The sequence below is a fragment of the Fundulus heteroclitus genome, unplaced genomic scaffold (assembly GCF_011125445.2).
Source record: "Fundulus heteroclitus isolate FHET01 unplaced genomic scaffold, MU-UCD_Fhet_4.1 scaffold_141, whole genome shotgun sequence".
In the NCBI taxonomy this organism is placed as follows: domain Eukaryota; kingdom Metazoa; phylum Chordata; class Actinopteri; order Cyprinodontiformes; family Fundulidae; genus Fundulus; species Fundulus heteroclitus.
The window spans coordinates 437,518-498,608 of NW_023396553.1; the positions used below are offsets into that span (position 1 = coordinate 437,518).

Below are 61,091 nucleotides of genomic sequence, written 5' to 3' on the forward strand. Positions count from 1 at the left end.
ATGCAAAGGATTGTGGGATTTCTTAGGCGGGGCTCACGTTGAAAGCGGTGTAGATATGGTTGCGTCAAGGAACGCAAATAATTAAAAATTAATGTTTCAACTCACATGAGTTGCATGCGGTTGTGGGTCCGGTTACCGAAGCGGTGCAGTGCTGCAAACTATTGCGCAAGAAGGAAGTTCAACCAGATCCTGCACTGATCCCTGGATCAAGCTCCTGAATTTCACGAGCCAAACAGGAAACGCCGGGTGCAAGACAGGATAACGGTCCGGTGGATTTCAGAATAAAATCACCGCACCAACCCAGCAAGCTTGACTGGCGTAAACAAAATGGAGACATAGAGACAGGAGGAAACAAAGGGGCTTTTGGGGATGAAATAGGATATTTAAGCGCACGAGTAATGAGTTTTGCCCTGAAAAACGAAAACCATGGCTGTTTTTAATCATTTATGAGGGATAGCAACAGAAAGGACCACATGAACTTCTGTTCTCGCCAGTGCCCTTTCCGCAACTGGAGCCGCAGCAGGCCTAGGAACAAAGTGAGTCGGGGTTTGCATTACAGCTCCTTAGCCCCAATAAGGGACAATAAAAGGTTCCTACGCTAAATTAGCCGCAGGAGGAAGCATAGAGGCTCATTTTCCTACTTCCTTCCTTACTGACTGCACTATTCGGATAGCACTTATCATGGCGACCGCTGATCCACTTCTGCTTTGGCTAAAGAGTTGTTACCCAATAGACGTATTGGGATGGAGCCTAGGAATGCCCTTCCTCTATAGATTCTTCTTCTGCAACCAGTTGCTGAATACAGGCAGATTTCATCCGCAGTGACATTGTCTAAAAGAGGGACTGCAGGGAAGGCCTTAAGCGAGGGTATACAAGTCAAAGGGATGTTATTTACATCTGAATTCTCCAGTGAAACCTGGTACATGAAGATACATCCTGTGATACAAAATCACACTGACTATAGTACGCGTCAGTGTGAACACTGTTTCTAAGGATGACGCGAAGTTAGCTATTTTCAGTATCTGATGAATTCAAAAATAAAATCAGAGGAAGCACAAACAATGAGTGAAGGTTTCTAGGCAGGACACTATATTTTCAAAGACATCTTTAGACATTGGACTGCTGTTTTAGTCATGATTGCTATGCTAACTATGCTAATCACTAAAAAAGATGCTAAAGATGGTCTAAAATAGGAACAGTCTATCTGCTTTGTTTAAATAACTTAAACACTTATTGTTTTATCTCTCACACACACACAGTGAAACATCACATCTACTTCTAATATAGTGACTACTTGACCAAACAAGACCATTAAAAAAATGTTATGCGGTTCTTTCATCTTTTTAATACAAGAGTTTCTAACGAGAAATCTAATTAAGCTGAAATGAGCTTGGTCAAACTTCACAAAAACCCCTGATTTGAAATCCGCCACAAAAGTCTAATTAGTGTATCTCTCATTCATCAGGACAGCATGTTGTTCACACTTGTCCCTTGTTGGAAAGTACATGTTCCAAGGTGCGTAAAAGTGACTGGTGTGTTTTTTCTGACATGACTCTGATACGTTCAGTTAGCATCAGATAAATTTAAAAACAAGTGTGTCTGAAAGGGGCTGAGTATATGGTACTGGCAAGTTCTCAGATAGACTTCACCTGTGTAATACTTCTAAACTGCTGAATAACATACTGTAAGAGGTAAAAGTGTGCTGAAATGAGGCACTTGAACGCCACACTAATGAGGCAGCACTGTCATTTGTTTTGCCCCTCCTCTTGCTTATACGGTATTTTGTAGTTTTTGGATTTGATTTGTTAAACGTGCTTAGACTTTATCAGTTCTAACTGTGATTTTGTGTGAGAATTTTTGGCATTTTTTTTTTCTCTGTATATTGTATCATTTTTCAATAAAAAGAAAATATGTTTGATTCCACTGCAGTAAGATTGCTTTCAGTAAACACATATACTTCTGACGGGAAGGGACTTTGTGATTCATATACCAATGAATGAAACTTAGTGAGAAATTGGCGGAAATTATTCAAACACTGAGCAGCAGGGCCACTCCGGCCAACACCCATTTGGCTGGACGCTCCCTGGTTTTCAGGCTAAAAGTCCACACGTATGTGGGTCCTCTGATCTTGGTCTTGTAAAGCGGACATTCATAGATGTTCCTGGTCTCCTGGCGGTCGTTGGGCACCGCTCGGACTGAGATCACAGGCATGGCTGGGGTCAGCTCTTTTAGACGAGCCTCGGCGATCACCCCAGTCTGAGGGTCCCACCTGGCACCTGGGATACAATAACAAAACGGAGGGATGTTGCAGTGTTTTTATGCTGGATACAGCCTACAGGGGCTATCAAAGAGGCTCACTAAATGGGTCATTTTACTGTGTTCTGTCCGAGCTAATGCTGGAAAATATGAAGCATATCTACCTTCCATGTAAAGTCCATACACATACGCCCCCTCTCTGGCAGGTTGGTTGAATTCTTCCTTATATTTCTTTGTTACATCTACAGTAAGGTTCACTTTATCCAGAGGCCATTCGTTTTTACGTGCCAGAGACTGCATCACAGCTAGAATGTGATGAAAACACCTGATTGTAAGGATGAGCACCAAAGGGAAACGGTAATGGAAAAACCAAAGAGACACGTTATGTCTTGGTAAGGGTGTTGTCTGTGTTACCAGTAAGGAAGGACTGTGGGTTGAACAGTCCAGACAGCCAGACGACGCTGGGCAGAGACAGGTCCTGGGTCCAGCTGTCAAGCTCTTTACAACGCAGCATCACATCGTTGTACCTGGTGAAAATGAGTGTTGCATTTCTTAAAAATAAACTGAAGAGTCATCTCCTTTCACTTGCATCTGCTGAGATTATAGGCATGTAAACTTCTATTTTGAATAATTTAATGCAACCTTTTCAATATTATCTATGTTACTATTTATTTTACCTTCTTTATCCCCTTTAGCTTATATACTTTCTGTTTTGCATGTCCTTTTTTATTTTTATTAAATTAAGTATTGTTTTTATTCTTTACAACTCACTTTTTCAAATGTCTGCTGGTAGTCTTTTGGCGCTGTGTGTTTGCAGGGGTTTCGGTGGCTGGATGGATCGATGCTTTATGTTGTATTTGCTAAATTCTGACCTTACTATCTGAACGTTGCTGCTGAAACTGAGCCTCATCAGACCTGACAACGTTTTCCCAATCAACTGTCAATTTTGGCAAGACCTTGCCAGTGCTATACCCTCAGATTCATGCTCTTAGAGGAGAGGAGCTGTACCTGATCTGGTCTATTGCTGCTTAAAGGGTACATATTCACGTTACTTTACATTTTTTAAATGTATGCGCCAGTAGCTCACGCTGGTCCCATGCAACATTTTTCTAAAAGATTATCATGTCCCGTAGTATTTATTTTTTTGTCTTGTAAACATCGTTTATGCTGAATTTGTTAGTAAATATGGCCTTTTCTGTGTATATTTATCATTACATCATGTGACCTGGGTTATGTCACTGCACATGCATACGATGGGTCAAAAGCCGAAGCAATGTTCATGGATGTAATGAGTTACTTTGAGTGATTGTTGCCCATCATCACAAACAGATTTATCTATTCTTCTTACACCTTTGACATCAACAAGGCATTTTCATCCAACCTACTGCTGCTTACTGGATGTTTTCTCTTTATCTGACTATTTGCTGTAATTCTATGAGATGGTTGGGCACAAAAATCCCAGTAGTTTGGATGTTGCATTGCTGTCGGTGTCAGAATGTTTCAGAAAAATGCAACATCCAAAGTCTCTTAAATCCCCATTCTTCCCAACTCTGATGCTTGGTTACATTATTCAGGTGATGCCATTTGGTTGACTGATATGCTATTAGCACCAGTAGAACAACTGTTCCTAATAAAGTGAAAGTGCTGCAACATGGAAGAACACACATACCATATAGCCAAGCTGTAGGTTGAAGGGTAGGCCAGTTTGGTCCAAGTATCAGGGACGTTGTCGAAGAACAAGGCTGTCTGCAGCTTCTCCATCTCAGAGGACATGGCCAGTTCACCCTTTACAGAGACAACTGTTATGCCACTAAAAAACCTGAGTGAATACTGATCAGCCATAAACGAGGACATCAGAGGTCAAACAATAGAATTGCTGTCCATCAGTCTATCTTTCAACGTACTTTGAGTCCCAGGTCGAGTTCCTTCAGTGAGCGGCGAATCTCAAAAATGAGCATGTTCATGCGCTCACACTCCTGGAAGCAGACTACGATGTATGGCGACCGCTCGGCTGTTTTGGATGTTATGTCCGACATATTGTACTCCTCTGGTAGCTTTTCCAGAATTTCATCTAAAATTGTTTTTACCTGCAAGTGAGCGGAGGGTTCAATTCATCAATAATAGTAAAAACATGTTAATTAACATTCTGTAGGTTTACTGATACATTTCTTGTTAATGTATCTACAGGAATTGGAAGAGAAGACGCACTGGTGTTGTAACTGACTAAATTATGAGGATCATTTCAGTTTTTTTGTAGGTTTTAGCTTTTGCTTCGGAGAGATAGAGTCCACCTTTTCCTCCAGTGTCTGTGAGGCTCCCTCTCCCATCACAGCATCTGGAGACTGAAGCTCCAGCAGTGTGTGGAAAAGATTATCCGACGTCACGGTGAGAAACTCAATTTCTGCATTTGGGTGCAATCCGTAATGAACTGGGCTTTCATGGGGCAGCATCTCATCTATGAAGTCATGGTAGCCCTGAGATGAATGAAATGCAATTAATGGGCAAATGTATCTGACGTTACTTTCAGAGACACGCATATAAAATGCAAAAATGTGTCTTGCAGGAAGTGAGCTCCTCAGGGTTAGCTGGATTATTTTTCGTCTTGCTTTTACGACATGTTAAAAAAAGAAATAAGCACCACAGCAGAGATTAGCAAGAAAAAGAATGCTTGAGCAGTGTTTGTTTGACCTTACCTGATAGTCCAGATTGGAGGGAACAACAAACCCTGGTGCCAGTGAAAGCTTCCTATCAAACTTTAAGAAAAATAAATAAAGAATTACTATTATTTAGATTAAAGTCCTGGACAAACCAGTTAGTATTTCCCCAAATGGTCGCTAAATGGCTCTTGATCAGGCATCTGCTTATCAAAAAAAAAAAAAATGCTTGCCCACCTTAAACATCTGTTCTTTTTTTGTTTTATTTGTCACACTTCAATTTTTCAGATCATCAATGAGTTAAGAAAATACCACAAAATGATGACATATCAACATAATTACAACAATTTACCAATGCGGGTTGCCCAGGCAGTCAACTGCCCAATCTCTCTGTAGTTGTGACTCAGAAGCCCCCTTATATCTCCAGACAAAAGTATTTATGTTGTCTTAAACCCTATCAAACTAGTTCTGAAAAAATCCTTAAGATACTGTTATTGTAATTCTCCTCCTTGCTATCTTTATAACAGAAAAGGGGGAGCGGTGGCCTAATGGTTACAGCAGGATCCCAAATTCTCAGCCCCAGAGTGCTCCCCGGGTGCCACACATGATCGGCTGACTGTTCCCTAAAGAGATGGGTTAATAACAGAGGACAAATTTCATTGGAATTTATGTTGCAATGACAAGCAAAGATGATTTGTAATATAAAAGACATTAACCTGCGGTGTTTACAGTTGGTCTGTCTTATTCCTGCTACACTGCCCCCTGCCATCAACCTCATGCAATCATTGGGCCAGTTCCATGTCATATTTTTATAAATTATTCCCAAACCAGTGTTTTACTAGTTTCAAAATCTTAGGTCAAACCACAAAACATTGACAGCAGGTGGATAATGGTAAAATAGTGCCTTTTAACTAAGGCCAGCAGGGCCTGCAGTGTTCTTCTTTCTTTTGTGACCTCCTGGGTGAGTCGTCAGCTTGCTATGGATTTAATTTTGGTAGGATGGCTCCTCCTGGGAATGTTCACCTATGATTTTATGGGATTTCACAGTGGTTCACTGTACTCCAAAACCCTTAGAAATGGCTTTGTAACCCATTCCAGGCTGAGAGATGCCAACAAGTTTTTCTCGACTACATTTCTTTAGATTGGAGCTTGATGGGTTGCTTTTTTAAAAATATGCTTATTATGGCATATTTTATGTTGTCAGGCAGGTTCTGTTTAAGTGATTTCTTTTTATAAATATTTATCATTTTATTGAGAAAAGACGTTATATTGCAATAGCTTACGTATATAAATTTTTTTTGCTTTCATTTGTTTTTTTTTGTTTTTTTTACACATTTTTTCCCCCCAAAAACAAAACAAAACACACGAGAACTTGGGTGTTTGGATAGCCAGAATTAAGTGATTTCTTGATTCGACTGACCTGGCAGTAATCAGGTCTTGGTGTGACAAGAGAAATCAGTCCATAAAAAAGGGGTCTATCACTATTAATTTATGATTTAACAAGGAGAGCAATTACATTTATGCTATGGGCCAGGTTGGCTTGGACAATGTCCCTATATGAATGAAATCATGATTTCAAAAGTGTGTTTTTATTTACTCTGGTTAGGATTGTCTGAAATTGATATTTATTTTACAATCTGAAACATTTAAATGTGACAAAAAAGAGCACAATGTTAAGTCTGGTCTTAGTCCAGTTCTTCATCAGAGGAACACACCTAAATGTGCTCACCTTGCATTTAAGAACAAACCTGATTCGGCTGCATATATTCTTCCAGGTATGTCCTACAGAGCCGCCTGTCCCAGTCATCCGTGATGTGACCTCCATACATAATCTCCCCAAACAGATACCTCAGGTCCTCCCATGGAACCTTTGACAATATGAGTTTTAATAAATAACGGCTAACACGAGTACCGCTGCCTACAACCCTCATACAAATATGCTGCACCTGTGCGTTAGCCTCCAGGTAGTTGTAGAGGACATTAACTGATATGGTAAGGTCCCCGGTGTTAAACGGATATTTTCTGTTCCAACCCTGAGGCCCAAACTTTCTCCTTTCTGCCACGCAGGCATGAAAGTAGCACAAAGAGAAAAGAATGGTCTTGAACTCCTGCTCACGGCTGCACTGATCCAGAATGTCCTATAGAGAAGCCAAATAGTGGGCAATAAGGTGTTAAAAAAGACAATAAAAGACAAAGGAAAAATAATGTGTGATTTGTGAAAAGCACGAAGAAAAGGCCACCTGGTCAAAGTTATCCAGGGCTGCATGCAAATTGGCATGCATGCCTGTGGGAGGTTCATTGGTGATCTTAATAGCATTTTCCAGAATGCCCTAAGAAACAAGAAAAAATACCTATATTGGCATTTAGCATTTTTCACATGTTACCCTGTTGAGTAATGGTTCAGACACATAAAAAGACAGCTGAGAAGAAATGTTAATTGTCTGTAGCCTCATTGCTCATAAACAACATGGACCTGTGGTATAGTGTGTTCCTGGGGAGTAGATGTTGGCTCAGCACTCATGAACACTCTGTAGTCTGGATGGCTGTCCTCACAGCAGCGCTCCAGCAGCTTCTCCAGTGCACCCAGCCAGCGTGCAACCAGATGGACGTTCTGCAACAGCATTTCTAACATTGTCAAAACGCAACATAATCAAGTGGATTTTAAAAACAACTCTTAATTTAGTTGACTATAGAGGTCTATAAATATCATTGTTAAATTGAAAGGATGGCTATCTCTATCCGTTTTGTGCAAGCTGACCTGTAATATTACCCAGTGACCCTCCTTGGCAGCTTTTTCCATGGCGATCTCAGCCACACTTTCCTGACCTTGTCCCAAGGACACATTATGAAGCTTCCCAAGGTCTATAGTGAAACCGAGCTTTCTTCCTGGAACACACAGGAATGCCTTTTCAATGCATGCAAAAACACAAACACATGAATTTATATATATATATATATATATATATATATATATATATATATATATATATATACCCACACATATTCATATATATTTATATATATATATATTTATGTGCGAGTGTGTGTGTGTATGAAAAATGACCACACTACTGATATTGCATCACAGCTTCAGATAAACATAGAATGACTATCATGTCAACATACCCAAACAATACCACATGACCAACAACCATGACCTCTGACAGTGGTATTTTATGGGCAGGGAGGGGCTAAGCCCTGAGTGGCAGCTGTTCACATGGATGTACATACAAGTGCTGCCAGCTTTGTAAACAAGAGACTGGAGAAAATCACAGAGATATGATGGGTGATGTCATACCATGATCCATCTAAAAATATACCTTTAGTTCTTCACATTGCTATTTTTTTAGTTCCTTCTATCTAAAATTATGCAATTTTGCTTATTGCTCCTTTAAAGATGATGGATTGAGCAGTGATGACATATCCAAACTTGGGATGTTTGCTCACTTGTGTTTTCTTACAAACCTGTGAAAGATGTATTCCTACTGAGATTAAATTACATAAGTGCACTAATTAGATGACTTTGACCGACTGAAAGTAATAGTTTGCATTTTGTTTGAATTTTAGTTTATGGGCATCATAGTAAAAGGTGGTCAAATTAAAGGCACACCATAATTTTCAGATTTTTTTTTTTAAAGTTGAAAATCATTGGTAAACACTGTACGTAAATGATTTGTACACGTGTGCTTTTCTGTGTTTATTACCCAGTGATTCCACGTCTTTCAGTGGATCCACTCCAGGCGAGAGGATGAAAAACATGGGAAAGGCAGGACCACTTTCGCGAAAGGATTTTGCAAATTCCGACTTTCGACCCTCTGTGTACTTCACCCCCAGCTTCTCCTCCACAAAGTTCCTACAGTATTTAACAAGAAAGTGTACAAAATACACATTTTTATGCATAGGTGCAAACATTGAGGACCGATATACAAAATAGGTTGATTTTATATTTATTAACCAAATGATGCATTATGTAAAACCAAAAACGGATCAGCTAAGAACAGTATAGGAAAATAACAGCAAAACCCTCCTCACCTGAGAGCATAGGTCATTCGGTCTGGTCTCAGGGCTCTCATCATGATCAGCTTCTGAAGGGAACTTTTCCCCTTCCACTCCTGTGGAAACTTCTCCTTCTCTGGGCACTCCGACTCAACTAGTTTCTTCCAGCGTTTAGGCGAGCCTTCAATGTCCCGATCCAGTCCCCGAAACTCATCGGTAAAACTCATCACCTGGACACAAACAAGCAACAGCATGAGCAGGGATTTAAACTCTCACTTATTCACAGAAAGCAAACGCAAGCCTGGCAAGTCTCCACACGTGAACCTTGATGGCGCTCCATGACGAGTTGGAGATAAAATCGAGGGGACTGACATAGTTGTGGTCAATGTTGAAGCGTAGCAGAAAGTCTAATTCTCGCACGTCTATCTCCCTGCTCATCAGGAGGAGCTGGTAAAAGAACACACAGGCAGGTAGAGTAAAAATAATATATGTTTTTTTTTCCTCCAATATTCACTTAAACATCCATACAGACACACCTGGAAGGTTAGCTGTGCTGTGAACGTGAGCTTGTCTCTCTCAAACAGGCCCCTGCTGATATAGTTGAAGGTGGAGTATGTAACGCAGTCAATGAGGGTGTTTACTCTGCTCTTTACGTCCTCAGAGGCCTCCGCTATCTCCACCGCCTTGTGGAAAACAATGTTGAAAGCCTGAGAACAAAAACAAAACATTTATGGAAGCGTTTTTTTTTTTCTTCAGATCAGCTCAGTAAAGTTTTTCTCATGCATCTAATCAAACATATTAATTATAATTGTGAGCTGGCTCCCAACTTTGCCCCCATGGCTACCTTAAGGCTGAACTGGTACATGGGGTTGATCTTGTTGAGATCATTCATGATGAAGTAGAGCAGAGAGGCTCTGACTGCAACAGGGCGATAGTGCTCTCTAGCTTCATTTATTTTTACTTCGTTAACTTTAGCTTCCAGCACCTGCAAATGAGGGATTACAAAAGGCATACAGAAAGACGAGACAAATGTATATGATTAGCCTAAAGCAAACAAAAGGAGGAAAAATTAGGAGGGCATACAGTTGGGACATTTACATACATGCATCATTGGCAGCAATATCATACATTATCGACTTTCAGTTATGCATTTAAACCATTTTTTTTCAGGGCGGAATGATCCTACATGACCCAACTCTGCTGACTTTAAAAATAAAACAGTTCCTGTTTTAAATTTTTTTTAACAGAACTGAGGTTAGGCAAATTTATTTATTTCAAAACCAGTTGAAATGCTGGGGTACTGGAGGACCGGGAAATGGGTCCAAGTCAAGACAAAGATGGATGGTGTTAAATCCAGGTATATTTTTAAGCAAAACCTGTGCCAGTCTGTATGTGATTTAAGAATTGGACGGAGGTTCACCTTCCAGCAGGACAATCACTGAAGCATACTGCTAAAGCAACACTCCAGTGGTTTAAGGGCAGCAAACATTCAAATGTGTTGGAATGGCCTAGTCAAAGTCCAGACCTCAATCCTACTGAGAATCTATGGTTTGACTTGAAGATTGCTGTTCACTAGCAAAAAAAAACAACAAACAAACAAAAAAAAACATCCAACATGAAGGAGCTGGAGCAGTTTAGCCTCAAAGAATGGATAAAAATCCTAGTGGAAAGATGTGGTGAGCTCGTAGAGGCTTATCTAAAGCCATTTGAAGCTGTAATGCCAAAGGTGGCTCTACTAAGTACAGTTATGCAGTTATATTTTGTTTGAATCACAATTAAATATTAAATCAAAGTGGTATGCATATTCTGCAAATGAGATCGTGCAAACTCTCAAACAATCCTTTATAATTCCAAAATGCAAACAAAACAGGAAAAATGCCAAAGTGGATGAATACTTCTGCAAGGCACGTTACCTCCAAATTCTTCACCTTAACTTCTAACCTACAGCTTGATTGCTGAAACTTGGGCAGAACTAGGTGTACCAGCAGGACACTGATGTCAAGTACAAACCCATACTGGTTTTGTAATGGACAAAGGCTAACATTTATGAACATTTGGGGAGTTTGTCTAAAAGCCAGTGCTGCATAGCCTAATAATTTGAGCTGTACCATTTCTAATAAAAAGAGCGGTTAAATATAAAGCCATTCAAAGCAGCCTGTTGACTGCTACACAAAGTGTGAGACTTCTCTGCATCTGGCTAAGAGTCATTTAACCATCTTTAGTAGGGGTGTTAGACCCTTTGTGGAACACATTATTGCCCACAATAAATTCACTAAAGCGCTTAACAGTTGCATCATTGCATCACTATGAAAATAACATTATGAGCCCCAAATGAATCTAACATTTATGCTGATGATGAGTGTATGTAAATTTCGGACTGGATTTGCATCAACAGGCTTCGCTAATTTCATTATCACAACTGAAGATTTATTCCCTTACTTTCATTTCAATCTCAGCAGCCGTGTGCTTTGTTGTCTCGAGTTTCTCCACCAGCACGTTGTCACCGAGGAAGTTACTCTCCGCTGCAGACAGTCTAGTCAGCAACTCATCCTCCAGAAGCTTTAGCTCTATCTTGAACATGTTCTGCTGTTTTGTAAGTTCACTCTGCAGGGAAATAAAAAAAATATAATCACATTAAAAAGAAGCATTAACTTTACTAAGTACTATCAATGCATAAAATGAAATATTAGCATAAATGTTGAGCTGGAGGAAGTACACGTTTCCTGTTGTAACCCACCTTCAATTGCTCGAGGTCTGGCCTCTCCTGATTCACCACTTGGGCCAAGAGCTGGTCTTCCAGCCCATCGCGGGTCACTGTGAAGTTAATGAGGGTAGTCTGGGCTTGGATCTCTGGCTTGTAGTGAGGATTGGCCAATTTTGTGTGAAGAATCAGTCTAAACCCTGGATGGAAGAAACACTCTTTGTCCCCCACCTTTATACAGCTGCAACAGGGCAGTAAGAACATAAGGGAAGAATTTAAATGAATTAACCAAATTCATCTGATTTTTTTTTTTTTTATGCGAAATGCTTATGTTGGTATCAGGCTATCACCTGCCCTTCTTTATTGTGTGTCGCCCAAGCAGAGGGTCGATGACTGGGTCTATAGTCTCTTCCAGGTTTTCAATAAGCACAGTGTCGCCTGCCACCACAGCATGCTCAATAACGTCTACGTACCTGGAGAATAGTTGAACGTCATTAGCTAACAATGCTAAAGGGAACAACAGCGCTTTTAAAGGAAATGGAGTGTTGTATGTATATAACAATGGCAAGACTTGCTGCACTTCCTTCAACAGAATCTTTCAAAAAGGGTTAATCTTGTCAGATTTGGCTGCAGCCACAAACATGAATATATTTTAATAGGATTTTATCTGATAAGACAACACAAAGCGGTGCATAATTGTTGAGTGAAAGTAGAGTTGTATGAATATGAATACGATTTTTTTAATAACAAATGAAAGTGTTAAAAATGTGGATCACATTAGGTATTCACTCACCTTTACTCTGGTACCCTTACATTATTATCTAGCACTTCCATATTCGTAATTAGGATGCATCTATGTGATTTAATCCTAGTATAAAAACAGCTGTTTTGTGAACATTTTAGAGGTTTATTGTAGAATAAACACAGTTCAATCTGACATTCAAAAGTAGAGTATGGCACAACACTAAGTCTACCGGAACAAAGCAATGCACCTAAACTCACAGCTGACCTGCGGATTAACCAAGACAGTTCAATTGAGTAGCAACCAAGACCAAGAGAACATTGATAACTCTAGAGGAGCTGTAGAGAACCACAGCTCAGGAGAGAGAAAGTGTCAACAGGCACTCCTCAAATCTGCCCTGAGGGAAGAAGAAAACCATTGTTGAAGGAAAGACAGGAAGTCCTTTACAAGGTTTGCCTTAAAGCCATTCAGAGGCCACAGCAAACATGGCGAGGACAGTGCTCTGCTCAGATGATACTAAAATGAAACATTGTTACCTGCATGCAAAGCTCTACATGTGGAAGAAAACTAACATCACGTGTCACCCTGAAAACATTAACAACACAGTGAAACAAAGCGGTGGCAGCGTCATAATGCAGGGATGCTGGTATGAATCCTTTCACACGTTGCTCTATATAAATGCTGTCAGACTACTGTGGTTAACACAACCAAGTTCTTATCACCGTAGAGGCCAACAATGAAATACCAGCTATGAAGTCCAGCAAAAATTAAAAAACACTCACCCTCTCTCTCCTAGACTGACAACCTTCAGAGTGTTACCAAAGCGACTCTTGATCCACTTGATGCCCTGCAGCTGAGGGTCAATGAGAAGAGGCCAGCGTTCGCCTGCAGTGAAGCACATGTTATCTGGAGCTGTCCCAGTACCAGTAAGCCAAACTTCAACTTCACTAGCTCTACTGAAAGAGAAAGTCGTCGAAGAGATTGGATGGGGAACATGTTAAACCTCAGCTCACAGTTAATGAGTATGGTAGCATTCTGAGTGGACATCTTGTCTCCGGGTAAGCCTTCGTTGTTCCACTGGGCCACTGTTGCATCATCAGTCAACATCGACACTGGATCTAAGTCGCCTGCCATGGGGATGGGCACCTGATAGAATGATAAAGAGATGGGTATTTAAACAAAAATAAGGCGCAAGTTTAGACAACAGTCTTAACTTATTTTCTGTGACACTATAACACATGTGAAAGAAAACCTGTAACCTTCTGACTGCGCAGGAATGGCATCCAGAGGTTGTCCAGCAGTTCCCTCCGGTACTTCTTAGAGAAAGAGCCAGCATAGGAGATGAAAGCTGCAGTTAGCAGGACGTCCCCACAGAGAGTTTCCTCCTGCTCGTGATACTGAGCTACTGAGTGTGCCCAGCGCACATTCTCACTCTGAAACGCACACACAAAAACACTTGCTTTGGATCTTGCACATATGGCAAATTTCGTTGCTGCTAACACTCAAAAGGAGCAGCTTTAGAAAGACATTCTGCATCCAGGGTAAAATGTTAGATTTAGACTTGATAGGCATGAGCGTTATTAAATGTGCGGCCTCTAACCTCTAATCCCTTGACGAGCCGATTTGCCAGTTCTATTGTCTTGTTGGTGCGGTTCACCTCTTCCTGAAAACGTAGTTTCTCTGCTGTGGCTTTCTCAAAAGCTGTTGTCAGTGTTTCCAGATTACCATCCAGCTCCTAAAGTCAGAAACATTCATATAAAATATTTGAAGGCAATATAGCAAAAATGTACAGTGCCTTACAAAAGCATTCACAAGCAATAAACTTATTTTTTTTTGATAGCTTAGAGCTATAAACTTCAATGAATTTATGGGGATTTCATATAGACCATGAAAATTATTTATGCTTTCCAGGGTCTTTTAGGAAGGAAAATTAGCTAATTGTGGTGTACATATGTATTCAACCCCTTTAGTATGGTGTGTCTAAATAAATGTAGTGCAAACAACTGCCTTCAGGAGCCACATGATCAACAAATGGAGTCCCTCTGTGTGTCCTAAAATAATATAAATACAAATGTCCTGTACAATAATGTAAACAAGCCAATCGGAATATTGTGATTGGTTTAAGCTCAATCGATATGAAATTGTAGTGTGAATGAGCTGATTGATAATCTGATCAACATGCATATAAACACTTGTCAGGCTCAAGTTATTCCGAATATGGCAAACTGACCAGAGTACTTATAACTGCGCATGTCAGAGTGCTTTTATTTTGAACATTATACATTATGATCGGATTAATCGATTGTGTGCCCATATAAACGGTACAATCCAATTGTTTTTTGTTTTTTAATCCAAATACATTTCAATACGATCATGAAATTTTGTGCATGTAAACATAATGTGTAAAGCTGGTAGAGACACCCAAAGACTTGGAGCTGTAATAGCTAAAGCATCAACTCAGGGAGTAGAATGCAAAATGTATGCAACACTTTTCATTCCTTAGAGGTTTTTGGTTGTAAATTGACCAAATGTGAAAAAGTTCAAGAGGTATAAATACTTATGGTAAGGGACTGTTTGGGTATAAAATGAGAGTAGGAAACCTAGTAAAACATGCAGAATATCTGTTAACAGTGGTAGAGACAATCTTTGCAGATAAAACCAACTAATATTTATCTCCACTCTAATCACTTTGTCTACGGTTCAACATTTAAAAATGTTGAACCATAGACAAAATAAAACAAGAAAAAAGAAACAGACTCACTGCAAGTTTTTTCCTGATGACCTCCAGTTTCTCAGCAGCCTCTGCCAAATCGGCATTAGCTTGAGAAAGACACATCCTCTTCATCTCCACCTCACAGGATACCTGGAAAAACACACTTACTGTTCTTCTGAAATGACACTGCTACAATATATTTAAGCAGGTTCATCTAAAAAACAGTTATCTTTACCAAAAGAGAAGATGATGTACTTACAAAAATCTATCCAGGGCAGCACAAAAATTGGGGAGGAGCACATCAGTCAATAACCCACACACCTAGCTTGGGTGAATATTTGTTATAGCGGAGGTTTCTGTGTGGTACCTCATGGAAGCGTATAATGTTGATCACCCAAGCACAGAGGCCAGCGGCGGCTGAGGACTTCTGTCGCACAAACTCTGGGTTGAACTCCGGGTCTCTGAGGTAGTCGTCTCTCACACACCTCACAGTGGCCTCGGGGATGTGCTCTTTGTCAAAGTTCACCAGAGCCTGCAGGAAGTCATCAACCTGGACAGCACATGTTTATACAAACTAGCAAAGTAAGACCGGCAACATCATTCTGCATAGGTTATTTTTCTCATTAATACATATGCCATTCTGTATCAACGACTCTATGAGGCCGATGAGGAACTGACAGCATGTGAAGGAGGCAAAACTTCAAATTTAGTAACCACTACTTGATGAACTCTTACAACTTGTGGCTTTCCGAACAGCATTGTGGTGTATCACCTTGCTCATAACCATCTTGGAGGCCTTCCAGCTGCGATCTTTGGGGATTCTGCCTTGCGGGGACAGCAGCACCAGGACAGCTGCAGAGACATTGGTGACGATGGCTGGAGGGTTTGGAAACGTCCTCAGCTCTGTCAGATTCAACTGGATCACACAGATGCACATGTTCTCATGACTTCATCTAGCCTATAGATTTTTTTTTTGTAACAGACAAACTTCAAACAACTGATAAATAGAATGAGATTTGATCAATACAGCAATTACAGAGTAAGGTGAGCTCAGTTTGGTATACATTTCTTTATTACCCTATTTAGTGTGTTAAGTGCTGTGTTAGCTGCTTGTAGAGCGGGTTCAGCTTTGGCCAGGTCGTCTTCTGTATCCTGTTGCTGCTTTGTAACACTAGCTTGAATTGCTTCCACCTGAACAATTGTGAAAAATTATAAATTATATGAATAGTGTCACACCTCTTACCCTTAAACTGCAAGAGACTGCAAATGTGAAGGAGCTAAAATCTATATTTTGGTACAATAGATCAAATGATGATGCTTATGCTTGAGATCAAAATTGTCCCTTTTTAAATAAAGTCAAGGTTTTGACCCTCTTAGTGAAAAAAGTGAAATTAAATAAACCTCAAACTGTGTTCTGCTATTTGTATTTAATATCAACAGTGACAGGCTGTTGACTGCCTTTGAGAAGCATGAATAGGATTGACAGTAACTCAGACACAGCTTTAGTCTATTAAGGCCATTATATTTACCTTTTGCTCCTCAGCATCGGCCACCGCCCTCTCCTGGTTCAGCTTGTCAGTCTGTTGGCCTATCTTGGCAATAAGAGCTTCGATGTCTGAGTTCCTCTGCCAAAGCTCCACTTCCTGCACTGCTAACTTGGCCTTGAGATCCTCCACCTAACAAATAGGAACGATAGAAATAGTTTGGACAGAAAACGCATATGATGTTATAAGTTGTCTCTGGATTGTGTATGTTTACTGACCTGTGACGCGGTGTTCTTGAGTTTCTGTAGTCCGTTTTCTAATCGGTCCATTTTCTGGGTCAGCTCTTTGCGTTTTTTCCCCAGCAGGTTGTCGTAGAGCTTCATGAACTCGAGGAAACTCTTTGGAGTGGTGTAGTTGAAGTGCTTCTCGTTCTGCTGGTACCTAACGCTCACCTTCAACAAACCAACCAGTGAATTACACTCAGGGGCAACACGAAGATCAGTCATTGCTAACAATCTGTGCTGTGGTTCTCACCTCATTGACACTGGTATGGGCATGGGAGATGAACTCACTAATGGAGACCCTTACTTTAGGCTGCGCAACGAGAACATGGGAAGACAATGATGGATTGATTACAAATAGCATGAAGCTTAAGCATGGTTAGCTAAAACCTATGAAAAGAAACAAGCAACATTTTTTTCCCCACTACTTTCGATTGTTAGGATAAAGGCTACCGGGTCTTGTGAAGGTATTCATACCCCTTAAACCTTCTCAGATTTTGACAAAAAGTGCTGTACAAATTGATAATGAAACAGTTTTTACAACTAGAAACAGAAACTTCTAGTTGTAAAACTGGGCCATAGTAACTCTGGGGGAGCTGCAGTGATCCACTGCTCAGGTAAGAGACAGCAGGGCATCTGTTATTTGGTTACAAATATGTCCTCACTGGAAGAATGGTAGGACAAAGGTTATGTTGAATGAAAGTTAGAATAAATCACTTATGCAGTTTTTCCACAAACCAATGTAGGGGACATAGCAACATGTAGAAAGCAGTTATCTGCTGAAATAAGTTTTTGGCCAACATACAAAATGCCACCAGTGATGGTGAACTAAAACATCACAGCACCCTGATCACATGGTGAGGGCAGCTTCATGCTGTGGGAATACTTTACGTAAGCAGAGGCATATACACTGGTCAGTGTTAATGAAGAGATGGAAGGAATTAAACAGAGGACAATCCTGGTAGGTATGACCCAAAACACTTAGCTATTATTGTTGTAGAAGGTGATTCTATAAGATATTGACTCGTGGGGACTGAACACAAGTGCCAATGTTTTTGCATAATGGTATCCTTTTCTTTCTCTTTAGAGTTTTGCACAGCTTTGTGTTGGTCTATCACATAAAATCCCAATAAATGACATGACAAAATGTGAAAAGGGTCAGTTGGTATGAATACTTTCCAAAGGAACTATATATGTATATATATATATATATATATATATATATATATATATATATATATATATATATATATATATATATATATATATATATATATATATATATATATATATATATATATATATTTTTTTTTTTTTTTTTCCTCTGATTTGTAATAAGAAAATAATCAAGACTTGTGTCCTCCACAGCCATAGTGTATTGCCCTTGCCTAATTGCTCAATGCCTTGCAAAAGTATTCACCCCCTTGGCATTTTGGATCTTTTGTTGCTTCACGATCTGGAATTAAATGCATTATTTCAGAGTTTGCAGAGATATATTAGTTTTTTAAAATAAGGCAAACAACAGCTGGACAAAATAACATAACACATAATCACACTTAACTGTTACAGCTACAAATGGCTTTGAAAAGTCTCTATGAGCTTGCCAAATAATTTTTAGGATTTCTGCCAATTTCCTTAAGTAAAGGCTCTAGCTCCTTCATATTGGATGGTTTTCACTCATGAACATCAATCTTCAACTCTAACCACAGATTGTCAATTTAATTGATGCCTGGACTTTGACTAGGCCATTCAGATTCACATTTAGATATTTTCCCTTAATATTTCCCTCTTGAGTGTTGCTTTAGCAGTATACTTGAGGTCATTGTAGTGCTGGAATGTGAACCTATGCCCAAGTTTCAAATCACAGGCAGACTGATAGGTTTTGCTCCAGAATATCCTTGTTTTTAGCACCATCCATTTTGTCCTCAACTCCGACCAGTTTCCCAGTCCCTGGTGCTGAGAAATATCCCCACGGCATGATGCTGCCACCACCACGTTTCATTGTGGAGGGTGATGGGATGCGATGGGATGTGTGAAGTTTGTTTCCTTGGTGGGCGAAAAATTAGACTTTAGTTTGATCTGACCAAAGCATCTTCTTTCATAGATTGGGGGAGTCACCCACATGGAAAAAACTTGAAATGCCGGTGTTATTTATAGCACTAAGTAATTCCATTTTCCTGGCCACTTTTCCAGAAAGTCCAACCCTATAAAGTGTACGGCTTATGGACAGATCCTCCAGTCTCTGCTGTGGAGCTCTGAACTATATTTAAATATGTTCTCACCTCCAGTCCAGGTATCTTCTCTACGAATGTAGAGCTGACAGACTGGAGGGCAAGCTGAGGCCAAGGGTGAAACCAATCTATAGCAGTGCAGTTAACCAGAGCTGGAAACTTCCGCGCACGCGTACGCAATGTGAATCCGACAGGTGAGAAACACAAGACCACCTGAAGAAAAAACAATACAGTTTTTTTGTTAAAGATTAAATTTCTCCAGCCATAAGTAGTGACGTGCTTACATTTAGGAGACGACATTTTTAGACCTTAAGCTGACGTCTTATTCGCTCAATAAAGAAGTTCCAGCAGTTGTCTCTGCTGTCTATGAGTCCCAAACCCCTCAGCTCCATTCGGATCGATGTTACAATCATATCCACTTCTTCATCACTAAACAAGTCGGGAATGTCCCCTGAAAACATACATATATTCAAATACACATTTTTTTCCCCACCAAAGCCAAAAACATTAAATGAATACCCGACTGGGTTTCATGAAATTGTTTGGATCAAAAATCATAAATGTATGCTTTAAAAAAACAAAAAAACATTTAATATCTTATAGTCTTACATAAAGAAGCTCACTTGGCTCTCTATATATAAAAAAGATCAACACTAGGCTGAAAATCCAAACATGGCTAATTGTTAAATTAGGTGCCCCAAAAGAACAACAAACGAACCTGAGGCCAGCATATCATTGATGAGCACCAGAAAACGCTCATCTGGAATCTGTGCATCTGTATGTAGGAACACGGTTCCGATGTTTTTCACTCCCACTTTTATATACAGTGCAGCTATGTCGCTCTGTGGATCATTCAAACGTATATATTTTGAAAAAAAAAAAACAAGAAACTAAATGCAAATATTAATGCTTTCTGAAACATGATTATAAGATAAAAAAGGCCAGACATGAGTCAGAGAACTTTGATATTTTTTGTGTTTGTTGTAGATTTGTGAAGGTGTATTTACTTTTAGGTCATTGATGCCGTATCCTTTACGCAGCGTGATCTGAAAGACCTCCAGCGAGCTGAGAAAAGCAGCCAGTCGACATAGACTCTGCTTCCCACTGCCCCCTACCCCCACAAGGAGGGCATTACCATAAGGGGCCTCCAGGATGCGACTGATCCGACAACTGAACCCAAACAGAACAATGATTACAATAGAGGTCATACCTTTTAAGTCCATACTCTATACTGGCTAGAATCTGTACAACTATTTCTTTCTTACATATGCTGGATGGCTTCTTCAAATAGTACTAGATCCATGACGGCATGAAGCTCGTTATAGTGCTCCAGAGCATCAGCCAGTGTCTTCTGAAGCTTCTCCCAGTCTGTGGCCTGACGTGAAGATCAAATTTAAGGTAACAAAAAGTTTATTTTAAAGGTCAGCTGTGTTTATGTCATGACTACCATATATACCACTGTAGCAACATCCAGAAAACCAATGCTAAAAGTGAAAGCAATTCAGAATCATCTCGGACTGGACATGACAGCCTAATCTTAGCCCAAAGATCTCAGAATGTTTGAGAAGCAGAACATCTTGGCAATAAGTTAACTGAAGTCATGCAAACCTTTCTAGCTTAAAAATCTGTTAAAAAGGCTAGCTCATTGGTTTTCCGCAGTGTATACCGGGAGTCATTACATTTTATGATGTTCTGCACGTGTGTGTAAGTTCATGTCAAACCTGGTGATAGCGTGGCTCTCCTACTCCCTGGGAAAAGTGAGAGTACACCAAAGGCTGATGGATAAACATGGAGTCGTCTATTCCCTGAGAAGGAAAGGCAGGGTGTTATTTAAAACTATAATAATTAGATAAAACCATTAACAAGATCACCAAAGCTTATAAAAGGGTTCACGGATGAATGGTAGGTTGGATAATAAATGTATAAAGGGTACGACACAATGTTATTTAAAAACCATCTGGAGATGCATACAGACTGGAGTGACTTATTTCTAAAAGTAAATTCATTATTTTGTTAACATTGGTAGTAGGACTGATTTTATAACCCTAAGCTTTAATGTTTCCATTCCCATTCCTCTCCTTCGATTGCAAGATAATTATAATCCATGTAATCAAGTTTTAACAGTAATAATCATGGTATGGGCCTTTAAAGGATTTGTGTGCCGGAACACTTAATAATCAGCATGGATGCTTCACAAATCAGTTTCATCACACCAGATCATAGTTTTAGCATTTGTCCAAAACTTTTAGGTTCAACTAATTAAGTACAGGCTGTATTAGTTTCCTATGTGCATATTATTTTAATTTACCTTAGACTAGGTAATCTAAGACTATATACTATTATGGTCAAATTTGTCTATTCTCAATACCCACCACTTCTCCAGACTTTTTACCAGGTAGCAAGTTTGTCATAAAGATAACAGCATTTAGCCTCTACCTCAAAGTATCTTTTCCCAGTGTCCAGCAGGATTTTATTAAAGAGTTCAACATCCTTCTCCTCCATCAACTTGTCAGAGTAGACTCTGGAGCTCTCATGGAGCCACAGATGGACCAGATCCATGGGATAACGTATACTCTCTGGCAGAGCAAATAGGATACCCTATCCACCAATAAATAATGAAAAAAAAAAAAACATATCATCAGATTAAATTAAAAGTAGTCATTTAGCTGCATGAACATCGGAACAAACCACATCTCCAGGATTTTGTTATTTTTTTTTTCAGTTTTACATTCTTAATAATCTAAAGCTTACTGTTTACTCAGCACAATAATGTCTCTGCACATCATTTCTAACCTGGAATATGTTGGAGAGGTCTCGCAGATTGAAGATATAATGGAAGCGTATAGCTGTTGGCAGGAAGTTCTGGCTAATCTTTTGATGAAGACAGATAGCGGCCTATATGAGGTAAAAAACCAAAGGGCATTTCTGAAACATGTCCGCATGTATTAGTAGACAAATTTCAATCTACAGCTTTAGGTGAACCTGTATGAGAGTTCCAACTGAGCGAGAGACTCCGTAGCTGAATCCACCTTGAAGGAAGTGAGCTGATAGGATGCTGGAGAAGATGGTAGCCAATGCATCAGCGCCAGGGAAGTGTACAGCAAATACTGCAAAATGTCTCTGGAATAAAGTAAACGTGTTTTTTTTTTTAGGTTATGTGTCTCCCCTAATTAAATTTAGCTTTTTAAAAACTAAAACCTTAAGTATAATGTAGCACATAAGTCATGCCGAATGAAGGATTCAGTAAAAAGCATGCGATCGTCCGCACCTGCAATCTGGGGTTGATAGAGAAGCTTCCAGCTGTAGGGTTCATACAGGTGATATACTGGCAGTTGTGTATTTCCTTCAGAGCCAACCTTTGCCTGTCATACCTAAGATGATTCACGTTTTTTTTAATTAGATAAACCCTCACATTCTGGGTTAGGTGCTGTCTATAAATCTAAACAGTGCCAGGCTCTGATTGTATTGTTATACTTACCAATGGCTATAGTCAAGGTGCTGACGAATGAGTGTGTGGGGCTGGACAGTCCCATAAAAATCCACCTCAGGCATATTGAGGTCATCTATGAAGTAGATGAGCCTCTTAGCGGTAGGAGGAGCAAATTTACGACCAGCTTTTTTCTCCAATGGTTTCTCCAGAACACCTAAAGTTTAAGTAATGCGTGGAACAAGTTCAACATATTAAACCATGGAGATTTTTTACTAAGAGCATTGACAAAAAGAGATGGGGAGTGGTTCTAATACCAGGAATAAATAAAACAAAAAAATCAAAAAATCTGATATTTTCATCAGCAATATTTTAAAAGGTGACGGAAAAACTTGACGGAGTTAAGACTTCTTGGCCAAAGTTGCTATTTTGCGAATAAGAAAAAGTGAAACTTTAACCAACTAGATGTTCAAATCTAGAAGAAGCATACCGTTGCAGCTGTAATTGCAGATATAGTGGTTCTACAAATTTTATAATTGAAAATTATGTATATTTTACTTCCACTTAACAATTATGCATTACTTTCAGATGGTTTATCAAATAATAAAATAAAATACACTGAATTCTGTAGCTGTAACATGGAAAAAAAATTGTAAATGTTCAGGGGGTATAAATGTATTTGCAAGGCACTATAATTCTTCTAAGTTTGTCATACTACAAGTTATGGGTTTCATTCAACAATCCAGTGTCATCTTACAAACATTTGTAGATTTGTAGCTTTTCTTACGCTGCAGCATGGCTGATGTCGTGTAATAATTAAAGGGCACTTTTGCCACCATGTAGTCCTCCTTCAGTTTGGTGACTTTATCAGACACCAGAATGGTCTTGCCGACGCCTGCGTTGCCCACCAACATGACAGGTTTCCCCCTCTGCAGCAGCAAATCCATGAAGTACGTCAGACAGATGGTTTCTGGGGTGTGAACTAGCACTGTCTGAAAAAAGATGTTTACGTGTAACTCTGAATCAGTGAGAGTGGTGATTACCTTTGATAGTAATATAGTGCATTTACAATTACGATCACAAACCTGCAATGGGACGTCAGGCTCCAGCTCGAATGGCAACATTTTCTCACTCCAGGGTGTAAACTTTTTAGTCTCAGAGTCAATGTAATAGTCAAAGACTGAGCCTTGGGAAGGAAACTTCACAGCTCTCATCTCTTTAGACCACCAGCGACTGAACTCAGAGCGATAATCATTCAACTGAATTGGATATATAATAAACACAATCGTAACAAGTGGTTTAATAATGTATAGTAGTGTGAGTTTAAGATCAGGCAATTAGTTTGCTGCACCATGCTCATATTTGGTCAACACATACGTGATCCTGAAAGAGAGCGCCTCCAAAAGCCCAGACACAGGCGAAGACAAAGTAGATCTCATAAAGTTCTCGTGGGGAGTCTGGTGGAGTGTTTTCCTCTGTCAACAGGCAGTCCAGCAAGGAGCAAAGAGTCTGATCGAGCAAAATATAGACACGCAACAGTATACTTCAATAAACAATAGATAATATCCAGTCAGGCTCTGTTTTGCAGTCACTGGCAGAGGACCACACCTGCACCATGCTGTTTTCTGGAATGGGAGTGATGGTTTTCAGGTTGCAGCGGACTTGCTCCAAGCAGTAGGGCACGTACTTATCAAACAAAATGGTGAGGTTGGCCCGCTCAGACTGGGCCTGACGGGTATCTATCCAACTTGCCACATAACTGTGAGAGACATTAGTTAAAATCAAATATCAGAAAATTGAAAAAGAACCAACACACACATTCTCGGTGGATCTGTGTTTTGTTTGTGAGTCTTACGAGCTCCAGCCAAGGTCCTGTGGGTTAACGTAGAGTATTCCAGCCCTGGACACTGTGGCTGGAGTAGCCGCCCTCAAATGTGAGATCTCAAAGAGCAGACGCATGGAGGATGACAAACCGATCCGCTCATTACTGGCAAGTGTCAGAACCTGAGGAGTAAGAGAATTGGAAGATTAGGGGTTCTTGTAGCTGAGCTCATGGCACTAAAACACACAATGAAAGCACAACACCCCAATTCAGAAACTTGGAATCAAACACTAATAGAAATATGCCAAAAATATCCATGGTGCCTTTTTATAATATATGTAAACATATACTAAATCAAACTCCAACATACATTTCTTGATATTGGATTAAGAGAAAGGGGAGAGGGAATGACATCAGTGAAAACACTTGTCTCACTTTATTGTCATCCATGACTGTGTTGAGTGACTCAATCCACATGGGGTCAATGTCCCCGTCTAAAACAATCCATTTCGGCCCGTCGTGGGTCACTGAGGTCAGCTCCCTCATGGTGGAGGAGAAAAGACCTTATGAAAGAAAAAAAAAAAGATTTACACATACAGCAAAATCTGTTAAAAACTACTAAGAAAAAAAACACAAAAAAGGTTTTAATCCACAATGTGCTATGGGAATGCTACGCTTGTCATTTGAAAGACATTCTCAGATGAGGTTTAGAAATGAACTATGTATGAGTGGCAATAACCTAAATTCATCATGATCTGTGGTCTCTTTGATTCTCGTCTCTGTTTATTAAATTCTTTGTACAGTATTTAAGCACCTCACCATCTTTCCACTCTCTGGTAGCAGGATGCAGATAGCCAAACAACTCATCTGTGGTAACAGCTTTGGGGTTAATATCAGTCCATACTGGCTTCTTCTTCATGTTAGAATATGTCCTGTGGAGGGTCTTCAAGATCTACAAAATAGCAAAAACGAATAACACATCATGCAAAAATACCTTTACGCACAGGCAATCTAAAGAAGTAAGATAGATCAATGGACTTGTTGATTAGTTGCAAAAGCAATAATTCAGTTTTGTATTTAGTGTCTTGATATAGTTGTTTACCTGACTTTTTCCAGTGCCTGGCCCACCTACAACAAACACAGAATGTCTGACAGCCAGCAGCTCTTCCAACTGAGTCACCTGAACACACAAAAAGCATGGAAATAAATATTAAAGCATTTTATACAGTTAACTAGATAATTAACAAATACATAAATGAACACAGTTTTAAGTAAAATTTGCTCTTTATTTTCCATTATCATGTTTCATTTTTATCCTTCTATCTATTTATTATAGAAGGGCTATAATACCATGCAGCTGGACTGTTGTAAGTTTTAAAAATGCATTTCATATCCAATATTATGCAGTAGCTTGTAAATATGTCCATACTGTTTGAACATTTTGACATTTTATGATACCGACCAACACAGATTAGTGCAAATTAAGAAGCGGAGATAAAAACACATGATCTTTCAGGCCAAGGTAAATGTTGTGGAGAAGTTTAAAGCACAGTTTGATTTGAAAATAGTATCCCGCTGCTCTGAACATGTCACAGAGCACTGTTCAGTCTATCATTCGAAAGTGGAAATAATTTGGTATAACTGCAAACCTACCAAGAGACTTTTGTCTAATTTAAGTGACTTGCCAGCAAAGGAGAGTGTTTTTCTGAGAAGCAGCTAAGCAGTTACTCTGGAGGAGCTGCAGAGTTTCATAGTTCTGGAGGGAGAATCTGTTGACAGGCTAACTATTAGTCATGCAGTCTCACCTCTGCCCCTTTTAGAAAAGCAGCATGAAGAAAACAATCACTAAAAGAAAGCATTGAGAAGTCCCACTTACCGGTTACCAAAAAAACAATTATCCGACACAGCAAAAGATGGGATCAATATTTAAAATATATTCCTAATCAAGAACCTATTTGCTGCATATCATCCTGAACATTATCCTGATGAGGAAACGTAGTGGTGGCATTATGCCATGGAGAGACATTGTGTAGAGGGAAACGTGTCAAAGTTGGTGGGAGAAGGAGGAAGTTAAATATAGGGAATCCTGGAAGAAAACTTGTGAAAAGCTGCAAAATACTTGACACTGAGATAGTGAAATCCCTTCTAGCAGAACAAGGAACCTAAACAGAGCTAACGTGGATTAGTTTAGATCAAAGCCTACCTTTGTTTTTGGAATGGTCTAATAAAAAATATGGACCTGATTACATTATGTGGGAAGACTTGGAAACCACTATTCACAGACGCAACCCATAGTACCTGACTGTTCATGAGCTTTTTTCTAAAGAATTGGTTAATGTTTACAGTCTAAATGTTCGAAGCTGGAAAAGCCATACCCCAAAAGGCAAGAAAAAATATCTAGAAAGTATTGACACATTGGCGAAGAATACAAATGCATGTAACACTTTTTTTCAATATAAAAAAAAACATGTTATCTTTTACTTCTACTTCACAATTATGCACCATTTTCTGCTGGTCGTCTAAATGAAATGAGTTTTAATGTGACAGTAGGTAAAACAGTTCAAAGGGCCATGAAGAATAAATTAGCAAGGCACTGCACTGCAACTGAAATGAATGAGACACCTTAAGTATGAAATTTTCTTCAGCTTGGAGACGCAGCTCACTGACTGACAGGCGAACCGCGTTTTCTAGTGTAAGATCTCTCTTCCTGGGCACATCCAGCTGGGGAAACAAGTCACTGATCAGTCCAAGGAATATGGGCACATCACTGGTCACTATCTTCGGTAGGTTGAAGTCCCTTAGAGCTCGCATCAGCACCTGAAGAAAAAGTGTTTCGGTTTAGGTTTAAATGTGTAGGAAGAACTAAGTGTCAATCATTGAACAAATGATCCTACTTTTGTTTAAATGATAGCAGCTGTTTCAGTGAGAAACAGAAGCAAGGCTCACCTGTTCTTCGGGTCTGTTACGTTCCTCACGCTTCAGGGATCCAGCTACAACTAGGACTGATTTTATAGCCCTTAAACCCCAATCATAATGATCCTAATAGAAATAAGGAATAAGGTTGCGTGAGCCAAAAGCAATTAACTATCAACTTATTAATGAGTTTATTTTTTCTATTATTATGATAACCTTTATTTTAAACATGTGGTCAGAAAACACTAGTAAGACCCTCATCCTGAATGCATATCATTGATAGATAGTAATGTACTCCAAAGCACTTCCTATGTCTTTATTTCAGTTTATCAAAAGGGAAACAGAGCGAGTGGGATTATGAATACAACATGCACCAAGATTAGCCTTAGTATGCAGTCAAAAAGCTGACATCTGATAAATGGAATGATTAAAAACATATAAAATACATTAGCATCCATTCTGTCAGTCTTTGTGTTACAATGAAAGACTGATCTCAGTGATGATTTGATTGCAGATGTGCACCATCTAAGATGTTGCCCATCAGCATCTTCTCTCCTGCAACCTTTTAAGACGATAACAAACAATTTTTAAAAAAAAATAGTTTTGTGTCACGGAATGTTGCATGTTGCACGTACCTGTTTCGACAACAACTCTTTGCAGAGAGTGTAGAGACTGATGAACTTGCGTGCCAGCAGACGTGCATCAGTGAACCCTTCAGCCACCAGCATGATCTCACAGATCAGTTCAAAGTCTGGGATCACCATTGCACAGGGCCTGAAACGGAGGCAATTAGGCTAGCAATGACAAATTGTTAGAGCACATGAACCTTTGCACTAAATGTCTTTATATTTAACTTGATATCAGACCTGAAGAGCGCCTTCAGGTTCTCTGGGAGCTCTGCCCTTCCAGCGTAGCCTGGGTTCAGAGTGATGAAGATCCCCACTGTTGGTTTCAGCTCAATTTCTTCTCCCAGAAAGTGAAACCTGCATACATAAACCATTTAACCAGGACACAGGAAAACCTCTGCAAAGATTAACAAGGCAATGATAAACAGACAATCCATTGATGATAAAAACGTGGATACCTCTGTTTTTTGTTGCGCACAGCGTCTTGTATAGTTTTGACCTGGACAGCTACAACAGACAGGACATCCACTGAGATCCTGTTGAATTCATCAAAGCAGCCCCACACTCCTGTTTGAGCCAGACCCTTGTAAATATTACCTATGGACTGAAGAGATGGAAAGGAGAAGGATACATAACCCAAAAAATTAGGATCAATTATTTCAGATATAATTGAAGTACTAACTGACAAAATGGAAATGGGGAATGCCACTTTTACACTCTATGATACCTTATAGTCCATTTGTTCTGAGCAGTTGAACACGTATACCATGATACCAAGGGAGCGTCCCAGGTCTTTAGTTGTCTCTGTTTTCCCAGTGCCAGCTGGCCCTGATGGGGCACCGCTCATAGTCAGATGGAGGGACTGGGTCAGGGTTATGTAGCACCTGATTGATTTGGGATTGAGATTTAAAAATGATACAGAAAGTAAAGTCAGAAACCAGGGATCCTAATCACGGAGGCATTACAATCTGAAAAACTCACAAAGAGAGAAAAGGCAATTATAAGAATTTATTGATACAATGATTTAAACTTTGGCGCTCAGACCTCGGCAGGAAGCATAAACGCTGATTTAAACATTAATGTAGATAAGCAGATATATGAGAATAGGGATATTTCCCCCCAGGCCTGAAACTGGTGGTGGAGTTTAGATAGATGAAGTTGGTTAATCCATAGAGGCTGGTTTGCAAGGTACCTGCTTGAGTTAAAAGTCAACTTGGATAAACAAAGTTTGCATAAACTGTCCATGATGAGCTAGCATGAAGCGACTGTGGAGAGAAAAAAGTCCGCTTTGGGAAGAACCTCTGGCAGAACCAGGCTCAACATGGCGGTCCTCTGCCGGACCGTTTTAAGAGTAACAGGGAACTCCATGAGAGTCCAGGAGGAACTACACTCTGGAAAGGTGCGATTGAAGGAGCGTCGAGGAAAGTCAGATGGAGTTTGCTACGATGGTGGAGAAGGGGATGGAGGTGGGTTGAAATGGTGGTCTGAATCAAAATCCGACATGGTGACGGTTCTTGCGCTTGCTGAAAAGCAGGCCGAGAGATGGTAGAAATAAAGAGCAGATTTGAAATTTTATAAAGAAAAACATTTTTGTAATTGATGTATCTTTTTAACCTGGCCAGCCAGTTTGATAATGTGTAGCAATCTATGTTCTGCACATTAGCAATCTGGGACTGCTCCATTTGAATCCGTTTGGGGAATTTCAGCAGAACTCTTTGAGTTGATTGGGCGAACGACACCTAGTACCCACCTACCAAAGGATGTTTTTAGACAATAATGGTATCAAATTAAAATGTAAGCAGCAGGCGACATGAGAAACCACAAGAAGGTAACCTAGTCAAGGCGCTTCTTGCTGTTCTACTATTAAAGAAGAAATCATGGATTCTTACAAAACAGATGTGACAGCAGGAGCTACGTATCAGGAGGAGCTATCTATCATTAACTACGAGTATGTCATGAGTGGAGCTCACACCAGAGGTTAACTACCTGTCAGTAAGTGGGGTGATAACCAGTCTGTTTGTGTTTCCCAGGTATTCGTAGCTGAACTGGAACTGGGCATCGCAGATGTTGACACAACAGTGTGCTGTTTCTTCATCCCAGCCGTGGCGTAGCTGAGACAGCCATGCGAATGCTTGTCCATTTGTCACCTAACACGTGAACACGACAACACCAGCAGTAGTCTCTAATAACTTGTATGACTATCACTCAAATTTGGATGTTTCACACACCTTTTGAGTGATGAGACTGCCAACCACATCTCGCGCATGGACATCAATGGTGCAGATGGTCATTATTTTCTGCCTGTCTCCAGGACTTAAATCACCAAGCAACATGTGGATCAGCGAGTTGAGCTGTGTGATCTTGAAAATTACAAGATCACTTAATAAAAGCGCCTCTTTGTTGATTAGACCATTACAAAACAATCAGACTTTATGACCTTACCTGTTTTCTGTTGTAGTCTTTGAGAGCTGTCTCAAATCCTTCCTCCACTCTCTCAAATGCAATACCCACGTCTGTGGCCCACCACACCTGACTACCAGTTAATGATATCTACGTATGGGAAAAGACAACAGACACATGCATATGCTCAAATCCCACACAGGGTCTCGCATCATGCAAAAATGTTGATGTCAGATTGGACCGGTCATGCGACAGAGAAAATAAAACTGTCTGAGAATAATTTTCCATTTAAGTGTCAAACTATGTTTAGCTGTGTAAAATTTAATGTTTATGTTTATTATGGGTTATAAGAAATGGTTAAATAAACGGTATAGTGGTTATAATAAACGGTAAAATGGGTTAAATTAGCTTTATTACAGAGGATTACAGAGGCTCATAGCATAATAAGCTGTAAAAAATATTGCATTATTATCATCAGTACGTTGAATTTTAAGGTGAAAATCTAGCGTAACATACTACAATTGTACGCTTGCTAACAGGAGCACAGCATTGGGTTAACAGTGCAAACACTACTCCACATACCAAAGTAGAGTAGTGTCATCTCATCCAGGGCTTTTAATATGCAAGTGTGAAACACTTATGATGTTAAAATAATGAGGGACTTTTTTTTATCTTTTGGTGAGTCATTAGTTATCTATTTTGAATTTAAAATCGGAATGAAACTTTTTACAGTTTTGTATTCATGCTGCAAATTCTGCAGGAGTGGCCAGTGAAAGTAAGTATAAATAACGGTCTGAAAACAAATCATGATTACCTCAAGCTGCTACTTTTATTAGCCCCTTAGTACAGGTACAGTCAAACGTGGAACTTGTCCAACTATCATTTCTTTGCTCAAAGCCACATCAGTTTTTAATGAATGAGACCAAATGTGTGTTTCAAAATAAACAAAGTTATAATAAAACTATTGAAAAACAAACCTGTGCAGGATAATCAAAAAGCCACTGATCTCGTGGTTTGTCCTCATAGGCAGCCACGGCCTCCTGGATCTCTTTCCTGACTGTGCAGCGCATGCTGCTCTCAAGAGCGTTTAACCAACACTCTGCCTGGAGAACAAAAAGTTTTAATTATATATACAGTCATAGTCAATAAATATGAATATTATTGAAAAGTTCATTTATTTCAGTAACTTAATTCACTAAGTGAAATATGTCATATAGATTAACACGAAATGATTCCATTTCAAAGCCTTTATTTCTGTTAATTATATTTTGTTCCACCTCCAGATAAAAAAACAAGCATTTCAGATTATAATATTGCATCACACCAATAAAAAAAAGCAACATTTAATCCTGCAGAAATGTGGCCTTAAAGAAAAATATGTGAAATATCAACTTAAAGGTGGTTTGTTTCAGAATGTACTTTTAATGTGACAAACAATCCTCCTTTACTGAATATGACTGAACACACACACACACACACACACACATGCATGCATAAATGTATGTAGTAGTCGTACTTGTCCTTCACAGATACACGGCTCTGAGAAAGGAACATATTCTCTCTCCCGGCTGTACATCCCAACAGCAACTGCCACTCCATCCTCCTCGCCTCCTCCAGCCTCCTCTGAGTCCTTGAAGCGAAGGTCTGCTATGTTGTCAAACAACTTCAATAAATGGCGAGTCACCTGAAAATTAGAAGGGAATGTAAAACCGATCAGTGTTATTCAGTCAAATCCAGATGAAGCGCTCTCCAGTCCTCCACTCAATATTACAGTCAAGATTTCCTTAAAACATTCAGCATTATTGATAATTGCTCTTTGGCAACATTTTATGTATGCGTTTTCCTTTAGGCAAAACCAATAAAATATTATACCTGTTTGGGCTGCGTTCCCTTGGACACAATCTCCAACAAATCTGAAGCCGAGACAAAATAAAATCTGGGGAACGTGAGCCTTTTTGTCTCTAGATACTCAGCCAGGGCCTTCTCGCACACAGACAACCTCTGCTGTAAGGTTTCCAGACTCTCCAGGAAGCCAGGCTTGTTGGTCACATCCACCACATTACTGTCCTGCACCACTTCAGTCATCAAACTCTAAAGGAAATGGAGAGAAAAAAAACAACAAGATGAAGAGATTTTGCAATAAGTATAAAAGAAAAAAGTGGGTTGGGCTAAGTATTTACCTGAAAGTCAGTGTGTATTCCCTGAAAGCGTTCTGCATCGTGGGCCAGCTGGCAGCGAATGTCATCACTGTTTGTGAAGATGCTGTTTAGGTGGGCCCAAGTCCTCTGCACAGCCATCCAGGATGAGATGACTAAGTCAGCCACCATCAGCTTCCTCTGCCATCCACTCACCTCTGCTTGGAAATACTCCACGTACTTGCTCATCAGGATGTTCTGCAGTTGCACCTGAAGGTAAGTGAGTATGGGCAGTTTCACGGACCATGTAGAGAGCTGCTCTCATGTACAGAGACAAATTTCTGCATCTTTTGTTGTTGTGTTTGTCAGTTCCCTCTCTGATTGCAAGCACTGCTCCCAATAAGCCAAAGTATTGAGTCCCTAAAGGGACATTGAAGGGAAAAAATAACTTTCTGGTGCGTACCAGATACTTTCGGGTTGCCAACCAGATACTTTCTGTTGCGTGCCAGAAAGTATTTTTTTTTTTAAATTTCCCTTCAATGTCCCTTTACGGTCTCAGTACTAAAGAGCTTAAACGTGTGCTTTGGGTATAGTTTGTCTATTTAACCGAGAAAGCAAATGCCACATAGTGTCTTGCTGAATCTGTCATACCTCTTGTACCTTTTTACATTTAGTCTCGTAACAGCCACACCTTCAATTCCATGTAAAACCATAATTTACAGCTACAAATTATTTGAGGTGTGTTTTTACCAGTTTTACATACCCAGAGTCTGTTATCTCTGCCTATATTTCTGTCCAAAATAGCTCAAATTCAGTCGTGTGATTATGAAGAACATCTGTGAACAGCCTTGGCTCAGATTCCCCATTCAGTTCTTGACTGGGTCATTCTAACACATGAATATCAATTGATAATTTTTTTTCAACTGAAGCTTTGACTGTATTGTTGGCCTGTCATATCTGTTGCAACATATAAAAAACTTCTCTGTATTTGGCGCCATCCAGGTCCTCATCTACTTTTAGCAGCTTCTTTGTCCCTGCTGAAGAAAAGTATTTCCACAGCATTATGCTACCACCAGACTTTTTTTTGGAATAGTGTCTTCAGGTGATATGCAATGCTAGTTTTCTGCCATTTTGGGGCACAACTGATAGCTGCTGACCTAACAGAATTTAACAGCTGAGCTTCTTCCAGCATTACAATGGGCATTTTGGCTGATTATCTGGTTAATAATGTACTTCTTATCAGACCTATGAGTTTATCTGGGGACCCCTGTGTTGGTCCTGGCAGTATTATTTCCAAAATAATACTGTGCTGTTATCCTAAATGCAGAAGTGGAAGACCACAGGACTTCTCTGGTTTGAAGTCTCTCGCTTGAATACGTTTCACCTCTCATTACAAAATGCTTCCTCAGCTTGGAACATGGTTGAAAATACAACGTTTAAAATTGTTGTTATAAATTAGGGAATTAGGGAAATTAGGACATATGAGTTCCGAAAAGAGGCCATGCCCTTATTTGAGCTCAACGCTTTTATTGAATCCATGTAACTTAGTAACCTGGTTGTCCTCCAAAGTTTCGATTAGATTCTCATCAGCCTTGAGCAAAGGTATTCCTGTGCTGTTATGAGTTTCATAGGACAGCGACATAACACTCCAGGTCTGTGTTATTTCTGCCAGAACCTATGTTCAAAAGGGACATAGATCAAAAACATTAAAACACTAAATTTTACATTTTCATAATTACATCTATATACTTTCTCTTCCAGTGAGGCTTACTCCATAATCAACTTTTCTTTACATTTTACATTCAGTCCCTTTTTGTTTACATAAAAACATAAATTCTCTGGTTCCTACCTTCTCAATGCCCATTTCTTTCACAGCTTTGTCCACTATGTTTTTTACTTCATCCTCCACACGGTGTAGCTGCAATTCCAACAGGTCCCCCAAGGTGGTGCCCTCTCCCATCACAAACCGCACCTGGGGAATCACAAAGAATATATGCTCTTCTGTGGTTTGTGATCAGGTTCTTTGAGCCTGGAGAGACGTCTGCAGAATGGCTGCAGCATCCCCAGAGACAGAAATCTCAGAAACACAGCACAGCAGAAGCATTCAAATTCACATACTCCGGTGGTGTTCATAAGCTGCTTCCAGTGTCTCTCTCTGATGGCAGAGTTCTGCAGCTCGTTGACAGCTCTCAGAGAGGTCAGCAAGTTTTTCACAGTTGATTCCAGACCCAAATAAACATCCCATGCTCGTACTTCCTTATCTAGCATCTTCATCTCCTGCAACGCAAAGCCGAATTGTTGTGAGAACATAAAAAGTTGGAAAATATATCTGGTTTGTTAAAATTTTTCTTTACAAACTTTAGCAAAGCGCCGGAGCTCCATGTCCATTTGCTCAACATTGATCTCTTTCCATGGAGTCTTGGTCCACTCTTCTATACTTGCCTAGCATTCAAAGTTTTTGTTATGACAAACTTGTAAGTATTTTTCTAAACTACAGTTTGAGAAGATAATTAAAAAATCTAACAGGATATCTTTTAAATTTAACAATTTTTACCTTTACAAAAATGATCATGTCCCAGACGGCTTTGACCAGTATGATGTCGGAACGACACTGGCGCAGCTGCATGTACTCTGGAAAGCTGACCTCAAACAGATCAGCTGTGTCCTGCAGCTTCTTCATTTCCATCTCAATCCCTGCTACTGATTGATGACACTAGAGATAGACGGTTGATGGGGATATACTTTCACTGTTGTAACAGTTCTCCTGATAGATTGTAAAGGACTGTTTTGCTTGGCTCACCTTATCAATCAGTTTATATGGCTCCTCCACGTTGATCTTGAAGATTGACTCAGTTCTAAATCGTTCTCTAAACTCATGCTGCTTCACCTAAAATGTGAACATTTGGAAAATCTATGATGCATGTAAATCTGCTTCCGGCACAAAGTCTGTATATGTAAAGTCCCCTGGTGGTTGGGTCGCATAAATAATGCAGGAAAGGAAGGACAAAAAAAAAATAATACAGGTGTATCTGATGTCAAGCTTCTTGTGGGGGGTTGCCAGACCGACATCCTACCTTGCTCACACCCAGCCTCACCTCAAAGCGAACACATTTCCTGCGTATCACTGAAACTTCATTTGACTGCAGTGGTGCCACTTCGTGTTTCACCGTGAAGGCAATTTTTCTGAGACTTTTCCACTTCTCAGGCAGCTCCTATGTTTTGGAGCATAGAAGCGAAGAATCCCATGCACTGATGCCTACACAAAGCCGCTAGTGTAAACGGCTAAATGTTTTTGGACCCTTACGTACCTCCAGCTGTGTGTAGACACTCTCCGGAAGTTGTTGTCCATAGGACTTGAGTAGCTCTGCAGTCGACTTGAGGGATTTAAAGTGTTGTTCATTACTGATCTGTTTATCTCGGATTGCCATGAGGTGTCCCATTATGTTCACCAGCCCTGCATAATCCCCATCTGGCACCTTTGTAGACAGACCTCCAGCTGTGTCCTCAAGAAAATAGGACAGTTCCTTCACACTGTGAAATAATGATCAAGACAAACATGTGTAAAAGGAGTCTCTTTTGAGTTATCATATAGAATAAATTAATTCAGTCTACTGAAATGTCCCTGTCCCATCCCAGGTAGTATTTTTGAGTCTTGAGCACTGAATATTTACACGTAAATTGATGGAATAGAGGCAGAAGATGCTGATAGCGCAGAGGTTGGCAACTGAGTCAATCACTACAGACCTCCAAATTTCATGTGGCCTTCAGATTAGTTCAAGAACAGTATGTAGTAAGTAAGTAAGGAAGAAAGGTGAAGTAAGTAAAATATATTTGTATAACAAATTTTGCAGACATTAAAATCCCAGTCATTGACAGTAAAGACAACATACAACACAAGCAAACTACAATTTCATGTACAGCCTATTTAAAAGCTTTTTTGTATAAAAATGTCTTCAACTGTTTCTTAAAAGGGTCAATGGAGATCATGTGGTGTAGGGACATGGGAGGCAAGTTCCAGAGTCTTAGAGCCACGCAACGGCGTGTAAAGCCCAATCTCCTCATGTTTTAAAATTAGTCGTTGGTACAACCAGCATCCTCCGATCATCTGATCTCAGTCCGAGTGGAGCAACATTGTGTCAATAAGCTATGTATTCTGAAGCTTGTCCATGTAATGTCCTGAACGTTGGTGTGCAATCGCACACCAACCGACTGTAAGTTGGAAACAACATGAAATGTGACACTTTTACAGGCCCCCAGGGGACTGCCCATCACATCAGGGGGTGCCAACACTGCAACAAAGCTAAGCTGCCTATCTCATATTTTCCTCTTTGCCTGTGAGCCCTCGTGACGAGTGTATTCAAAACCCATGTGTCAGGTTCAAACTCCTAAAACATTCATTAAACAACACAAAGAAGAGGGACAACAGGGTTAAATCTTGCAAGGAGACCAGCAGAGAGATGAATTCCATTACATCTCTTTCCTGTTCTGAAATTCACTCTGCTGCTATACTTTTATTATCTCAAAAAGAGATTGCCTTAGTTTCATTGCAGAGCTTAAGGAAGGGGGAAACATCATAGACATCATATACGTAAACGCGCCGTTGGACGCAGGTTCGCACGTCAACGTCACCGCCACCGCCATATTGTATGTGGCAGAAAAAAAGTTAAGTTCTGTTGTAGTGAACGTGGATCAGAGAAGATGCCTCATTCCTGTGCTGCATGGAAATATATTCGGGCTGATTTCAGTACTTGTATCTGCCTTCTATAAACTAAGGCTGAACCATGTTGCAAAACTGGACACACTAAAGCTGCAGAGTGGCAACACTAGGAAAAAGCTGTGCAAGACCATTATTTTTCAAGGTTTTTAGCTTTCATACAGTACAGACTATTGTATTTAGACATAGATGTGCATATACAGATTTTCAAGTATTATAAATAAGATAAATAAATAGCTGTGTGATTATATATATATATATATATATATATATATATATATATATATATATATATATATATAAATAGATAGATAGATAGATACATAGATAGATAGATAGATAGATAGATACATAGATACATAGATACATAGATGTGTGTATGTATGCATATGTGTATGTGTTATGAATATAAGGATCACATGTGAAACTTTAGGAACAGACTTTTTGGGGGAGTATTAAATTGGTAAAATGCAGATGGCTGGGTGCAATTCATCACAGATAAGATAGTGAGGCTGTTTCTTGCACCAGACCTCACTCTGTAACATAGGAGAGAAAACCTAAAAGCATTTTCAATAGTAATGAGTAAATTCATGATAAATGCAATAAACATAGTAAATAAAAAATAAAACGTATAGAATAATGTAAACAATTCCATCACCATGCGAGCTATGGGCCCCCATGGGGTATGAATACCCACAAATGAGCTAAACTGGGAATGGAGCTAAGTCTTCAACGCAACCAGACACCGGAATAAAGAATATGTCTATACCGAAACCAGCCTTGTGATTTTTCTCAGCTGTTGCAGAAAAGCTGGGTATGCTGCAGCCTCCAGAGAATGAACACAGCTACGCCAGGAACGCTGTGCAGAGGTCCCAACACTGGAAAGGCCGTGCAGAGAGCCCACACTGCAACCCCCCTTCACAGACCAAGCGCAGGCCACCGAAGCCATGTGAGCGCACTCCCACGTAACCGTGTACAGGTCGCCCTGACTTGGCTTCCCAAATGACGACTGTTTCCCCCTCTGAGGTAGCCACTTGGTCGCTGCTGAGATAACCAGCTTCACCTCGGATCAACTTCTTCCAACCAGATGGCCCAAAGTCAACCAGACTGACACAGAGGCACAGGCAGGTTTGGCAGTTAGGCAGGGAAAGTAAAGTGGTTTACTTAATGTGTTTTCACTGTGTTTTTAAAGCTTGACCGAGTTAACACGCTAGTGTGGCTAGCATCCTGGAAACCAAACTTTGCTGATATGTTTTAGTGTGTTTTTATGCTTATAACAAACTTTATTTCCATAAGGGTTTCATACACCGATGGGATATTAATGTTTCTGTTGTCAAGTCCAATGATTACGACCAAATAAAACTTAAAAGTCTATTGGCTTTCCGGGTAACATTATGGCTATGGCCCTAGTTAACGCAACTAAGGTTTGTTTTAAACATAATTGTTTTTGTTTCGCTCCGCTATTGTTTTATAGTGCAATGAGTTTTAGTACGTCAGTAATAGGGAAGATTAATGTCGAATTAATGCTATTTTCTGTAACCTTGGGATTATCCCTCAAGCTAATGAACAATCGCTACAGTGCCCTGTAGCTTCCAGGAGGACTAACTGCATTATTAAAATAAAGATTCAATTGATTTTTGATTTTCTCAAATAATGTTTTGTTTAATTCAGGATTTGCATTGTGAATGGGTTGAAACACATATCAAATGTTGTTCTAAATTAGTCAAGCTAATTTAACCTGAGAGCATTAAGATGAGCATTGGTGCTCTAATTTGGATCTGCAGTGAACCAGGATTCACTGAATCATTCTGATGATGTTTTCAACTATTTTAATTGTCCATTTATTTGTTATGTGTGTACGAAGTTGCTTTGCCTCTTTTTTGCGTAATCATTTTAGTTAAGTTTCACTAGCCTAGTAGAGTGGATTTGTTGATTGAAATATATGGTTAATTCAGGTAGATAACATTATATTGTGGTGTTCTCTGGTTGTTAATTTTTTTCTGTTAATAAATTCTTGAACTTGAAGAGAAGTTATCACTCCTTTATTCTATATGTGTGCAGAGTTTGCGGTTAAATGAATGCCAGTGCTCGAATCATCCCTTTCAACTATTGTCCTGATATCAACTGTTTAGGCTGATATTCACTGGACAATACCTAACAGACCGAGGGTTATCTAATAAACATTAGATATCTTGAAAAAGTGCATAATGTTAAAGTTAAGGTCAGAATCTTGAAATTGATCCTACATTGTACAGGGAGCCAGTACAGGGAGGTTATGTGCTCTCTCCTGTTGGTCCGTGTTGCTACAATCTGGACAGTTTGAAGCCAATTTGAAGCTGATTTACTGAGACAAGTAAAATGGCTATTACAGTAGCACAAACAAGACAAAACAAAAGTATGAACAACAATCTTTAATTCCTGTTTTGACACCCAGGATTGCAACTTTGAAATGTTACTCAAATGATAAAACAATTTCGGACCAATTTTCTGGAATAGTGCTCAAAATATAAGGAGCTATCAAAGATGACATCCAAGTTTCTTATAGTGGTTTGGAAAAGGGGTGCCAAAAAAGTGAGATATTGTCTGATCACAGGAGTTTTATCTTCAGGCGTAGAGAGCTTCATGGAACGGATTAACACGGCCGAGCAGCTGCAACCAAAGGGTCAGATGCAATGGTTTAAATCATGGCACCCCTGGACTCTAGAGCTGTGGAGGCATGTTCTCTGGAGTGATGGATCATGGTTCTCCATCTGACAATCTGATGGACGAGCCTGGCACAATACAGACTGTACCTGGCAGCCACCAGGTACAGTCTGTACCTGGTGGCTGCCAGGTACAGACTGTATTGTGCCAAGTGTAAAGTTTGGTGGAGGAGGGATTCTATTGCGTGATTGTTTTCAGGAGCTGGACACACTGGTGAGTGAGATAGTGATGATATGTAACATGCTACCTTAATCCAATTTAAAGTTACTAAGTTTTAGAGCATAAAAATAAGACTGATGTTATTAATCTTATTGGACTGGGACAGGGTAAAAGGCGATACCTGTTCTTCAATGACTTATTGGTTTAGGGACAAAAAAATCCTGAATGTCATATCTGTAGTTGGTTAACTTTTTCACAGTGGTAAAAGATTAAAGCTTAAACATTAAATATTCAAAACATATTTCTCCAATTATTTTGTGCTTTTGATGATTTCCGTAGTGAAAAAGAAGCCCTCGTTGATGTGTGCCTCACCTCTGATTTACATGATTCAGAAGGTGCTCTTTGAACATCCAGCTCCACCTTTTGATGACATTCATGAGTGTGTGCTTAAAGGGACGGATGTCCAGCTGCAGCCAGCCACAAAACACCATCCTGTCCTCCATTTTGCTCACCCGGACATACAGAGACTCGAAAAGATTAATCTAGATAAGCAAAGGTTCCGGTTACTCTGATTGCACTAACAAGCACTCTGAATGCTCATTGAACATGAATATTTTAAGAACAATTAAGTCACAAAATTGGAACAAACCTGATCTTTAAAGTTTTCTAAGGTTGGTGGGTTCTTTTTCAGTTCATAGTCAGCATACAGCTCAGCTTCCTCTGTGCTTAAAACATGGCCATAAAGCAAAAACTGCCTCATAAATTCAGACCTGAAAAATATAGACATAAAAGGAGAATTAAATAAATAAATATAGACTTCTAAAAGGAGGAAATTCATTGAAACAAACCAGCTGACCTGTCATCAGTCCAAAGGTAGCGGTAGCTAGAAAAAGAACCCTGATACTCTCTGACCTGAAAATCAACACATTGTTTACAGTCGTGTTCCTGGATAAATAATACATAAGGCTCTAGGAGCGAGGGAAAAAAAGTGAATTACCTTGGCGACCGCTCCTCGTGCCCGTGAGCGGATAATATGACACATTTCTGACAAATCCTCCATTTCATCTATATCACACTACAGGTTGAGAAGTCAGGGTGATAAAAGTGACAAAAGTGAATGTGTATGCAAATATTACCTATTTGTCTATGTACATTGTTGGAAGTATACATACCCAATATCTTCATATTTTTCACTTTACGATGACAAACATGCATTTCCTTGCCAATATATGTGACATACTAACACAAAGTGGTGCAACATATTTAATTGGGATGAAATAGATGGTAAGTATTTTAATAGCTCAGGTGCTATCAGATTAGATAGTGTCTGTGAACAGTGTTGTCTGTTTCCAACAGGTTCTCAAATGAATAGAATTCAAGATTTTGACTTGGGCATTCTGGCAGATGGTTGTCCTTTGATCTAAACCCGTTTATTGTAGCTCTGGCTGTATGTTTAGGGTTTTAGGGTGCATCTGTGGCCCAATCTGAAGTCTGGAGAGCTTCAGCTGGCCATAAACTTTGTTAACTTTCCTATCTTTGCTGATGACATAACATCCTCACTGGATGATGCCGCCACCACTGTTCATTATCAGACGACAGATGGAACCGTGGGCTGCATAGTTAGGGTTGCAACTTGCAAGCTCTCTCCTACATGTGTAGGTTTCTTTTCCTACAATGCTCTAAAATATGTGTGTTAATTTAATTATTTCCCTTAAATTTCCAATAAGTGTGAGTGTTGAATGGTTGTCTGTCTTGTGTGTCTTTGATGCCCTATGGTAGACTTATATAACCTGTCCTGGGAGTACCTGCTAGACATAAGCACCAGCTCCCTAAATGGCCGTGCAAGGATTAAGCCTACATAGAAATTGGATGGATTGTCTAAACACTCATCCACAAGATGTTAAAAGCTTGGAATATTGTTTTGTAACCTTTAATTTTGATGTGTCAGTGTAAAAGCAGAGAACTCTCATCAATACACCATTTTTTTCATGTAGCCACTAATATAGTGTATGTACAATACCTGATAGTTATCCAGCTGCTTGTGTCTTGCCACTCTGGGAATAAATGATGCCATGCTTGCAATGTTGGTCACCATTTTGTCCACGATGTCGTAGAAGTTTTCGCTGAGGCTCAGGTCCAGTGAAGGGTCAAACGTCATTTCATTACCGTTGAGAATCAGTTTTATTTCAAAGAGAGGCGAAATGCGCTGAGCTGCATCTGTGTTGTTCACGAAGTACTGCAGGGAACAGCGTACTGCGTTGGAGAAGCCTGTCACGATCATCTGGTCCACGTACTCTGTGTACACATGCCATTCACAGCTGCTTTGATCCGCCACGCCTAGCAGAGACTGGTTCTCCTGGATCACAGTGAACAAAAAGGTTTCTTAGAAAAACTTCTTTCCAGGGAGGGAAATCACCCCCTGATGGGAGACTGTGGTCCAATGTGTTAAAATCACTCCACTGTTATTGCCGCTGTTCCTCAGCAGAGGGCGATAGACACTTGCTGAGAGTCTGTCCATCAAAAGTTTGTCATATGTTACAACCGTGTCACAATCCATCTAACATTAAATATGTTAAAGTCCATCATATGTTACCATCACTATACTGTTATTGCCTATTTGCACACTCTTCTCTATCAAACTGCAATTTTTTGTAAATGTAGCCTCAAAACCATTGCACAATCGCATTACTTGTGATTCATGAAAGATGGACTAATCTATCTAACATGGCTCATATCCCTCGTGAAGGGACTGATATCAAAGCCCCCATACTGTGACACAAATGTTTTTATGTTATTTTTTGTACACTCTAATGTCAAAGAAGAAAAAAAAAGCTGTACACGTTTATTGTCTGTTGTTTTCTGTGTGTACTCTAAGCCAGAGTATGTCCTGAAAGCAATCTCACCACAGTAACATGTGGTGACAATAAAGAATCTTGAATCTTTCATAAATCCAGTGTGTCCCCACTGTGAAACAGGATTGAAGGAGCATCATGCTATGGCAATGCATTTCTTCAGAGACTGTGAGAGTGCTCAGAGTTGATGTGAAAATGGACAGAGCTCTCTGTGATCTGAGTTTGGGCTCTAGATTAAGAAGTAAAATGCAACCATACCTGCAGTAGTTTATGTATCTGCTCCCCTGTGTGGCTGACTAGAGCCTGTTGTTTGGAAACACTGTCTTCAATGTCGGAGAAGTTGAGGAGGGTAGAATCCCGACTCTTTCTGGTGATGAATGCCTGGTTGCTGATTTTAACCATGAGGGCCTGAATGGCTTCAACATTAGCTTTGCTGTTCTGGACTCGACTAGAAATGCTCTAACAAAAAACAAAGAGATAAACAATTGTAAATTATAGATAAGACCAATAACAACAGTTTTCAAGTAGCTAATGAAAAAAGTCCTTAAATGGGGTATTGTATGTGATTCTGATTTGGTTTTGGTTGATATCTGTTGGACTTAATTTTTTTAAGGGGCTTAAAGTCTTATGTTTTTTTTTTTTTATTTACTCTCCTTAATCTGTTTTCTGTGTATTCTACAGCTCTGACTTTGTGCTTCTTTGTATTCCACTTTTAGGTCCTCCTCTGACTACTTATCACTGCATGATGATTTTTAATTGACATATTGGTTTTGTGCTAATCCAATACAAAATGATTAGATGGATGAAAGGACTGATAGATGGATAAATACCTGTCTCCTCAAAATCAAAAAAGAAAGAAAGAAATCTTTATTTGTCATTGCAATTGTACATTCCAACAAAATGTATCTTCTGCATTTAACCCATCCCTTTGGGAGCAGTGGGCAGCTTTTTATAACACCCAGGTTATAAAATTAACACTTAATCTTAAGGGTTAAGAGCAATCTCGGGTTAAGGGTCCCATAGTGGCAGTCTGCAGGGATCAAACAAGGTACCTGCAACCTTCTCTGAACATAAAACGTGTGTTTCTAACCACTTAGGCCACCATTCCCAAATATCCGGTACCTTCACCAGTTGTTGTGTACTGTGAATGTAGTCCCAAAGGTCATCCTGATCCCAAGTCAGCTCCTTAAGGGCTGGTTCCAGCTGTTGTCTCACACCGTCCATCTCGTCTTTCACCAGCCCCAGCTCTACAGCCAAGATGGTGCTTTTTAGCTTGTTGTACCACTGGGCCACTAAGGTTAGTGTCTGTGTGTACTATGGGAAAGAAAGATCCACCAACATTATTAACTTTAATATATTTTATATCTAGCCAAATATTAACATTTAAATCAGTCATTTTGTGCATTGTGCCACCGTGATGCTATTTACTCACCAGATATAATCTCTCCTGCTTAGAATACAGATGTAGAGCTGCTTTGGGAATGTTTTGGATCTTCAGGATGCTCAGATATTTCACCTCCCTTAACGCAGACGTCAGCTGGGGAAAGTAATGTTACAATGACATAAATGATTTCAGTATGAAACAGGGGCTTTTTGTGGTGCATAGAACTGTCAATATAAGTTAACCACAAAGCACAGAACAGGCTAGTTGAGGCAGCAGATAAACAATCCAAGTAACTGTTTCCTTTGATTTGCTCACTTTGATATGATCCCTAAATCTGATTTTTGCAAACTCTCCATACAATACATATATCAATGCAATATTTGACACCCAATGTAAAATTAAGTTGGATATTAGTTAGCCTTCATTTCCATAAACATTTTGAAAAAAGTCTACAAAACAACGTACTCAGAACACAATTATACACTACTGTATTGTATTTATATGTCACAATCTGCGGGTGTTCGTGTTTTGATTTTCTATTGTGTATGTAGTTTGAACTGTTAAGGTGCGTTCACATTGAACGCGAATGTGGCGGGCCGAGCAACAGATTTACATGACCACCTGATGCACAGGTGCAACACAGGAGCAATGTGACGCAAAGTGACACAAAGCGATGCCACCGAGACAATTCTAGCGATGCAAAAAGCGCAATTTGGGAAATTAAAGCGAAGCCAGAGCAACACCACACCTATGACTGATGCAAAGAAACAGTTTTTGGAGTTGAAAAATCTAAACTTTTGCATCTTGTCACTTGTCAATAATTTCTGTTAGATTCCTTCTATCTGTGTCCCTTCAGTGTCTGTTTATTTCACTCATCACCTAAGCTCAGGTTCTCATTAGTTTTCAGCTGTTCCTCATTCAACCAGAATGGTTTTCCTTGGTCGGTTCCCTCTTGATTAGCTCTCTCCAGCATATTTTCTCTCTGTTTCTCCTTATTTCCCACTGGTTTCTTCTGCTGACATCATGTTTTCAGTGGTTCAGTCATATTTTTTTTTGTCATCACTTTTCTTCATTCTTTGTTTCCCTGACTTAATCCTCATGTGTTGTAAATGTTTTTTTATTTCATAAAATGTTTTACCATCATCCCGCTCTGTGCTTGGGTCCTCCTTAAAGGGGCCATGATAACAAATTAAATTTTTATGAGGTTTTGGGAGTATAATATGGTCTGTTGTGCACTGATGTCAAGTACTCAGTTTTGATAATGTGAAAACTGAATACTAAACAACCTTCCCAGGAGTAATCGGTTTAATTATTTTGTTAAAAAAAACGGTCAGATCAGAAAACGGGTTGTCTTTCTACGTACTTGTTCTCTCCAATCAGAGTACACTACCAAGCAAACAGCCTTCCCTCTCCTCCCCCAGCTGATTCACCGGCTGACCTGGGAGGAGGAAGGTGGAGCAGCGAGCAGACGGCAGCTCCTGATCAGCCTTCCTGTATCGGCTCAAACAGGAGGCAGTCACCGCTGAAGCTACGGAGCACAACTTACCAACGCTCAACCTCAAACTAACTGCTCAGCGGCTACTACAAAGGGGAGCTGATATGTCCGAGGGCCGTCTAAACCGCATGATGTTTCCACTCACTCGTGGATTAAAATGAAAGAATCACAGAAAAGTTTTATAAGGACTTTACTGAAGACTGTTTTCTGTTTGAGGAATTCAAGTCAGGGTTTTCCAACATTTCTGCACCAACACAGAAGGTGGCGAACACAACACTGTCATGACTCGTAAGTTTATTTCACTTCTAAATGCCGTCAAATGTGAGAAAGGTGTGTTTGTTACTGAACAACCCGGCTGTCTGACGACCACCGGTAGAATCATTGTCACCAAAGGGGAGAGTGCTGCGGGTTTGCAGGCAGTGGATTCTCCGCTGAGGTAGCGCGGTGGAGCAGGCTCCCAGCTTAATACGTGCAGCCCCTGCAAATTTTATGTGGGTGCACATCAGTCCCACTGTGTTGAATCACGCCGCCAGTTTAAAGCTTTTGGTCAGCATAGCTGTCAGCTGGTCTGACTGAAAGCTTTAAACTGTCCAACAACCTGCGTCACAAACACTTCAACCAGCCATAAAACCATAATGGATTTGTGACGAGTGTTGCGCTGAGAAGAGAGGTGTGGATGGAGACAGAAGAGGTGTGGGGGGGCCGCCTTTCACCGGTTTTCCAGATATGGTTGTAGCCGCATGTTATTACCGCAACCAACCATTTTACTGAGGTGGGACATTTGGTCTGACAAAATAACAAGCTGAGGTTGTTTTTTTTAAATGAAATTCTTTGGATAAGTTCCACATGCAGCAATATCAGCTACATGAAATGGTTTATACAGTGATATCATGGCACCTTTAACCAGAATCATGACATTACAAGGCATGGGTATGATATTCTCTCGGTATGACCATGAGTACTAATATCCCTGTTTCATTGTATGAAATAATCTACAATAAAACAAAGACTTCAACGTCCACAAATATTTAGGGTCAGATTTCAAGTGGGTATGACAGAAACTTATACCCCGTAAATTATTTGGTCACAAACAAAGAACACAATTGACTGGTTAATTAGTAATGCTATCTGTTCAGGTAGCTAGCCTGCAGCCAGATGCTTAACATACAGGCTCCTCATAACTTATCAACTGTAGTTTTCAAAATAGTTCACCTCATAGGCCTGATCTAACTACTATGTATGACCTTAAAGCTTTGACTATTGAATATGATTTTTACAGTTAAGGTTCAATGTTCCTTTCTTTGGAAAGGGTAAATTTGTTTTACAGAGGTTCAAAATTCACATACATTACAATACTAACTTTGTTATTCTCTGAATTCATCAGGTGGAAGTGCTTACGCTTGGTATATTTGTCTACTGCAAGTTTGTGAAGGCAGTGCGATTTGAAACAACATGCATTTACTTACTAAAACTTTTAACGGGCAGAGATATTTCACTTTGTGCTTACAGCAGGACTGAAGTTGACCTGGAAAAGGCCTGTCTCATTGTCTAGTGTTAACAGCGACTGTCTTAGATGCATTTGTAAGACATCCTCCAGCCCCTCAGTCCACTCTGAAAACAGCTCTTCATCATGCTTTTCCAAAATCTCAAGAAGATGTTCACACTTCCTGAGCACCTCGTCTGCCTCAGCACTCCCCAGAGGCCTGTACAATAGAAAAGAAACAGCACAATGTTATCCATATAGTTTTTAAACCAAATCACAAAAGGTTTTTCATTCCCAACTGAAGCTGCTACCCCCGTAACCTGACCCCAGATAAGCGGAAGACGATGGATGGATGGATGGACAAAATATTTTTATGTTAAGCAGTTCTTAGAAAAGGCTCAAACACTATAAACATTCTTTATATTAGTATATTCGCATGCATAGAGTTACAGCTGCAGTATGAGAAACTCATAATCAGATCTGCTACGTGCTAAACATTTAAAGGTGTTATGTCTGAGCCTGGTAGGTATAGAGTTGGTTCATACATGTGAGGCAACTGGCAGAAGTTGCTTCTGTCGGTAAGGATGCGGCTCCGGAGTTCTTGCGACCATTTGAGGTTCCCAGCCACAGAGGGCATGTTTTTTCCCAGAACTGCACAACCAGACTGCAGCTGAAATAAAATTGGACGTTATTAATGATGGGTGTATTGTACCACAAAATAGAAGTTTGTGGAAGAATTTAATGTTAAACATTTTAATGTTTGACTGAAGTCATCTAAAGGCAGGTATGCCAAATGCTTAGCAAAAGCACAAAATCTTTTTACCTTCATTGGTCATTCTAACTGACCTAGCATGGAAACGTTTTGTACGATTACATTCCCTTTAGTGAGAAAAAAAGAATGAACAACTCAAATTCCAGTTCATTTACCAATGTGGTGAATTAAATGTGTTTCTACTCCATAAGTAGCTGAACCAAGTGACTTATGCCCCATCCACAGACGAACATGGTACATTATCATAAATGATTAAGAAAAAAAAAAAAATGTTTTGGAAACACCTAATCTCGTTGTTGTGCAGACTGGGCCTTACTTAGTTCCTCAGCAGGAGATAAAGCTTTGCTAGGCTGCTAATAACCAAGATCTGCTGAACCCGGGTGATATCTAAAACATGAATGCACTGAGGACTGAGTTTGGACGACATTGCTGCAGAGACTTCAGTATTAAAGCAAAGTTAAAGCAGCACTAAGTAATATTTTTACCTTAGTTTATCCTCTTATAATCCCCGTGATGGTAATTTAAGTGTTTATGAGAAGATTGATGGGGTCTGTGATCTCCATTGTCTCTGGCCGAAAACCACACTTACAACTTTCTATGCACCGACACAGTGGCAGTTCTAAAATTAATAGTTTTACGGTAGCCCAATGTAACCCCGGCCTCACATTGAATACGGTGCAGGTTGCGGATAAAGTTCACCAGAACTTTATCCTTTCTAGTGCCCAGTGTTTCCTGTTTAGCTTGTGAAATTCAGGAGCTTGATACGGTCAAACTTCCTTCTTCCTGAATTTTTTTGCAGCACCGCGCTGCCTCGGTAACCAGACCCACACACGCATGCAATTGATGTGAGTTGACACACTGGTTTTTAATTATCTGGGTTCCTTGCGGCGCCACAACTGTAACTGCACCGCATTCAATGTGAGCCCGGCGCAAGGCTCCATCTAATAAAATGTGATTATAGCTCCTAGCACCTATTCCTGGATCCTGTTCCTGAACCTTTTATGAGGTCAACAGTATGAACTCTATCGGGGTAGGAAAGGAGCTTCGGACTGCAGTGCCAAAATGCACATGGATGATTCTTGTCAAATTCAGGCCCACAGCCTTCCGAAAATGAACTACAGAGTGCACGCTTCTTCTCTCCGGACATTTTTGTTAATTTCTGTGAGGTGGGCTGTGCTTATACGTCATGTCGCGCGAAGGATTGTGGAATTTCTTATAGGTCCTTAGCATTGGTAAGGGACATTGCAAGGTTCCTATGCTAAAGTAGCTATGAGAGGAAGCATACAGGCTCCATTTCATACCATCTTCATTACTGACTGGCCTATTCGGACGGACAGCACTTAGCATGGCGACCGCTGACGCATTTCTGCTTTGGCTAAAGTCCTTAGCCGAAAGACATATTCGGATGGAGCCTAAGGACATTGGCATCAACAGCATTGTTACCAAGTGCACCTGTCATAAGTGACTTTTTGCATGTCTTTTCTGAAGTCTCTTAAATTTTGTGAGTCGCAGGTTGCGGTTTATTAGCCTTGTTTTTGACCTCTCTCTCTCTCCCTCTCAAATTATTAACAACAGCTAGCTTGCACTGCTTTATTACACACAACTGGTTTGTGAGTGGGCAGCTAGTGTCTACAACAGTGCTATTTTCAAAATGTCCTGTAGGGGAAGCACCACTAGAAAATTACTTAGTGCTGTGTTAAAAGCATAGTTTATCAGACTGGGCAAATTTTGAATCCTGAAAGGGAATGAGTAGGCAAGGGAATATTGAACATTTATTTAAAAGAATATTTTAATCCAGCCTCTCACCCCTTCTCTGTGCTGATCCAGTATAACCTGACAGTGGTCTATTTCCTGGTTGAACATTGCTAGCAATACATTGTAGTTAGGAGAAAACAACTCTCGGATTCTGCGTCTCTCCAGAAGACTCCCAAATATCTTCAACAGCTGATGAGAAACAGCATTTAAGAGGAAGTTTTAAACACAGGCAATAAAAAATACACTTAAAAATAATCCTTATGTTGATTCATAAATGGTTGCAAACACACTAGATGTTGTCTATTTGGATTCTTTGCTATCATGAAATCCTGAAACTACCCTGTAGCACACTGTATTTCATTTTTTCGAAATATTAGAGAAGAATGTCCTTACCTTAAAGGCTGAATTCAGGTTTTTGGAGTGGTGAAAGGCCAAATTGAGGACAGTCCCAAGCCTCTGGTCAAAATCTTTGTTCTGCTCCACAAAACGCCTGTGATGATGCACAAAATCCTGGGAACAAAGAGGCAAGGGAAAGAAGTGAGGGATATTTTGACTTGTGTGATTTAAAGGTTCAGATTGAACCTCTACTTCTGTTCAATTTGCATTCTCTTAAAATTTCAGTGCAACCTTCCAAGCCCTCCTTGGCTCAGTTAATCAGTTTTGGCCACAATAGCTCGTACTTGAGAAAAATTTATTCTGACACAAATCAATTTCAAATTGAGTGTCTGTTCCGAGTCACACTGGAAGCTGTTGTAAAATAATATTTACATGTAGCAAATTAAATATTGATGCCCTGATTAATAATGACTCCAGTCACTGGATCTTGTGTGTTGCCTAGCAACAACTTTGCCTTACTAGCTTTCAATTACTGCACTGTGGGGCAGAAAAATAACATCTAATTGTTATTTTTCATTATTTGGCCAGGTCTGTCAATGCCACATATAAACGGCTGTGAATAACAACCCTTAGAGGCCTAATGAATAAATAGCAGTGTGACATCAAGCACAACAGCGACAGCCTCACAACGTCTCACATCATTAGTGTAGTCAAAGGGGTCGTATTTGCTCTCTCTCAGGGTCCGCCAGCGGTCATGAAACTCTTCGCTCATGCTGAACACCATCTCACTTAAGATTTTTCCTCTCGATCCACCAAGTTCAACCTTTTCCAGCTTCAGAAAGTCCAGGGCGGTCGCAAAAATGTCCTGTTAAGGAGATGGGGAAAAATAACTGTTGAATGACACTGACAAGACAATATAAATCTGTTTAAATATGACATGGTTTACTTCATGGAACAAAAAACAAAAACAAAAAAACAACTAATTGAAATTGTCATAAATTGAAAAACAAAAATGCGTAATATCTCAGAACAGTGTCAGAAACATAGAGCATGAAAAATTAAAATAGTTGTATCTTCTACAAACAGAGTCTGTTTCATTTATCCTGGAGTTCGATTTAGCTAAATATAAACTCTACAAATTTGGAAGCACGGCAAGAAAATGTACAGAACCATTGCACATTAAAGAAAAAAAAATAAACAGAATCTTTTCACGGTTAAGTGGAATAGAAATTGGATCTATTTTTTTTTTTACATTTTCAAAATTGCCAATCTTGAAAAAAAGTAGTAAAGACGTTTCCCATAGCACAACAGGGACATTTTGTGAATGTTTTGTTGGTATTGAAGAAAATCCCCTAAAAAAATGTTAGCTGTCTTTGACAAACCTGTATTGTTTTTTTTTTTTCTTATCACAAAAATGCTGAAAAATGACCAATGTCTTTCATTAAAATGGCAGACTTCCTACAGTACACTAGTCATACTGTAGCGTATATTTGTGGGTCAAAGAGGCTTTTTTGTAGCTCTAATGGATTTTGCATGTGTACTCAAGTTCATAGGTGTAAATGAAAAAGCAGGGGGATTGCTGATCAATTAAAAATCTTCTATGGTTTCCTTTCTCCTTACAATCACATGTTTAACATTTATTTATACTAGGTTATTATTAATTGTTTTCAGTTTGGTGCATATGTATGTAAAATGTAGATCAACATCTGTAGAAGCAGCATGGAATAAATATTTGGTTTGTTGTTTTATGGGCAGATCTCAAAGAAATGTTTTTCAGCGGCTTATACGCGTGCAAATTTGGTGAGTTTTTGTTAATGCTCAGGAATCCAAAAAGACAATGTACTCTGAATAAGAAAGAGAAATGAATGGTAGAAGCAGAAGATGAAAAAAACAACAACAATAAACACTTGTGTTTTAATAGGCCTTTAAATGCTTTGAGACACAAATACAGCTCTTCTGCTACCTTTTTAAGACTGAAGCCTACACCCTTGCCATCCTGCAACAAATCCACAACAGAGCCACGCTGGTGAACCCACACACCTCAATCATAAGAAGCCTTTCCATGATGCAGTCTAAACGCTTGAAGATAAGTGTTGCAGGAAAGTCCCACAACTTGGTGTTCTTCTCGTGCTTGTAGTAAGCAGGTATCTGCTGACGGTAAGTGTGAAACAGTCCCTTGAAGGAACGCAGAACTGAGATGCTTATTTGCACTCTCTCCATCCCTTCCTCGAGTTCCATCTTAAACAGTTCTTCAGGAATAAGGTACGCAAAGGCCTGGGGGAAGACATGTACAGTTTGGTTAGATTTCTTCCCTTCTCCTTTCTCATCCACATATCCACTAATTATCAGTGTACCTTTTCTATGATCAGATTAGAGAACTCTTGCAAGAGTACCACCATGCGCTGTGGGGTGCAATAGTACTGGGAATGACTCCAGATGAGGCAAAGAGTGTGAAAAAGAGGAGGTAGTAGAGGTTCCACCTGTGAAAAACTCCTCTCTTCTAAGTTGCTGATCTGTCTCCTCAGAGGCCGTAGGTACAGATCTATGTCTTCTGCTTCAATCACAGCTGTAGTAGTTTTGTACATGGAATATACAAACATAATGCGTCAAATTTGCTCCAACATCATCAAAGCACATATCATGAAGTTACCATGACTGATAGATGAACGGATGGATATACAGAAAAGATATTGAGAAAACTTGCTTGTGTGGGTAAATGTTGGTATGAGTGTTTATGAATACAGTAAATGCTTTTATAGTTGTTACTCGGGGAACAGTGCAACAGTTTTGATACCTTCTGCAAAAGGAATCAAACCTGTTGAACTCCGCATTTTGTCACACCACAAAATTTTATTTATTGTATTTGGATGTTATGTGATAGACTTACACAAAGTAACATAACTGTGAAGTGAAAGCAAAAGTGTTGTAATGTGACAAAAGATAAAATTGTTTAAAGGGTATAAATGCTTTGCAAGACACTGATAAATCACAAGGAAAGAGTTGTGTGAGATTAGAGGACAGAGTAAAGTAATTTACCGTCGTCGACTTTGACACAGACATCCTTAAAGGCATTGTAGTAACTGCTCTTCACTCTTCTCAGGATCTCCATGATTTGCTCCACTTTGGAGCTCTGGATCTGTCAACATGACAATATAAAAACATGACAATTTATGTGCTTTGACTGTTCCTATTCATATTTATAGGTAGTGGTATATCAGCCCTTCCCTATGACAAATGCTATTTCAGTCAGTCACCCAGCCAGTTTTTGCTTAATTTCTTATCTCTTTTTTACGTTAATTATGTCTTTTCATATCTAGGAATAACTCAGGGACCCAGTTACAAAATATTATATTCTTATTAATACCAAAAGGATAGGTCTGTTTGTGTCTATGCAATACTTAATTTTGTGGGATTATGTATTTCTGCAGTATTCAAAAATGCACATATTTTGCAAACAATATCGCTAAAATATTATTAAGAAAGCTGAAACAAATTCCAAGATAGTAAATTATTTGTTTGTAAAGATTTGTGGCTTAATTATGTCAATGCTTGAGTTACTGTCAGGACAACTCTGTTTTGGTCTTCAAATTACAATTTTCTTTTCTGTGCTTTGCTCTGAATGTGTTCACTCTACCCTGCTGTGGTAGCGTGAACCCTGTTGTTGGTGCTTTGTTGAGAATTTTTTCACTATATATATATATAGATATATATATATATATATATATATATATATATTATATATATATATATATATATAATATATAATATATACACCTTTATATATATAAATTACACCTTTACAATCAGAGTTCAGTTTAAATTTGCATCAATCATACCACATTGACCTCTACAGAGCTAGTGTCATACTTGGGACTGGATGCCCAGTAGGTTTTCCCTCTGGTTGGACCAAAACCGGATCTCCACGTTGGGACCTGGGTGGTCTCCCTGAAGCAGAAGCAGCCAGAGTCTTTCTTAAGCACATTCCAGATCTGTCCAGACCACTGAACTATTAAAGTTTCTATAGAGTATAACAAGCCATGGTCCAGTGGCCATCCAGTCGGGCTGCAGGGGACAGACAGTGAATCAGTCAGTAAGGATGAAAATAAAAATGTGAGGCATGGAAACATGAAAACACCTTTGGCAGACTTCAAACAGGAGTTCATTACTTTAGCAAGTTGGGGGTTGTCATGATCAAGTTGTAAATCTTTTTAATGAGTTTGTTTCACTCAATAAAAAATAAGCAATTTAAAGTTCTCTCTTTTTAATCTTACTTCTGTCAGAATAATTAAATCACTGGTATACATTTACTTTTATACTGATTGGGCCATTTAGTTTATTATTATTATTATTATTATTATTATTATTATTATTATTATTAGCTATTAATTCCTCTGTAGGTTGCGCAAAACCTGGAAAAATATGCACACTAAAGCAGCCCGTATATCACTGTTTGGAGGAAAGATTTATTTAGATGTAATCATCCACAGTGTATAAACTGTAGCCATTGCTATGTTTTGTGCGCTGAGCGGCCATATTTGATTTTGAGGAGGTTGGTAGAATTCTTCCAACCTTCGATGGAGCTTTCTGCTAACTTTCCCAACTTTGAACTTAAAATTGTCAGCTTCTGACCAAAATGTTTTACATCTAATTACAATGTACAATTTAAATAACTAAGCAGTGCCAATCTAACATAATAAACATGATAAAAAACAAATTTTAATTTTTTTGTACTTGTTTTTGAGACAAGACGTAAGTAATTAAAAAGTCAAGTGCTGTGATAATCATGTTCTCAGAATCTCTGTCAAGACGTTGATACGTAGATTTAACAGAGGTGATACTTGTTACAAAACAAAAGTTTGAGAATCCAATGCTCTACTTTGACAGTACTATAATTGAAAGAAAGTGGTGTACAAATTTTTAAAAAAAAATCACAACTACAACATCTGTACTTGGTGGTGGAAGTAACTTAGTAGGATGTTCTAACCTAAAACCAATATCTTGGGGTTGTGCTCTCTGCACACACAGGGGAAGAGGCAGCAGGGTCCTTCCCTCTGCGTGGCCTCTCAGTGTCACCACCTTGCTTCTGAATCTCTCCAGGTGGCGATGGATGTCTTCAGAAACCACCCGCGGCCAGTCCTCACGTTTAAGCCCGTTGGACAGCACAAATACCAGCACCTGTATCGACACATGGACTGTTTTGCAGGTCATTTTGATCAGTTTTATACCATTCCACACACACACACCAGCCCTATGTGTTCTTTTTGTGTTTTTACAAGCATACAGTGTAATGTTCATGTATAGAAAGCATACGGTGCAAACATATTCCTTTCCCCTTGAACTTATTTACATTTTGGCACGTTGTAAAAATCTGCAAAGTGCATTTGTATTATGAGGCAACACATTATAGAAGCATCTTTTGCTGCAATTAAAGCTGATAGTCTCTTCTATGTGTTTATCAGCGTTGCATATCTGGAGATGGACATTTTTGAACAAGGTGGTCAGGATGGCCAGTTCGGTTGTGACTCGTGCCCTGGACTGTACAGTAAGGTCGGGGACAAGGAAGATTTTGTCCAGATTTTGGCTCTATCTATCTATCTATCTATCTATCTATCTATCTATCTATCTATCTATCTATCTATCTATCTATCTATCTATCTATCTATCTATCTATCTATCTATCTATCTATCTATCTATCTATCTATCTATCTATCTATCTATCTATCTATCTATCTATCTATCTATCTATGTGTATGTGTACATATTCATTAATAAATTATTTGAATAATTTTCCCAGATGTACACCTTTTACGCTGTTTTGCTGCCGTAACAATTTCTCCCACGGAGGATGAATACAGTCTAATCTAATGAATTATCACTAAACTTTTTAGAAACGTATTTATATTTATTCATTTAAAATACATAATTTTGATATGTAAGATAGTCGAGATAAGATAGTTAAGTTAAAAGAGTTAGGTTTGATGTTGTAAACGGACACAACGTGAAAAAGTTCAAGGGGTATAAATAGTTTGAAGGCAGTGTATGTTTATTTTTTCTTTGCAGTTCAGCTCCATAAGCTGTTTTGGTATTCACTGACAGTTAATCACAATGTACAACAGCAGGAACTCCTCCAAGTTAAGGGAAATTGCAGTTAAAAGATGTTTGTACTGTAATATTTTCAACATTAATCCCATAGTCATCTCATATTCCATCAGGGTCATATGTGTGCTCATAAACCGTCCAACCTCAGAGATGACCACAGGTAGGTGCTCCATTGGGTATCCAGGAACTTCCCCCAGTCTAAACTGGTGCCTGAAATCTTGGCGGGCGATTCTCTTTACGCCTTTCTTCAGCACACACAGCAGCTTGGTCTTCCATGGTGGAGATGTCTTCACAGGACCAAAAACAGTAGGAATGCTTTCAACAGCATTGAAAGCACCAGAAATAAGTAGTGACTTATTTCAAAAAAATTTGACATTAGATAGAGCATAGACATCAATATTTACTCAATGTATCTGCATCTTAGATATCTTGTTCATGGTACAGGAATGTATGGCTGCATATAAACATTTTTGTTTATTATTAGTCTTAAGGACAGGGTGCATTTAACCTATTATACACTCTTCTCACATAAGACTGCTTTACCTATTGCATGTGTGCATTTCTTACCTGAGCGTCTCCTGCATGCAGCGTCCCACCAGGTCCGGTGAAAAGCAGCAGCCTGTTAGTCCAGATGTGGTCCAGAAAATCCAGTATAATCTTTTGATTCTCCTCTGCAGCGATAAAACGGTTCCACTTATCCGTCTTCACTCGCAGCACACAGAAGGCCTGCTCTCGAAGGAAGTCAACTCTTTCATCTGACAGCACCACCCCGGCCTTCAGAGAGGGTTCCTGCGGGACACGCACTCCTCCTGCAACCCCGGTGGTCATCCCTCCGCTGTTACCTCTACTTGTGCCCCCGGCTTCAGCCATGAAGACTCCTCTGGTGGAAAGAGGAGAGGTAAACAGGAGCATCTTGATTCTTTGTGCAAGGGAATGTGAAACCTGAGAAGAGGTTCAAATAGAACAAGATAACAGCAGGTACTAGCTTACTTCAGTCCTGCTTGACAAGATCGATGGTTCTCTCTGTAATCTGAAGAACAGCGACGTCCTTCTTCTTCTGTCCAAACTTGGTTTCCTTTCTTTTCTTTGGCCACCTGGAACAGCTATCCACAACTGGATCGACAGTTGCCCTTGTCACCGTGACAATGGCTCTGTGGCATGGCTTCATTACACTAAATGGCAGTGTCTGTTTGTTGAGCTTACGGAGCTTGTAACCCTATCCAAGTAACCTGAACTTTCAGAGGAGACTCACAGAGAGCCCCACAGGACGTGCAAAAAATGTAACAACCGAAATGTGCACGTACAATAAGTTTTCATGACTGTAGTGCTTTGCAGAACAGTTATTGCCCCTTTCAGTTTTTAAAAATGTGTTTTTCATTACAATCTAGGTCACCTGATTCTTTTTCTTCCTGTAAGTAATTCAATCTAAGTACAAGTTCAGTTTGAAAGTTAAGGCCTCATTGGTTTGTTTGAGAAAATTAGTCACTAAATAGCATCATAAAGACCAAGGAACGCTCCAGGCAGGTCAGGCGTCTGAAATTCTGTGAAGCAATTTGGATTGCCTTGTGAATGAATGTTTATTAACACATAAACTTGCCTTGTCTATTGCAGGGTTAAAAAAGAAAAACATTAAGCCAAGCTTTGGACAGAGCACTTTTCATTCAATCATCCAAAAAGGGAATAAGTATATAATACAACTGAAAAACTACCAAGACATGAGTTTTAATCTGAATTGACTGACTTGTCAAGGAGAGTATCAATCAGAGCAGCATCACAGATACCTGTGGTAACTGGAGGCGATGCAGAGATCCTCTGCTCAGGTAGGTGAGATGTTCTTGTAGCAGTACTGAAAGTTGTTTGCTCCACACATCTGAGTCTAACCATAGAGTGATATAAAGAAGTTCTAGTTGCAGTTTACCATTATTCATGTTGGGGAAAACAGCAGACATGTGGAAGAAGGTACCCTGGTAAGACCGTAGTGTAACTTTATACATGCAAGCCAGTCTGATGAAAAACTAATACTGCACATCATCCTGAACACTCTCCCCACCATGAAAAATTATGGTGGTGGTATCATGATTTTGCGGAAGATTTTCTACTTCAGGGACAGGCAATCTGGCCAGGGTTCGTAGGAAGATGGATTGGGTTAAATCCGGGGTGATACTGGAAGAAAGTCTGTGAGAAGCTGCAGAAAAATTAACGTTGGTTTACCTTCCAGCAGGACCACATCCCTAAGCACACAGAACTCCAATTGACTAGTTAAGATTGAAGCACATTCATGTGTTCAAGTGATCCAACTTTAAACTTCACAGATGCTCTTCATTCAGTCTGACGGAGCTAGGGGTCTTTAGCAAAAAAACAAACGAGATGTGCAAAGCAAGAAGAGCCATACCTTAAAAGAATAGCAGCTATAGCTTTGTCTTGGTTAACCTTTTGCCACATTTTGGGCATGACTAAAGAACATCTGATGTATCTGAACTCCCTGATGCTGGCAATCGTACCAGAATGTTTTGTAGGATGGGATCACCATTCATTGGGCCTGGTTTCACCTCATGTCAAATTCCTATAGATTCTACTTAGGTTGAATAGATCAGACACCCCAGATCTACAGCTTTCTTATTTTTCCAAGGTCCCACTGCCGTCTTCCTTACAGGGTCCTGATGCTATAGGGGAGAGCGGCTGGTGTTTAGAACGTGTGACTGATCTGCAAAATGTTGTCAAATGACAAAATAATATCCTTTTAAGTTCCATAATACATGTTTTCCCAACAGAGCATTGAAGTTAAATAAAGTAGCAGTATAACAAAGCAGTAAGCAAGGGTTTGCAATGTTTGGGCCAATAAGTGTCTGCCTGTAGTTATTTTCATCTTATAACCACATCACGTTATATGTGAACAAAGATTTTCCCCAAAACATCCATGCATTTCTGACTAGTGCAATGTGCAGAATCCGCCACATGAGGGCAGGCGGGTTCAATGCTTCTGACAAAATCCTTCAGCTGTAATCCAAAGTGACCCTAACCATGACATCCTATTACAAATGTTATGCCATTTATGTAAAAATGTGGAAAAATGGGACGTTTCTCTAACTATGTTACTTGAAATACCACAACAATGATTACCCTTATAAGATCCTCCAGTCTGTGAGTTTAACATTAGGACATAGACCATAATCCTCTCCAAATTTTAAAATAGAGCAGCTGGAGAAGCCAAGGCCTCTTTGGGAAGCCTGGCATTTAAGTGCATTGCTAACCTTATAGACATACATTTAATCCTTATTTGTGACAAATCAATGAAACAGTGCACTACAATATCCACAAATGGATGAATAAGTATCCCTTCAAAACAGGGCTTTTAAAAGCTAAAGGTTTATTGGTGGAGAAGTCCTGTATTCCTTCACAGGGTAAAAATAGAATTAAATCCTTTCCCATCATATCAAAGAGGATTTTATTTTCTTATTCAGTTAGTTTCTTTTCAGCAATTGCACCCCTTTGTTCACTGTAAACTGAAGGTAATCTTTGGTAAGGATTTTTTTTTAATTATATCATTTCTATTTATTAAATGCCAAAAGTAGAATAGTGTTTTTTAATAACTTTCCTCAAAGTTTTTAAATTACGTATTGGGCTGAAATCAGGGCTTTGTGATAGTCAGTTGGAAACACTGGTTTTACATGTCCTTAAGCCACTTTGTAATTAATTGGAATTCCCCTAACAGCCATTGTCCTTGTTAAAGACCTATTTGCTCCCATGCTTTACCCTTCTTAGCTCCGTCTAATGTGTTTGAACAGTGTTTGATGTTTTGTCTTACAAATAACTGCAAGATTGTGTCATGATTTGGGGTTTTTGTTATGGTTTATGTTGGTCTTTTAATTAGTTCCACTCTCCTGTCTTAGTATTAGCTCTGGTTTTATTATTTGCAATGTTCTGTTTGGTCTTTATTTTATGTTGATTTGGTTCTGAATTAGTCTAGTTTAATTTCTGTTTTGGTTTAGTAATTCTCTCATGTAATAAATTCTGTCTTAGGTTTAGGTCTGTACAAGTTTTGGTTAATGGAATAGTTTGAGTTTTAATGTGGTTTGATTTTGTACTTTGTTTTATATTATCAGTTTCTTCTGGCCTGCTCAGATCAGTTCTGTCACCAGCCTTTATTCAGCTCACCTGCCAGCGCATTCTTTTGTCTTTCCTGTCACTCCCCTTCACCAGTCACCATCCAATCGGATTCAGTTTACTTCCAGCCATTTTGTCCCCCCTGATCAGCTCCACCCATTCTGGTAAATTAGTTTCACTCTGTTCACCTGCTCACTCCCCTACTTATATCTGCCTCTGTTCTCCTGCACTCTGCCAGATCATTGTCTAACTCTCTTTGGTGAGTCTAGTCCAGCATTCCTTCTTGTTTGTTTGCCTGTTGACTGACCCAATTTGGCATTTTTGACCTCTGTGCCATCCTGATCCTGAGATGATCCTGATCCTGTGTCCTTGCCTGTTTTTTCCCGCCCGCCTGTGTACCGACTTGGAACTGTTATTTGACCACCGAGCCTGCATATTCCCTGACTGAACGTTTTGAGCTTTATTAAAGCCTTTTGTTTGCATTTTCGTTGTGTCTGGCTGAATACTGGCTCCTCCTGTCTCTGGTTTCGTGACAGATCGTCTTCATTTAGTTCAAATGTTTGGATTTATCCTAAGTTTAGAAAGCTATCACATCATCATCTGGGCTTTGTCGATTTGTTTAAAGACATGGTAATGTCAGGTATGTAAACTTCTAAATTTAACAAATAATAAAAAAAAATCTATTGCCATTTTGGCATTGAAAAATAGAAATAATTAACTTTTTGTGTTCTGTCTGGCAGTATGATAATAAGAATTGTTCTCTTAATGCCAAAAAGAGCCCAACAGATGGTACTCTCACAAGTGGAGCCTTACCGCTTTCGCCACAGTTCTCTTCTTGATTTATATATGCAAG

The 61,091-nt window shown here is 39.5% G+C and overlaps 3 protein-coding genes across 4 annotated transcripts; all 3 read right to left on the minus strand.

The window, feature by feature from the left end:
• Positions 1–1,791: 1,791 nt before the first annotated feature.
• On the minus strand, positions 1,792–44,231 carry dnah9l (dynein, axonemal, heavy polypeptide 9 like). 2 transcript variants are annotated; one of them, XM_021322349.2, is made up of 79 exons: positions 43,932–44,231; positions 43,068–43,268; positions 41,978–42,313; positions 40,955–41,032; positions 40,814–40,869; positions 40,607–40,727; positions 40,330–40,499; positions 35,690–35,912; positions 35,477–35,593; positions 35,182–35,268; positions 34,936–35,094; positions 34,740–34,823; positions 34,500–34,658; positions 34,231–34,353; positions 33,934–34,056; positions 32,427–32,651; positions 32,119–32,337; positions 31,763–31,930; positions 31,224–31,349; positions 30,289–30,396; positions 30,075–30,206; positions 29,833–29,993; positions 28,574–28,730; positions 28,305–28,450; positions 28,087–28,203; positions 27,856–27,994; positions 27,254–27,346; positions 26,930–27,124; positions 25,410–25,487; positions 25,127–25,259; positions 24,743–24,870; positions 24,341–24,489; positions 24,094–24,244; positions 23,863–23,994; positions 23,571–23,744; positions 23,273–23,477; positions 22,537–22,702; positions 22,327–22,429; positions 22,041–22,178; positions 21,852–21,953; positions 21,495–21,656; positions 20,780–20,863; positions 20,324–20,433; positions 20,066–20,228; positions 19,777–19,900; positions 19,367–19,509; positions 19,110–19,271; positions 17,081–17,140; positions 16,825–16,998; positions 16,592–16,738; positions 16,140–16,253; positions 15,835–15,978; positions 15,430–15,612; positions 15,322–15,327; positions 15,111–15,212; positions 13,950–14,084; positions 13,609–13,782; positions 13,363–13,495; positions 13,132–13,234; positions 11,958–12,080; positions 11,644–11,848; positions 11,346–11,510; positions 9,751–9,891; positions 9,443–9,613; positions 9,231–9,353; positions 8,943–9,136; positions 8,615–8,763; positions 7,669–7,796; positions 7,384–7,521; positions 7,151–7,240; positions 6,857–7,048; positions 6,659–6,778; positions 4,950–5,009; positions 4,548–4,730; positions 4,161–4,343; positions 3,926–4,041; positions 2,671–2,783; positions 2,421–2,561; positions 1,792–2,276 (listed from the first exon to the last, which is right to left on the minus strand). In XM_021322349.2, exons 1-79 carry the CDS (start codon positions 44,031–44,033, stop codon positions 2,029–2,031), a joined length of 11,190 nt encoding a protein of 3,729 aa, XP_021178024.2. In that variant the 5' UTR covers positions 44,034–44,231; the 3' UTR covers positions 1,792–2,028. The 2 variants fall into 2 exon arrangements, with proteins under 2 accessions (XP_021178024.2, XP_035985020.1); XM_036129127.1 differs by lacking the exon at positions 15,322–15,327.
• A 3,042-nt stretch (positions 44,232–47,273) lies between these two features.
• Positions 47,274–52,299, minus strand: LOC118558661 (dynein heavy chain 11, axonemal-like; the record flags this gene model as incomplete). The annotated part of the gene is made up of 5 exons (XM_036129129.1): positions 52,075–52,299; positions 50,732–50,899; positions 50,092–50,208; positions 47,717–47,841; positions 47,274–47,391 (listed from the first exon to the last, which is right to left on the minus strand). Coding segments are annotated over exons 1-5 (726 nt in total), but the record flags the coding sequence as incomplete, so codon positions are not given.
• Positions 52,300–53,044: 745 nt separating this feature from the next.
• Positions 53,045–57,259, minus strand: LOC118558662 (dynein beta chain, ciliary-like). The gene is made up of 6 exons (XM_036129130.1): positions 57,125–57,259; positions 56,702–57,014; positions 56,278–56,421; positions 55,054–55,209; positions 53,902–53,979; positions 53,045–53,170 (listed from the first exon to the last, which is right to left on the minus strand). Exons 2-6 carry the CDS (start codon positions 57,002–57,004, stop codon positions 53,045–53,047), a joined length of 807 nt encoding a protein of 268 aa, XP_035985023.1. The 5' UTR covers positions 57,005–57,014; positions 57,125–57,259.
• Positions 57,260–61,091: the final 3,832 nt, after the last annotated feature.

Coding starts and splice junctions, on each gene's coding strand:
- dnah9l (XM_021322349.2), bottom strand. CDS start 44,033: ATGGACGGTGTGAGACAACAGCTGGAACCAGCCCTTAAGGAGCTGACT. Junction 32,338..32,426: donor GAATACACACTGACTTTCAG/GTAAATACTTAG, acceptor CATTTCCTTTAG/AGTTTGATGACTGAAGTGGT. Junction 30,207..30,288: donor AAGACTACAACAGAAAACAG/GTAAGGTCATAA, acceptor GTAATTTTCAAG/ATCACACAGCTCAACTCGCT.
- LOC118558662 (XM_036129130.1), bottom strand. CDS start 57,004: ATGGCTGAAGCCGGGGGCACAAGTAGAGGTAACAGCGGAGGGATGACC. Junction 55,210..56,277: donor TACCTGTGGTCATCTCTGAG/GTTGGACGGTTT, acceptor GTGTCGATACAG/GTGCTGGTATTTGTGCTGTC. Junction 53,171..53,901: donor TACTGGGCATCCAGTCCCAA/GTATGACACTAG, acceptor TCATGTTGACAG/ATCCAGAGCTCCAAAGTGGA.